At 36.7% G+C, this 72,089-nt stretch overlaps 1 long non-coding RNA gene across 1 annotated transcript; it reads left to right on the plus strand.

Annotated features, from left to right (window-relative positions):
• Window positions 1-16,595: 16,595 nt before the first annotated feature.
• LOC115434567 (uncharacterized) lies at window positions 16,596-34,666 on the plus strand. Its single transcript, XR_003937553.1, has 3 exons — window positions 16,596-16,714; window positions 19,128-19,129; window positions 34,657-34,666. It is a non-coding gene; the product is annotated as an uncharacterized LOC115434567 (long non-coding RNA).
• Window positions 34,667-72,089: the final 37,423 nt, after the last annotated feature.

Consider the following 72,089-nt stretch of genomic DNA (forward strand, 5'->3'; position numbering starts at 1 on the left):
GTTTGGCTCAGATACTACTGAATGGTGCACATCGGGGGGATTTAGAAGTGGGTATATCCAATGCTGACTGAAAAATAAGTAGATATAGACCGTATACCCTGGACTACACCACTGCTTTAAACCCCAATTACTAACATGAAATATTTGTGGAAAAATCTTTTTTTGTGTTGCAAAAGGTGTGCATCGAACAGACAAACTACAAATGACTGTTTCTTGTTTATTGTGACCCAGAAAAAATAACAAAACTAAATTCTTGACGGTTTCAACATGTCATGTCCTGGATGTGTTTCATTACTTCACTGACATTGACGGAACTGAGCATGTGCAGAAGGGAGTGTGTGAGTTTGGAGAATGGAACAAGACTTGGCAGAGTTCAATAACTTAAGACCAGTGGTGTAGTCCAGGGTATACAGCGGTATACTGAGTATACCCACTTATTTTTCAACCATCATTGCGTATACCCACTTCTAAATCCCCCTGTCCATTTTTTCTCCTGGGATGGTGAAGCCATGACCCGCCCTACTCTGTGTCTAATTGGCTAGTACTCGGTATCTTCACTGATTAGATTGGTTAACTTTAGGCAAGAGGACTGATGAGCCAATCAGAGGCAGAGTAGGGCGGGTTATGCCAAGGAAAATATTGCTAACTAGTGCTGGCCACCTCTGGAACCTGATTGGACATCTCAGGTGCCAGTACCACTCCAGCTGATTGACAGGTCACTGCACGTCTCGTTCAAAGATGTGCGATTATTGGAAATACGAACAAGAAAGGCAGAATAAACGTCTTTCAAGTGAGTGACACATATTGAGAGAACCTAGTTTTATGGAATACATAATTCTGAGGTAAGTTTTAAGGTGGATTCAGAATGAGTCACTGTTTTAAACTACTGGTCACATGATTGCACATTTAAAGGAGAAGAGATATTGTCGCTAATAGTTAAACTGTGCAAGTAGGATAACGTTACGAAAGGCTAACGTTATCTTATGTTTGCCTCATGTTGAATACATTTACATTCATGCAGCTGCTTGTGTGACCAATAATACCTACAAACTGCTCCTGATTAAGTCATAATAATTTTATAATGATGAGCAAATACTACTGACGAATTTTTGGGTAAACTAACTAGATTAGTCTTGCATGTCACTGTTTCTAAAGCAGGGCGTTTTTCTGGATGACTTTTAAAAAATAAAAAGGCAAAAATTTTGAGTATACCCACCTCTCCAGGGACCACTACACCACTGCTTAAGAGTGATTCTTAATGCACTATATCAGAAATGCATGAGGAGTAAAAATAAAAAAAAAAAAAAAATTATATATATATATATATATATATATATATATATATATATATATATATATATATATATATATATATATATAAATAAAATCCACAGCTGTACTACCTAGCATTAGCATAAGCATAGCACACATTGAACACTGAAGCCTATGTGATTCATGCAAGAACATACAAACTCAACACAGAAAGAGCCCAGTTTGATTTGGAATCAAAAACTAAACCTTCAGAACAGTAGATTAAAAATGAATCTCTGTATTTCGTGGTGTAGTGAACAGCAGTCATCATGGCCTTAGCTTTAAAGCTTTGGCTCATTTTGATTTTATGACTTGTAAAAAAATATTCTTACTGAGACATGAACTTCTTGAAAGCATGATTTATCACAGGGTGGGGGGGTCTCTAAAATATTGACTGTGTGCAGTTTTTGCCACATATTTCTCTGTTTTTATATCTTCATGATGGATCTTGCTTCAAACCGGGCTGTTTTTAATGCACGAGGATGGAACCATCAGTAAATCAACTCACAGCTACTCATGCTATCCTTATTGAAACATGGAGGCTGGATATCAAAAATGTCACTCAATTTAAGTCAAACATCAGACAAAAAGAAACTTTCTTCATTCCAACTTCCATAAAACAGGAGCAGAAGAAACTTTAAAGTGTGCCACAGTAACAAACACAAAGCTGGCGAGAGCGGCTACTTTTCATCTGTTTTTTATTCTTGGTATTCATATCATTATTAAGAGGAATAGTGATAAATAAAAGATCAGTCAAGGCCTTTTAAAAATCTAGTTTCTGTGTAAAAAGTCAGTTCTCCAGTGTACTTCGCAGCTAAGAATCCAAAAACTTTGCACCAAAACAGAGCTTGGTTCAATTAATCCACATTGTCCTTTCTTTACAATTACAGTAACATATAATTTTACTTACATTACAATTTATACAATGGAGACAGATAAAAAACTAAAGAAAAAAATCCCCAAATTAAACCTGCAAACAGTGTTTCCATCTGCAGCACACAGTGACATGAAAATGATGTAAATCTATGGCCATAACAGGTGTTTAGTAGGGTTGACATATCAGACAACCCTCTTCAAAACAATCATCAAAACACAAAAAGATGGAAAATCTTATTTAAAATTAAAATAGGTTGATAGGATTAGTGCTAAATAACACTGAAACTGGTGGCTCATAGTGAAACCATATTGTTCAAAGATATCGCAGTTGGGTGGAAACCTCTTATGTCCAACGCAGTTATTTTTTCAGGGAACTGGAAAAACTATGTATATTCTAAATAAATGAATGGAGTTAAGAGATATAGTCGCAAGCCATTTTCAACACTTTTCATTGGGTAATATTTCTAAAACTCTCAAGCAAATGTTAAGACTGACCAACAGAATGGTTTTATGACAAAAAAAGAAAAGGACCAAAAATGGACTTACAAGGTTTCTGCCTTAGTGACAATATAATATGTTGATTTTCTTATATTTTGACATCTATTGACAAAATGCAATGGAAAAAAATAACAGCTGAGCAATTAAATCTGTACATTTTAGTGAAAAACAGATGTAACAATTGTATTTTATACTTTATACTTAAATGTGTGTTATAGGGGTCATATTTTGTATATTTTACTTTCTAAAATGGAATTATGCATTATAAAACATTTCCTTGTGGTCTACATGAGCTGTAAATGCAATGCTTGGGTCTGAATTCTTCATTAATTCAACTCACAGGTTCATCTTCAACAATATTTCTGAGTAATGACACCAGAAAGGCCATTTTGTGCGCTGGTTCTTTAAATGCACATGAACCATTCCACCCCCCACCGCCTCCAGATTGTTGACCGTGCTTTCTGTTCATTAATACAGCCAACAACTGAACATTTTAGGTAATCGACTCGAAGTTTGAACATATTTTCAGTTTTTACTACAACCGCTGCTGCCAACAAACAATTATGTCGTACTCGGAGAAATGTTCGTCGGAGGTCTTGACCTTATACAGGGTGGGGAAGCAAAATTTACAATGAACATTTAGTTGTTTTTTCTGAGCAGGCACTACGTCAATTGTTTTGAAACCAAACATAAATTGATGTCATAATCATACCGAACACTATTATCCATACCTTTTCAGAAACTTTTGCCCATATGAGTAATCAGGAAAGCAAACGTCAAAGAGTGTGTGATTTGCTGAATGCACTCGTCACACCAAAGGAGATTTCAAAAATAGTTGGAGTGTCCATAAAGACTGTTTATAATGGAAAGAAGAGAATGACTATGAGCAAAACTATTACCAGAAAGTCTGGAAGATACTATTAAAGAAGAATGGGAGAAGTTGTCACCCCAATATTTGAGGAACACAGGAAGCGTGTGAAGGCAGTTATTGAGAAAGGAGGACACATAGAATAAAAACATTTTCTATTATGTCAATTTTCTTGTGGCAAATACATTCTCATGATTTTCAGTAAACTAACTGGTCATACAGTCTTTCAATCCCTGCCTCAAAATATTGTAAATTTTGCTTCCCCACCCTGTATGTGCAAATGTCGTGACATAACTAGTTATAAAAAGTAACAAATTAAGCAGGAATTAAAGCAGGTTGTAGAAATCCCACTTGATTTTTGCCAAAATGAATATAACAATAGCTTTGCGGCACCTGGAGGGTTCAAATTCAAACTTTATGAACTATTAAGGTCCCCAAATACACACAAAAATGTACCAAAGACTAACAAAAGTGGGTTTATGATCCCTTAAAATGAGAAGAAGAAATAACATGTTACTTCATCCAAATGATGTCGGGGTATTCCCGTAACTCATCTGTAAAGCTGGTGAGACAATACGACACCGTGACTCCCATGTTCCATGTTATTACCTCTGATAGGAACCATGACTATGAATATGACAAAGTGAGATGATCCTTTACAGAAGTGTTGGAGAGAAAGGCCAGCATGAGGCCTGAGAGGAGCTGGTGAACACTCCAGGGAGGCATCAAAGTGAGTCATAGAAAGAGACAAACATCCTCTGCTGATCGCTGAGGGCAGCAGCAGTTAACCTGCCCATCACATGTCCTACAACTGAGGAAACCGCTGTCCAAACAAGATAGGCTGCTGCGTCTGACTCATCTGACTCATCTTCCTTGTTTTTTTTTATCATAGACACCACTTTCCCACAGCGACATCACATAAACCCTTTACCGAGCAGCTTCCAGGACAGAGGTGTCACTGGTCGTCTGGGTTCATAAAGGCTTTTGAGGATGGGATGAGATTCTTTGACCAAAAGTACCCTGGTATTAACATCCGAATACAGTACAGTAGTATCAGTTGGCAACTACTGTATTTACACTTTCAAGGTTCAAGGTTACTTTATTTGTACCCGTAGGTAGATTTGTTTTGCAGTCGAGGTGATTGCTTTGGCATTACAGCAAGGCATACATTGAACATGTTAGACAGGTACTTGATCGAGCTTACAGACAGGACAAAAAGTACTCAGTGTTCCACCATTCATTAGTACAGCAGCATGGATAAGTAAAAGAATAAAATAAATAAATACGATCAAATAAATAAAAACAAGATGCAATAAAACACAATAAAACCCCAGAGGAGATGAAAACAGTCTGGGATAAAAACCAGGATAAGAACATAAAATTTAACAATTAGAAGTCACAATAATAATAAATAGAGCAAAGAAATAGAATAAATAACTAAATTAAGTAAATAAAGTGCAGTGTCACTATTTCTTATTGAGCTCAGTGACAGCGACAGGAACAAAGCTGTTTTTATAACGCTGTGTCCTGCACATTGGGACTAAGAACCTCCGTCCAGAGGAAAGGAGCTGAAATTCACTTCGTAAAGGATGGGAGTCATTATTAAGAATTGTTGAAGCCATCCTCTGTACGTGTTTAGTGTACGGGGAGGCGGGACAAGACTGGGGCTCACCAATCAGGCGACTGGACCATCTCACTATTTGATTCAGTAAGTTTTTCAACCCTCCCTCCATTCCATTTATGTTGTCCATCACTGTCTATATGCATCACTGTCTATAGGCACCATATTTATATATCTAAAACCGCACCTGTCCAAATCTGTATATATTCAAATCCGTATTTATATATTTTTTTAATATTTATAACCATTTGCACTACATTCATATCAAACTGTATTTGCACTCTCCTTTTAAACACTTTTTATTCAAATTTATATGACTGTTTTACGTGTATGTGTATGTTTATTAGATTTAATTTATTGGTCCCCGTGGGGAAATTCATCTTCACTGACTGAAACATTACAAGAAAAAGACATTACATAACATACAAGAAAAAGATAACATAGCATTACAAGAAAAAGACAGCAACATTATACGACACAGACAACAACAACAATAGTAGGGGCAGACATAACAAAAAGAGACGCTGATGGAGTGACAGGTAGCAGACTGGTCAGCCTGTCAGCGGGGCCTGGTGTTTAGGGTGGCTATGGCTGCGGGGATCAGGCTTTTCTCAAGATGGGCCCTCCTGAATTTTAATGTCCTGTACCTGCATCCTGAGGGTAGTGGGATGAAGTAGCGGTGTAATGGGTGCATGATGTCCTGGACTATTGTGTTTGCCATACGGGTGATGGATCTATTATTTAGTTCTGTGCGATTGGGTGTGGGGAGGCCGATGATTTTAGCAGCTGTATTTGTGATGCGTGTGAATTTGGCTCGGTTAGTGACGGAAAGCATGGTGTAAAAACATGTGGAGCAGTACAGGAGGATGGGTTGGATGATACTTTTGTAAAGTAACAACAGGAGGTGGGGTGCAACATGTAATCCTTTAAGTTTGCGGATGGCTGACAGTCTTTGTTGGCTCCTTTTTTGAATGTCCGTGGTGTGCTGATCAAAGATGAATTTATTGTCCAGAGTTATTCCCAGATATTTGAAGGTGTCAACTGACTCAACTGTTTGTGTGTTTATCAGCCCGGTTCTGAGGTCTCTACACTGGCTCCCTGTCTCTCAGAGAATAGACTTCAAAATTCTCTTACTAGCATATAAAGCACTAAATGGTTTAGGCCCAAAATACATTAGAGACCTTCTCGTCCAGTATGAACCATCCAGACCACTCGGGTCATCTGGTACAGGTCTGCTCTGTGTTCCCAAAGTCAGAACTAAACCTCCATGTTTAGTCAGCGTTCAGTTTCTATGCTCCATATATCTGGAACAGACTACCAGAAAATATCAGGTCTGCTGAGAGTCTGAGTTCTTTTAAGTCCAGGTTACAGACTCACCTGTTCACTGCTGCCTTTGACTAAAAGGCTTTTGACTTTTTAAACTCTGCACTGCAACTTTTACTTTAATATGTGTGTTTTTATTTTTATTTTATTTATTTATTTATTTTTGATTTTATGTGTTGTTTTCTTACTTGCTGTTTTTAATCACCTTTTATATGTTTCTTTTATAATGTTTTAAATGTGTTTCTTTTTGTTTCTTTTATTTCAATGTCCTGTGTGAAGCACCTTGAATTGCCTTGTTGCGGAAATGTGCTATACAAATAAACTTGCCTTGCCTTGCCTTATGATAATGGGATCCTGGGGTGAGGGGGGGGTTAAACCATAGTTCTTTAGTCTTGTTGACATTGATCTCCAGATAACTGTCTGTGCATAGCTTGGTGAAGTGGGTGACTGTGTTGTGGTAGTCCAGAGTGGATTGATTGTCGGAGAGAAGTGCAAGGATGGCTGTGTCATCTGAGTATTTTAGGTATGTTGTGGTGGGTGAGATGCTGCAGCAGTCGTTGTAGAGTACATACAGGAAAGGGCTCAACACACATCCCTGTGGGACCCCGGTGTTGATGGTGAGTACAGTGTGTATGTTTGCTGCTGACAACACTGTGAATTTCCCTATTGTGGGATCAATAAAGGAACATCTCATCTCGAACCACGCCACCAGGCAAAAACAGACTCAATAACTTTCGTTATTTAGAAGCCTTCTGCTAGTTTTCAATGACATGTGGTTTACATTTTTAAAACTTTTATCAACCTGTTATACAGCACTCATAGAAATACCTTCGTGTGTTATTGGAGGACATAAGAGTTTACTACTTTTTGTGAAATTTTTCCCAATTTTTTCTTGTCGTGTAGAAAACTAAGGTTTATGAAGTTACCATATTTGGTTCCTTGCCCATAAGTGGCAAAAAAATTAAATAAATAGATAATAAAACATTTTGCCATTTTATTTCATTTTAATTACATACAGTATATTATATACTATATTATATAATTATATACAGTATATAATTAATGACTTGTGGATTTATTCAATGTGAATGGATTTGATGCTGTACTTATGTATGTCTTTAACCCATAAAGACCCGGTGCGACTTTTGTGGCAGTTTGTAAATGAATTTTTCTTTATATTTGTCCTTTCTTAAGTGATTTATCACCGTTTATTGTAATATTATCCTTTTTATTTTACATTTCTTCAGTAAAAATCAGGTATTTTTCTTTATTTAATTTACTGATGATGTAGATGCTAAAAAAAATCTGAGTGAATTTAAAGGTTATTAAATTACAAACAGAGAAAGCTGAAGATTAAGTGACTTTTTCAGCAAAATCTATCATTAACTGAACATAAACCAAGCGTCTCCATTCACTGTTATTGGTCAAACTCCATCGGTTTTACTGGTGAATCAATGTTGTAGAAGATGATGGTGTTTCCATGGTAACTATGGAACCTCTGAATGTCCAAATTGGTCCTATCTGATGACCATGAAAAGATGACGAACTGTATTTTACACCAATCATTTACATGTATTGATAGGATAAGTGGATCAACAGGTATTAAACATTTTAGATCAGTACAAAGCTCTGGACGATCATGGATGTTTGGGTCTTTATGGGTTAATTTTACAATAAAAAATCTAAGCCTTATTATTTATTTCATATTTTATTGTTGTGAATTAAATTCCTCTTCTTATGGGATGACTTGTTTTAGCTCTTTTTTGTGGAACAGTTCTATATAAATAATCAATAACTTACTATTTGAGGAAACATTGGTCTTCAACACTGCCAGGTTATTGTTTTTTAATCAATAACTTCCAAAGACTATTTGAGAAGAGTATGTAATGCTGAAGTTACATTGATAGCCATGGTTTTGTTCAGTTTAAGAGAAAAACAAGTCAAGGAGGGATATTGATCTTGTGTTTTTTTTTTTTACTCTATTTGACTGTGTGTCTGCAGATGGAGATGCCCGCCTTGAAAAATACTCAACAGCCTCAGTAAATATATGGTCACCAAGCTTGCCAAGAGAAATTTTTGATGGTAGAAAGTTTGTGGTACCCATGCCAGAGCTATTGGAAACATTAAGCTCTGGGGATGATGCTGAATATTTATGAGTCTACATATAGTGACTACATCCAGTTTTTCTTACAAAATTATAATCAATGGAGCAATAATGTGTAATATATTATAGGGTTATAGTGTAAAAGAATGTTAAATAAATACCAAGAGCTGAGTGTCTGGGTTATGAATTGCCTGTGCGTTGGTGCGAAAGGTGCTCCATTCATGTTTCCCAGGTTTTAGTGAACTTTTTACATCACGGAACGCCAAGCCGCTGTCATTCGAAGGTCGTTTTGATGAATTTAAGAAGTGAAATAGCTTTCAACATAACATTTCCAACAGCCTCTTTCTATATACAAAAAGGCTGTCAGACTCCTGCAAAGAAATAGTAGCTATATTTACAGTTGTTCCATTTAAATGACAGCCGCTTGGCCGTCTCTTAGACCGACCCCCCCACCCCCATCACCACCACCACCATTCTTCAGGCAAACGCAGGGTTGGAAGCATCTGGAAAGATTTAACTCGTAGACATGTTTTTTGTCACTGACATGTTTGTTTAATGTTTTTTTATTTTGTGATTTCATCCTGTTTTTTTTTTTTTTGTTTTTTTTCTCTAATATTCAGCCTTTGTGCCGTTCCGTTCATGAGTACTGCTAATTTCTGTCTGCCTGAGCAATTTGATCTAGCTCATAAAATGAAATTATCTTCTTGCCAAACTACGGATATGCTCTTAAATGACCTGTGAATGCAGATTTAATTTCAAAAGACAGAATAACAGAACAAATACAGACTGGAAGATGAGGAGATGTGGATGTGGTTGAGGTTGAGAGGAAAGAAAGAAAGAAAGAAAGAGAGAAAGAAAGAAAGTTCAAGTTCTTGTGACTGTAAAAATCATACATTTTCTAATTCTTAAATTCCTAATTAGCACTTAATAATAATAATAATAATAATAATAATAATAATAATAATGGATTAGATTTCTATAGTGCTTTTCAAAACACCCAAAGCACTTTACATTCACAGGGTGTTATAAAGATGTACAAGTATGTGGTATATGTATGTATGTGTGTGTGTGTGTGTGTGTGTGTGTGTGTGTGTGTAGGTGTATGTGTACATGTGTGGGTGTATAGATCTGTGTATGAATATGTATTTACATATATGTGTTATTGTATTATGTGTTTATGTAAATCATATTACATTTGTTCATAATAATATAAAACCAGAAACCAAATTATTTAATAGTATCAGTCATATTATGGTATATAGTATAGATATGCTTAGACTAGGAAGGTTATTATTGTTATTAATTATATAAGGAGAAGGGGTGGGAGTTTATAAGTTGTACTTCTTCTCACTCCTTTTCGAATATGTATTATATCTTATGTTTAAGTGTTTTGTTTATTTATTTTCTTCTGTTTTGACATTCATTTTCGAAATAAATACATCAATCAATCAATCAAACATTACTGATCCATTATTCATTCACTCTCACATTCACTCTGATGGTGGTAAACTATATCTGTAGCCACAGCTGTCCTGGGATGCTGCCCGGGATTCAAACCACCAACCCTTCGGTTATTGGACGACCCACTCTACCTCCAGGCCATGGCCGCCCCTTCTTATTATTGAAAAAACTAGTGAAATGTACGCGTCATATCACACCACACATATTCATAATAATAATAATAATAAATACAGTTCTATTTACACAGAACTAGAAACAAAATTTATCATGAATTGTGTTGGAAGAACACAAATCTTTGGGATGCTGATCCAGACTGATCTCATGAAATCATGCTGTACGTCACGCCAGTTCTTATGGCATTTGGTGTGCTACAGATACGCATTTTCATCCTTTTGCATGTTATTCAACACCATTTGATTGTGTGTCAACGACGGCCCTGACCCGTTTCGGAGCTGAATATCAGGACAAATAGAGGTTCATGGTTTAAGTTTATTCAGTCATATTTCATAATACAGAACATACAGTCAATGAGGTAGATTATAAGTCAATCGACTGTGAATTCTGTTGAGACTGAACAGGCTTAGGCAGAAGCTAAATCAGTGGTTCCCAACCTTTTTTTGGCTTGTGACCCCATTTTTTTTTTTTTTTTTTTTCTTTCTTTCTTGTGTCCCCATTTTAACATCACAGATTTCTGGCAACCCCAGATATTAAAAACTGAGACATTTTTCTCTTGGAGACGTCTTGGTAGGGCCAGGCAGGCGAAGAAATCTTTCCATTCTCTGTTCGGTCCAGTTTCGACTGTGTCCGAGCAGGTTGAAGCGTAGTAACGCATGCGGTCACATGATCGGGTTAATCAAGATATGCCTTCTCAGATGTTATATCCTGCATTTTATTTGAACTGGATTTTTATTAGGAAAAATGTGTAGTGTTTTAATTATATTGAAATATATATTGAATCATTAAAAAATATTTTTTTTAGTAATTTATTTACTTTTTTTTTTTTTATCGAGTGCTAGAAATTTCAGGCAACCCCATTTGAATTCCAAGCGACCCCATGTGGGGTCCCGACTCCAAGATTGAAAAACACTGAGCTAAATGCTTTATATATGCCTCGCCCACATTCAAATCAAAAGTTTTAGGATATAAATCAATGTAACAAATCAATACATCAATGTGAAATTCACTCTTAACACACCTCAGACCACAGGATAATCTTATAAGACACAAGATAATCTGGTGTTTACTGTCCTTGGTCGGGAAGGGGGAAAATCAGGACAAAAACAGCTCCATTACCTTTGTGTACCTCGCTTTAGTCAATACTCAGACTACTGCCTACCTACATCTCTACCTTAATTACACAGAGAAGTGCAGATCCTTACTCTTTCCGTTCACATGGTCATTTTTTGCTTTCTGTTCCATTTGCCCGAACTGAAATGGGTAAAGGGGCTTTTGTCCACCCTGCACCATCTGCATGGAATATTTTGCAGAAAGACTGGAAACTAACTGAGTTCATTTCACTGAGAGCTTTTAAATCCAAACACAGTTCTGGAGGCCGACTCCACATCATGCATTTGCTTTGCATAATCTGCCTGTAAAATGTAGTCTTTTCTTTTTATTTATCTTTTGCTTGTGTTTTTAACTGTAGTTTTGTATCTTGACCAGGACTCCCTTGAAAAAGAGGTTCTTAATCTCAGTGGGATTTTAATGGTTAAATATGGGTTGAATAAAGGTGGTGAGATGGAATGAGGCTGTTCCAACCTTCTTGATGAACCCCTTGGTACAACTATAGGAGTAAATGTCACAGCTGAAAAGCAAGAATTTGAAGAAGGATCCTTGATTTTCCAATATATGACCTTTGTGTGTTTTGGTGCTGGATTGTTGTTAGGTTTTTTTTATTGTTTTTTCCATTATGATAGCATTTTACTTCTTTTTTCTTTTTAAATGAGTTCATGCTTGAAGTGAATTGGTTTTGATTTCTTTTTTTGTGTTTTCGTTTGCAGTTTGTTGATATGTATGTAATCCATGAGAACGATTTCTAGTATGGATGGATATGGGGGTGGTTGAGGGTGGTTGGCAGGGTTATGTGTTACCAGTGGCGGCTGCTCGTCTTTCATGTCAGCTTACATAAAATAAATGTCAGGTTATTTAAACATAAATTTGGCCCTCCGTTCCTTCTTAAGAAAATGGTCAGTGACCTTATCGTACCAAGTAAACAAGAAAATGTTGAAATTATGTTAAATTGAAACAAGGATGTACAATGAGCGTTTTATTTACAGTGCAAGAAATGAACAAGTAATTTCATAGTGGTTTCTCTCTCCATTTCACATCAGAATGTGCGATGGTATTAAACTGAACTCTGTCCAGTGAAGGAGTATATCTCAAAATAGCTGTCAATCAAATGGGATTCAGCCTTTCAACTGATCCTCCAATCAGCACGTGGAAGCCCAGCATCCAGCCCAGCCGAGCTCCGCCCACAGCTCCATTCACCCCCAGAGACGCTGAGCGTCCAGGGGCGGGACAACATTGTGGCATTTATCCAATTACCGTTCAGTTTTGAGGGAATGAAAAAAACTGTTCCACTCAGTCCCATTGAAGTGCATGGACGCTGAGCAGAGATCGAATGAGAAAACAGTGCAACGGGAATGTATGAGAAGTGAACAACATTGCGTCCGCTGATTTGTGATAAAGCTGATTCTAAATTAACTCGTCTGTGAGATGAACGTGTTCTAACACATTTGTAGTCAATTAAATGTCAACATAACTGTACATATTTAACCATTTCATTTTCATAATTTTAGGGGAAGCCGAGCTTCCCTTGCAGTCTATGAGCAATCGCCTCTGTGTGTTACATGTATGAAAAACTGTTAAACTACATAAAACTTACTTCAATAGGACTCCAAATCGTGAAGATATCAGTTTGCATGAGACTAGTATAATCTTTTCTCATTGACTTTTGAAACTATGTGAGATGTTTGAAGGTATTATTTTTATTCTGTTGTTTTTATTTGGTAGTGGTTTATTGTTCTTATTTTTTTGATGTTTTTAATTGTATGGCTTTTTATGTTTTTTAATCTATTCTAATATTTTATGCCTTGTTTCCACTATGTGGAACCGGCTCGACTGGACTCGGCTCTACTCAACTCGGGTACCAGGTCCTATTCCTGGAGACCGTTTCTATTACAGGATACTACCGACTTTACAGTACCTGGACGTCATAGCGATGTGGTGTGTTATTTTTGTTTCATCTGCTCAGAGAGTCGATGATAAACTCGCTCATTGCATGTTGTCTTGTCTAACTCATGCTAAATTTTTACGTCGGCCACTAAAGACTGAATCTTCTGACTGAATGATGTAGTTTTGCGGGCTGTCATGTGGATTAACCTACCGCTATATTTACTGTCAACTTCCACATCTGTTTTTTGTAAAACGGCGGGTCACAGAGACAACTCTCTGACCAATCAGTGGTCTGCAGTGTTTACATGTCACGTTTTAGTATCTGGTCCCCAGTCTTGGAACCTTGGCGGAGGTGATACCAAAAAACTAGTACCGGGTACCAGATTCCAGGTCCTTTTTCGTAATGGAAACGCAAAAAGGCCGAGTTGAGTCGAGTTGAGCCGGTACCACGTAGTGGAAACGCGGCATTATTCTTTTATTTTGGTTTAATTATTCTTCTGTACAGCACTTTGGTCCGCTGCAGTTGTTTTAAAGTGCTTGACAAATAAAGTTGGATTGGATTGGACAGTATTATCACAGGATGTTTGTACTTAGTTCAGTAGAGTAGGCAACACAGGGAGGAATTTCTGTTTTCCACATTACAGGCATGGGATGGGATTAATGTTCTATTAACATGAGACTAGTATGACCTATGGACCACCAGGGATTTGGAAATTAACTCCCTATGTCTGTGTTTCATGTGGTGCATTCACACAGGATAAGCCAAGTCTGATTTTACTCAGATTTACTGACATTATTTCATTGTTCTGATGTCACAGATTTCTGTTCAAAGATAGATTGTTGTCTAGAGCTTCAGCAGCAGTTACCTTCACTGATTTAAGTTTCCTCTTTCACTAAATTTTGTAGCAAGTAGGTGAAGATTCAGGCATTTAGGATTTTAATGTTCAATTTAACAACCATTACAGAGACTCATAAAACAAAGGAGCAACTTAGCTCATGGTGCAAGAAAATGAAATCAATAAAACAACTAACAAAAAGGGTAAAACACATCATAACTCTGCTATCAAACATGAATAACACTTCTTTTAAACTTAGAACACTGTAAATACATAAAACTATCCAAATGCATTCCACTTTATCCCAATGCATGCTGAGAAACTTCCCCCAGCTGCTGCTCCAACATGCCACAATATTCATGTTACAGGGCGATATGAGCCTCTTAAATTCACCCCCAAAACACTTTAATCATTTTAATTTGTCATCACCAGCACAGTTTTATAATCCTCAACATGGAAATAGGTTCAATAATAGCACATGTACAACAGAAACAAAAAATGGTCCAAATGTTATCAAATCACAGAAATGTTGATTTACATTGAACTAATATTATCACATGACCCCTGTGAGTCATTTACATTGGAATTTTTACATCGCAAATTACACACACAACCAATTCTCACAGGATTAAGATCGCAGACGACCTCCGAAATTATTCCAGATCATCAAAATGGTCCACAGTGGTGATGTGTGGATTGATGCAAAAAAAATCGATATCTCTGAACCAGATCTTTACACTCTAGAATTAATTCACAAATTAAAATATCCATAGTTTTGATACTTTGATCATTGGAGGTCATATATATCAGGAACACAGTGGAAAGTAGCTAAACTATAAGTGATTGGTGGGAACTACTTCTTCCTCCGCCTGGCTAAGTGTATACTGCGTCACGCTTCGAAGCAAAGTAGTAGTGAGATACCTGGGAATGACTGCCACTTCTGTACCAGCAGAGAGACTTTTCCAAGCCAGGAGACGTTCTGAGCAAAAAATGGAACAGACTAAAGGGGAAAACAGTAAATAAGTTACTGAGGTCCAGCAATTTCATTACTCTATCTTTTCCAGAAGTCCGCATGGGGAAGGGGGGGATGGATTTTTTGTTTGTTTGTTTCTCTGTTAGCAAGATAACTCCAAAAGTTATGGAAGGATTTAGATGACATTTTCAGGAAATGTTGATACTGGCACAAGGAACAAATGATTAAATTTTGGTGGTGGTGATCGGGGGGGGGGGGGGGGGGGGGGGGGCACTGGTCTGCCTTGGCGGAGGTCTGTGCTCTTTAAGTGCTTTTCTAGTTATTATATATTATCCTCTGTATTTTGCATTTTTTGGTGTAAATCGTGTATTTTCCTATATTTAATTCACAGATCATATAGGTGTTCATGAAAAGGATTTCGATGACATTTTCATGAAATGTTGATACTGGCACAAGGAACAAACGATTAAATTTTGGCGGCGATCGGGGGGGGAGTGATCGGCCTTAGAGAACTTCTGCACTCTCCAAGTGCTTTTCTAGTTTATGTTATTTTTAACTTCATAGTCTCTTCACCATGGGTTGCGAGTCTTGGGTTCATCTGTACTGTTTCCTTTCATCTGTTTTTCTTTTGTCTTTGTTTTTGTCTGTTGGGGCCTCCTGCCAGGTCATCATTATAAATGAGAAGCTGTTCTCAATTGATTTTACCTGGTAAAATAAGGTACTACGTATAATAATTACTGTCATATCTTGTATTCTTTATGAAGTTATGATTTGAAATACACAATTTTTTTTGATTTCCCAGACATTAACCCTTTCATGCATGAATTATGAGAACCTTAATGAAGATTTATTTCCTGAGTGTTTTTATTCCTCTTTAGGCATGAAAAAAAAATGTGACTGAAAATTTTCTTATGAACCTATTTTTCATGGAGTTCCAAAAATGTCCATTTGACACCATTCGTTTAATTTTTGAAGCAAAAAACAAACATGGATTTACTGTGTGAAAACTATGAAATAAAACATTTTTAATGCAGCTAATCTGCTGTTTTCTCACATTTTAACAAACTCTAATACTAGTCATTACTCACTTCATGGAGAGAATATGCAAAAAAAACAAAAACAAAAAAACAACTGTTAATTGCAGTGTAGTAACAATAGCAATCAACTGATTTTTTTTTTTTTAGTTGAGTTTGTTTCGAATATGCAATAAGACAAAGTAATCTTACTTAGTCCTTAGAAATAAAACAGGAAGTAAGAGGTCATGGAAAAAAACAAAAACAAAACTTACACATATACATGACTTCATTTGCACATTCGAAAATCAGTGGGAGGAAATATAATTTACTTAATCCCACCCCTTCAACACTCAAACATGTTACTGCAGATCCAGTTTATATAGAACAGCAAAGTTCCACTTATGGTATGAATTACAGTGGATGGAATGGTGCATAAGCATCCACTACGTCGGCTGATATGGAACTAAAACAACAAAACCCATGAATATACAAGAGAACGGCTTTGAACAGCTGTCCACTGTAGTGACCAGTGTGCATGAAAGGGTTAAGTGTATTTGTACAAAGTATCGGTATCAGATTGGTATCGCCGTTACCAGCTTGAATTTTACTCGGTATCGGATCGGAAAAGAAATCCGTGGTATCGAACATCACTAGTCCACAGGTAAAACTAATCCCATACATATAGGGTTTAAACTACAACAATAATATGATGAGATTTTGGAACTTGCATCTCAGATTTGGCTGCAGAATGATTTACGCTGACACGGAAACAATTTATGCCGCGTTTCCGCTACATGGGAACCAGCTTGACTTGACTCGGCTCAACTCCGTATTCCTGGAGACCGTTTCCATTACAAGATCCTATAACTTTATAGTACCTGGACGTTATAGTGATGCGGCGCGTTACTTCTGTGTCGTCTGTTCAGAGAGTTGCTGATAAACTCGTTCGTTGCATGTTGTCTCGTCTGAATTTTTACGTCGGCCACCAAAGACTGAATCTCCTCGACCAACCATGGTGTAGTTTTGGGCTGTTATCATGTGGATTAATGTACTGCTATATTTACTGCCCACTTCAGCATCTGTTTTTTGTAAAACGGAGGGTCACAGTGAAAACTGTCTGACCAGTCAGTGGTCTGCAGTGTTTACACGTCACGTTTTAGTATCTGGTCCCCAGTCCTGGAGCCTTGGTGGAAGTGACACCAAAAAACTAGTACCGGGTACCAGATTCCAGGTCCTTTTTCGTAATGGAAACAGAAAAAGACCGAGTCGAGTCGAGCCGAGCCGATAACACGCAGTGGAAACGGGGCATTAGAAAAGTAAAAAATGACAGAAAGACCAAACAAAATCACAGCATACAAAAAAGAAAGAAAGGAGGAAAGAGCGAGCAGGAGGGCGACATTCATCAGAGTTATATAAGCAGCTAAATGACTCAGAGCAGGAGTCAGATCTATCAGAGCAGTGAAACAGACTTGGCTTTAGTAACTGGAACACTGTGAAAAATGAAACACAAATGATAAGGCTGTGTTTTATTGCCTCTGGGCTGCACAGTCGCATTGTGTCTGAATACTGTTTTAATAAAAGTGCAGATCAAAGTCTGCACCAGATTGTGGCCAACAATCGCTGTGCTTATTTCTGTTTCCTTGTAACTGCCTAATAGATCACTTATGTCACATGCGAGTTCTGGCAGGTTTATGCAGTAAAATAAACACAGTAAAAATATGTGTGTGGCTGAACAACTTGAGATTATATGGATAAGGATAAGAGAGGTGTAGGATTTCATTCAGAATAGTTGAGGTGTGTGTGTGTGTGTGTGTGTGTGTGTGTGTGTGTGTGTGTGTGTGTGTGTGTGTGTGTGTTGGATGCATCCTAGTATTAATGTTTGTGTGCATGTTGTGACGCCACAGTGGAGCCAGGCTGTTATGGCCCGGCTCAGTTTGTTTGCACAGCCACCCAGAGACCCTGAAGGTCCACAGATACAATCAGGAGGATGTGGTTTCACTTCTAATTTTACACAAACACAATCAGACATATGAACTGACTGAGGAGGACAGGGTTATATAGGTAACAAAACCTAAAACAAGTGAAGGAATAATCCCAGTATCAAACAAAACTACAAGTGACAGCTTTAAGAAGCATAGAAACTGAATAAAAAATAAAAATAAAGGAATATAACATGAACTAAAGCGACATGGAATTACAGGCACATTCAGCCTCATTTTCCAAGATTGAAAATTCAAGATTATTATCATTTTGTGCACATATTGAAATTTTTCTTACACTAGAAAAAAATCTAATTCTTACCAAGTATATTTTTCTCATTTCTAGTCAAAACATCTCATCACACTTAAATAAGACATAATCACCAAAAGAGTAACTTTTCAGTGAGATATAAGAAATCTTTTTTTCCCTTTTTTTTAACCCAACGTTCTTTTTATTGGAGTCAAGGTAAAAAAAAAAAGAAAAAAAAAAAAAGGTGACAGTCATACAAGAAAAAAAACAACAATACTTTTGGATTTTCTACATAACATAAATACAATACCCACCCCATCCCTCCCCCCACCGTACAAATTTCCAGGTAATATTCCAAGAAATCTTACCAAGATAATTTTCACTTGTTCCGTTTGCAGATTTTTTGCTTGAGTTACGCAAAAAAAAATCTCTCCCAATGGAACAAGTGAAATTTATCTTGGTAAGATTTCTTGAAATAAGATTTTCCAGATCTATTGTCGGAAAAAAAAAAAAAAAAAAAAAAAAAAAAAAAAAAAAAACTTTATTATTTTATAATAATAATAATAATAATAATAATAATAATAATAATAACTTTATTTATATAGCACCTTTTAAAACGTTTACAAAGTGCTTTGACAAACAAATAAAATAAAAGGGCACAACAGCAGGATACAAGATGTAAATAAAAACACTAAAAACAGTAAAATAGAAGCAACATAATAGGAGAGATGTGTACAACAATGCAGAAACAAGACACTTCAAACAGATTAAATGAATCGGAATAAGGAGTGCAGGGGTAATGTAACATGATGCTGTTAAATCAATGCAGAAGTAGAGGCGTGAGATAAAACAACATCATGTATGAGAATATAAACCAACAATCAAACAGGATAAGATTCAAATTAAAAAATTTAAAAATTGAAAGGGACAAACATCACATAAAAGCAAGTCTATAAAAGTGTGTTTTAAGAAGTGACTTAAAAGATGCCACTGATTCCGCATGCCTTATTTCCTCTGGCAGGCCGTTCCAAAGTCGAGGGGCCCTGATGGAAAAGGCCCGGTCACCCTTAGATTTAAGCCTCGACTTTGGAACAGCCAGGAAAAATAAGTTCTTATATCTCACTGAAAAGCTACTCTTTAGGTGATTGTCTTATTTCAGGTGTGATGAGATATTTTGACTAGAAATGAGAAAAATACACTTGGTAAGATTTAGATTTTTTGCAGTGTAGACGTAGTTCTCAGCGAGATAAAAAAATATACAAATATATAAAAACACTCAAGAATATGTACATCAATAAAAAAACATTAGAGAATAAGTATATCAAGACTATGTACATTATATATAGAAAATAAATGTCAAACAGTATGTACAGCGCAGTCAGTGCAGAAAAAAATCCTTCAATGTTCCTGATCCATGGTCCACAACACTAAAATATGGGGCCTTTTACAACAGTAATCTGTAAATTACTTGATCTCATGCATTCTTCTATCCTTTTGGAGTTAATGTGGATTTAATAATGTGGAATCACCTAAAGAGTAACTTTTCAGTGTGATATAAGAACTTATTTTTAGACAACAGATCTTGAAAAATTTCATCAAACCTTACCAAAATAATTTTCATTTGTTCCTTTGGCAGATTTTTTTTTTCTTTTCTTGAATTAAGCAAAATAAATTAATAAATAAATAAAAATTAATAAATCTTGAATTAAGGCAAAAAAAAAAAAAAAAAATCTTACTTAAACAAATCTTACCAAAATAATTTTCATTTGTTCCTTTGGCAGATTTTTTTTTTTTTTTTTTTTGCTTGAATTAAGCAAAAAATAAATAAATCTTGAATTAAGGCAAAAAAAAAAAAAAATCTTATTTCAAGAAATCTTACCAAAATAATTTTCATTTGTTCCTTTGGCAGATTTTTTTTTTTTTTTTTTTGCTTGAATTAAGAAAAAAAAAAAAAATCTTGAATTAAGGCAAAAAAAAAAAAAAATCTGCCAAAGGATCAAATGAAAATTATCTTGGTAAGATTTCTTGAAATAAGATTTTCAAGATCAATTGTCTAAAAATAAGTTCTTATATCTCACTGAAAAGTTACTCTTTAGGTGATTATGTCTTATTTCAAGTGTGATGAGATGTTTTGACTAGAAATGAGAAAAATACACTTGATATGATTGTGATTTTTTTTCCAGTGCATCATCCAAAGATATGCTCCTTGAGATGGATGGATGGATGGATGGATGGATGCGGTCTGTAACTAATGTTACTCGTGCTGGCATGAAACGAAACTGAAACTTAACATGCTTTCAACGTCTGATTCCTGACTTCTATGCCTCTATTATACAGCGGCTCTTACACAAAATTTTCACAAATTCTAACCTGTATCCACTGGACCCCCTCCACTGCTCTATGAGCCCCCCCCCCCAACAAATGCTGGGCCCCATGAATTTGTCATGTTTACCCCCCCTTTACAGCACCCAAGAGTAGTAGTAGTAGTAGTAGTATGCTAATGTGTTTATGAACAAAAACTCAGACTAACACTGATATAGTGAAGAGAAAAATGAACTAAAACTGGTCAAATCCTCAAAATACAAACATTTCTTGTGCACTATTAAAGGTAAGTAAAGCAGACTAAAAATAATGAAAATGAATGAAAATGTAATTTTTCATGTATTATAGGATAAAGACATGGTGTATTCCATGTGTATGTGTACAACCTGTTTACACATTGTGCTGCAGTGTGTGCAGTTGTGAGTGTGTGTAGAACTCCTGACCTGCTGCTCTGACTGGAGAGAGCAGTAATGAGCTTATTAGTCTGAGGATCTGTCTAAAACGGGTCACAGCAGTCTGGATTATTAACAGCACACTGTACAGACGTAGACATGGGATGGCAGTAACTGTAACAGCAATAAGAGAAGTTCTGGGTTCTGTCGCATAATTGTAGAAATAGTTCCCATTTGGTTTTAATGCACACGTGAATGTTTTGGAAAGATGCATCCTATCCATGTATGTGTGTAAGAGTCCACTATGAGACCTGCAGGATGTACTAACTGACAACACATTTATCTCTGCAGTTGTATCATTTACAGTAAAGAACCAGAAACTAATAATAGCTACTTGTCCATAAACTATGTTCACACAATTTGGATTTATTGCTCAGATCTGATGTTATCATCTAGCTGTTCACACTAGAATCTGATATGGGCCCTGTTTAAAAAGAATGTGAGCTGGTCACGGTTCTGAACTGGCCCATATGTAAAACATAACAATAACAAAGACGTCACATACTGTGATACAGAAGTAAACATCGAGGTCTCTGAAATCAACATCTGTGGTTTCATTTGTAAGTAGATGTGTAATGGAAGTGAAATTAGTGAGCAGATAATAAGAAGAAAGGGAGACGATTTTTTTTTTGTAATGGATTTTAACCCATTAAGACCCAGTGCTACTTTTATGACACTTCCCAAATGACTTTTTCCTCTATATTTAATATTTCCTACATGATTTAACATAATTTATTACCTCCGCCAAGGAGGTTATGTTTTTGCCAGGGTTTGTTTGTTTGTTTGTTTGTCTGTCTGTCTGTTTGTCTGTCCATTAGTGTGCAACATAACTCAAAAAGTTATGGACAGATTTTGATGAAATTTCCAGGGTTTGTTGGAAATGATTAAATTTTGGTGGTGATCGGGGGGGGGGGGGGGGGGGGTGCAGACCTCCGCCAAGGCTGATCAGTGACCCCCGATCACCACCAAAATTTAATCATTTCTTCCTTATCCCATTTCCAACAAACCCTGAAAATTTCATCAAAATCTGTCCATAACTTTTTGAGTTATGTTGCACACTAACAGACAGACAAACAGACACAGACAAACAAACCCTGGCAAAAACATAACCTCCTTGGCGTGGGGGGGCCCACGGGGGGGGGGTTACTGATCAGCCTTGGCGGAGGTCTGCGCTCTCCGAGTGCTTCTAGTTCCAGTTAAAATCAGGTATTTTTCAATATTTAATCTACTAATCATGCAGATGTTCATAAAAGTTCAGATTAAAGTTGATGGTTTTTGTATCAAAAACAGAGAAAACTGAAGAAAAAGGGACTTTTTCTATAAAATCTATCATTAACTGTACATAAACCAAGTGTCTCCATCCACTGTCATTGATCCAACTCCATGGGTTTTACTGGTGAATCAGTTTTGTAGAAGATGACGGTGTTTCCATGTTCACTATGGAGCCTCTGAACGTCCAAATTGGTCATATTTGATGACGATGAAAAGATGACAAACTATATTTTCCACCAATTGTTTACATGTATTGATAGGATTAGTGGATCAATAGGTATTAAACATTTTATATCAGTAGATGATTTTGGTCGATGGCGAATCTTTGGGTCTTTATGGGTTAAAGAAGTGATGGCTTCTGTCAGCCAAACATTTCAAATACCAATTTCCATGTATGAGTTTCAATTTTGTATTATATTTGATACATCAGGTCTCAATGCTCAAATATTAAGTTTGAACAAATAAAACATAATATAACACAAACATGTCTAACAAATTGGTAATTCCTTTTCAAAATTGCCAAAGTTCTGCCTCCTTCCTCATTAATGACAGTCTTGTAGTGTCACTGGAAAGGCCTCTGGTGAATGAATTCCTCCCCCTGGTTGATTATCTGTGTATTGCATGTATCTAATTGTATACATCAGGTTTTTCTAGAAAAGAGTGTCACACTGATTATGTAGAGTGCTTCAAAATTCATGTATCAAATATGATATGTTTGGCATTATAGGGTTAAATGTGTTCTTTTCATGTTCTTTTTCCTTTTTATTCTTATTTTTTTCCTCTACTTTCATATGCTTGAAATACATGATCAATCAACTTCTACATCCTAATGACTACTACATTACGTCGTCTATTTACAAAGTCAGTAAAATTACATGTACAACTGCAAAATGAATAGAAGTTGCAGCTCTAAACCAAAATCCTCACGTCACTACAGATGTGTGTTAATCCACAAACTTTGCACATATTTATTAGCCTATAAATCAGACTGTCCTTCTCTGAAAGCACAAGTCTCTCCCTCTTTGCCGTCTGTGAAAACATTAAAAAAGGATTTCTTTGGAGTTCTTTGAGGGACCAGCCTTGCTGAGCTAGACTGCGGTGATGGCAGTAATTGAGTAAAAAGGTGGGTAAACACATAGGTCAAAAGTTAAAGGCAAATATTGACCCACTGACTCGAAACCAGGACGCTGCAAAAGAAAAAAAAAAAAAAAAAAAAAAAAAGAGCGACCTCTACAAAATGAGTAAGGTGAGGAGACGGTGAGATGTTACTGGTGGAAAGTTTTTAACACTGCTTCAGAGAACAGCCCTCCTGGAGGATTTTCAGAGGCAAATAGGTCATAGGCAAATAGGTGCTTGGAGCGTTCCAGCAGTGAGACAACTATTTCAAGTTCAAGTGCCTTTTACTTCCCACTGAGTCGAGCTGGAGGAATTTATTTCAGCTCAGATGAAATTCAGTCTGACATTTACAGCACCTTACAGCGCCATCGTGAACACTAAAACATCAGACCATGTAGACAGAACAGAATCCTGGAGAGTTGACGCAAACGATACTTTTTTTTTTTATGCTTCCAGGAACTTCTTTCCCTTAAAGGAGTGATATTTTGCTTTTTTTTCTTAGATGGAATTATGCATTTTAAAAGATTTCCTTGTGGTCTACATGAATTGTAAATGCTCAGACTGATCTCATGAAATCACGTTGTATGTGATGCCAGTTTATTGCATATGGCGAGTTATACGTACGCATTTTCATCCTTTCACGTTATTTAATGCCATTTGATGGCGTGTCAATGTGTTAGCCGCTAAATGCATTAATCCCTAACTGCTAACCCTAACCACTAATCACCTTAGCCGCTAACTGTGCTAATGGTGTGTTATTTTTATTTCATTTTTTCTCAACTTTATTACAAAATCTGGCCATACATTCTAAAGAATTCCATAGGGAAACACTTTTTTTTTTCCAGACTGAGCATCAACTTCAAACTTATGCTGAACAGTATTTGTAAATAACATTATATATAAAAATAAAAAAATAAATAAATAAATGAAATTAAAATAAATAAAAAATAAAGTCAGAGGTCTAATCAGGTATCAATACATTCAAATTTTCACAAACAATCAAGGCTTGTTTGGTTCTTACACATTTCAGTGTTTTTTTGAAGTTTATTTCATTTATGTAAATTGAGAACAATGGGTGGTTCATAAATCTAATGGTGTGTTATTTTACACGGTGTAAACATACACGCTGAAAGCTTATAATGCGTACAGAAAACATGCCAATTAAAAGTGCAAACGCAATTCATGATATCATGTTGAAATGCTATGCTCTGGTCTGAATTCTTCACTAATTCAACTCCACAGGTCCATCTTCAACCCTATTTCTCAGTAATGACACCAGAAAGGTTGTTTTGAGCGCTGGCCCTTTAAATGCACATGAGCCACTTCATGCCCCGCCCCCTCCTTGTTTTTGATTGTGCTGCTCTGTCCTGTTCAACCAACAACTGAACAATTTAGGTAATCAGCTTGAAATTTTGACATATTTTCAGTTTTTACTACAACTGCTGCTGACAAACAATTATGGCGTATTCGGAAAAATGTTCATTGGAAGTCTTGACCTTATATGTGCAAATTAGTGATGTGATGTTCATCAATGAATCAAATCTTTTGAACGGCTCTTTGAAATGAACAATGGGAACTGAGTCTTTGTAAAGAGCCCTTCAATTTATTTTTATTTTATTTAATTTATTTCTTTTTTTAAGGAGGGAGTGTCCGATTGCCTGTCAGTTTAGCGTCACTGGGGAGGCACTGGCTTTATATACAAAGTAGAAGTGAGAGAACTCCTGATGTGGTATCATTTTGATATTTACATTAGAGATATCAAATTATTTTGCAATGTTACTTGAAGTCTTTTATTTGCACTACAGTTTTTCAGGTATTTAAGTACTGTAATTGCAGTGATTAATCACTGTTGTGTTTTGTGCAATTTTTTCCCGTATGTTTGCACACATTTATTACCTCCGCCAAGGAGGTTATGTTTTTGCCAGGGTTTGTTTGTTTGTTTGTTTGTTTGTTTGTTTGTCCGTTAGTGTGCAACATAACTCAAAAAGTTATGGACAGATTTGGATGAAATTTTCAGGGTTTTTTGGAAATGGGATAAGGAAGAAATGATTAAATTTTGGTGGTGATCGGGGGTGGGGGGGCCCACGGGGGGGGGGCCACTGATCAGCCTTGGCCGAGGTCTGCGCTCTCCAAGTGCTTCTAGTTGTTCTTGTTTTGAGGAGAATAAAATATTATTTCATAAGAAATGTTTTATTTTCTTCTTCATTTTTAGGCTACAGACTAGTCCACATAATGTACTGTGATGTTTTTTGTCAAATTCCAGCATTTGCCTAATGTCACTTCTCATGTCATGTATTTAGCCCACACATTTGAACTAATTACTCTTTTTTATGGTAAGATAATATTTACTGCCGCGCCAATTAAACACCTTTAAAATGTAATGTCAGTCATCACATGTAGCCTATTTAGTCATTAAAACATTGGTGTTTCAAAATAATGCAAAAAACATAAAAGAGCCAGTCTTTTGAATGGCTCTTTTCAGTGAACAGCTCCCTTCAAAGAGCCAGAAGTCCCATCATTAGTTCAAATGTCATGACGTAACTAGTTATAAAACGTAACAAATCAAGCAAGAATTAAAAATGGGTTGTAGAAACCTACTAGATTTTTACTAAAATGAATATATAGAGAGCTGTGCAGCACCTGAAGGGTTCAAATTCAAACTTTATGAACTATTAAGATCCAAATACACAAATAAATGACTAATAAAAGTGGGTTTAGCAAAATATGACCCCTTTAAAGCACAGACAACAGGCTTACCGTCGAGCACTACAGTACATACTAGTTTCCTTGCAAAAAATCTATATATAACTGATGTTGTCATGTGTAGGAATGCTCATACACACATTTGGAACATTTCCAGGAAGAAACATTTCAGAATGTATCTTTTCTGCTTCTCGTCCTCTATAAGCTGCAGCATTTTCATTCTCTGTCTTTTTTTCTACACTCCATGTTTTACTCATCCTTACTGCATTCCTGATAAATGGATGTCATAGCCATTATACAAGGTTCAGTCTAACATCTACAGATGCTGGGATGGTGATTATTTTACTCCTTCATATATATATTGTAGAGCTCATGTCACTTCCTCTGAGTACTCTAATAGGGTAACATGAGGTCAATATTAAACCACACCGTTTAAGTCACTTATTTCAGCTGTATTTTACTGATTTTTTCTGTCTTCTTCTATAGATACTAATTTGGTTTGTTTGGTTGCTTAACCCTTTCATGCATACTGGTCACTACAGTGGACAGTTATTCTCCAGCTGTTCTCTTGTATATTCACAGGTTTTGTTGTTTTAGTTCCATTTCAGCCAACACAGTGGACACATGTGCACCATCCCATACACTGACATTCATGCCATTACTGTAATTTTGCTGTTTTTGATAAACCTGATCTGCACTAACATGTTTTAGTGTAAATCATTTACTAATTGCAATTAGTAGTGTATCTCTGTTAGAGGGGTACATCTGTGGAATAATCTGGAGCAAATAAAATAAGATATTATAGTTAATTGGTTATGATAAGAAAATACTATCATATTTATTGATCATTGTATTTGGAGTAAATATTTAAAGTGGAGATATATATATATATATATATATATATATATAATAGTTTATATTAAAATCGGTTGATTATTGCAAAGCTGATTGTGTATGAGGTGACTACAAAAAGTGTATATGAATGGTTTTTATGGATGTTTTGTGTTATTGTAAAAAATATACAGAGGAAAATGTGTGTTAACAAAGTAAAGGAAGCGGATCTAGTTTTATTATTAGTTTGTAAAAAAGGGGGTGGGAGTTAATAAGTTATACTTCTTCCCACTCCTTTTCGAGCGCAAAAAAATTGTATTTCTTTATTTGTTTTGACCATGTTGTATGATTCTTTGTTATCTGATGATTCTATATGCTCGAAATAAACTACTACTACTACTACTACTACTACTACTACTACTACTACTACTACTACTAATTAGACTATAAGAAAAACAGTTTTCTTAAACTTTTTTTTTTTGCAAATTATCTCCATGAAGTGAGTAACAACTAGTCACATCAGATTAGCTGCATTAAAAATGTTTTATTTTATAGCTGTCACACAGTACATCGCTTTCTGATATACATGTTTCTTTGTTTCATGGTTTTTCTAACTCTACGAAAAATACGTTCATTAAAAAAATTTCAATTGCATTGTTTTTTTGGTTTTTTTTTTTCATGCCTAAAGAGGAATAAAAACAACCAGGTAAAAAAATCTTGACTAAGGTTCTCATAATTCATGCATGAAAGGGTTAATTTGGTTTGTTTGCTTCATTTTGTTTGGGAAAGTTTTGTTTTAGTCATTTTATGCAAAAGGGCATATTCAATAAATATGTTTGTTTTTTTTCTTTTCCCTGTTACATGTTTCTTTGTAAAACTATTGTCTATTTCCTGCAGGTGCTTTTATACATTCTTAATGTGCAGTTTTCATACTGTGGACCTCAATGCATTATTCTTGGTCCATGTAGCTGTATGAATGGATACGGTCTTGCAGACGGTGATATAGCTCCTCATAACCTTGTGAATTTGTGTTTAAACTTCTCTATATTTTGGTCATTTCCATTACATCCTGCATGTTTATTATTAATCCTATTTTGCGGTTTGTTGATCATGTTTCTTTGTAACTATGGGTTCTTTTTCATCTATATTCATTTTTTTTAAACCTTTTATTCAGTCAAATCAATGATCTTAGAATAGAATGCTTTTATTGAGACATCTCTTGTGGTGCGTAGTGCAAAACACTTTAAAAGAAAACTGTAAATATATATACAGAATTTTAAAAAAAGCCAACCAAGAAATGGTAGAGATATATAAATATATTGCACTTTGACCATTGGATGAACACTGAGGATATATGTTTAAATGTATATCCTTATTTAAGGTAATTAACCCTTTCATGCATGAATTATGAGAACCTTAATCACCATTTATTTCCTTAATGTTTTTATTCCTCTTTAGGGATGAAAAAAACAATGCGACTGAAAATTTTCTTATAAACCCATTATTCATGGAGTTCCAAAAATGTCAGCATGACACCATGCGTTTAATTTTTGAAGAAAAGAAACAAGGATTTACTGATGTGTTGTGTGAAAACTATGAAATAAAAACATTTTTAATGCTGCTAATCTGCTGTTTTCTCACATTGTAACAAACTCTAATACTAGTCATTACTCACTTCATGGAGATAATGTGCAACAAAAAAATTTTTTTTGTATAAAAAAAAAAAAAAAAGAGTTAATTGCAGTTTAGTAACAAAAAGAAGCAATTGATTTTTTTTGTTAGTTTTTTTTTTTTTTTTTAGTTTAGTTTAGTTTATTTCGAATATGCAACAAGACAAAGGCATCTTACTTAGTCTTTAGAAATAAAACAGGTAGTAAGAGGTCATGGAAGAAAAAAAAACAAAAACAAAACTTATATGTCTACATGACTTCATTTGCACATTTGAAAGGAGTGGGAGGAAATATAATTTATTTAATCCCACCCCTTCAACACTCAAACATGTTACTGTAGATCAGGTTTATCTAGAACAGCAAAGTTACACAAATGGTAACAATTACAGTGTATGGGATGATGCATAAGTGTCCACTGTGTCGGCTGATATGGAACTAAAACAACAAAACCCATGAATATACAAGAGAAGAGCTTTGAATAACTGTCCACTCTGGTGACCAGTGTGCATGAAAGGGTTAATAAATAATTAAAAAACCTTTATTAAGATCAATTTAACAAGAATACAACCCGTAGAAACAAAGAACTCTGTAACCTCGAAGGGAATTCAGTTCTTTTATTTCCATTGTGGGTCATTTATCTGCAGTTTGGTTCTGGTGACTTAGCATTAAAGTTTAATCAGGCTTAAACCACAGCTACAAGACAGATCTGAATTTTTGCAGTAAATACACCTTTGCCCAACAACACTTAATTAATAACATGGGTTGGAATAATTATATATCAGTCCTGTGTATCCAGGATCTAGAATACACTGTTACTGGACCACATCGCTCAGCATGTCCCTGGTATAATGTTACAAAGACAACAATATCATTATGGTTAGAAAAACACAGTTTAAATAAACCTCAAGTTGTTCCATGGTCATCTGAAAATATGATGCAACTCCTGGAGCTTGTCTTGTCTGAATCCTTCCAGTTTTGGGAAGTATTTTAATGCCCTTTTTTTTTTTTTTTTTTTTTTGCATAAATGAAACATGGCAGCACAGATCATTTGCCCTGGAGTGTGGTTATCATGCAGAGAAATTCACTTGTGGATGTTTTGGTGTGAAAGGGGTTTTAAGCAGAATGAAATACAAGGTATAACGGCCTCACTTTCTCTCAGTAGGAGATACGGTTTTGATTATGTGGTTTTTCATTGATCCAACCATTATTTTTCCAAACTTGTGTGTCCTTTACCCTGTTGGCCAAGCCTCCACGTTCCCTCTTATGTTTCAGTCGTCTACCTCCGACATCTGCACGGAAAAATTAGACCCTTGAAAAGATTTCCAATCTCTGAGATTGGACAAAGAACCTTACTGCCTTTCATAGTTAATTACCGATATCAGTAAATGTATATCTTAGCTATATCTTCAACTACTTGCTTTTCCTTCCAGTGGGCATTCATTCTGAAAACTCTTGAGTTTCAGCCAAACAACTATCATGATAAAGACTCCAGGGTGGAAATCTAGAGCAGAGGCCATTTTGGTTCTTCAGTGACACGTAATGAAGGCCATTGAGTGGTCCCTGGACAGGAAACCAGGGGCCGTTGGGGGTCGTTGACAGGCGTCACTGACCCCTTTCTCCACTCATCTGGGGAGAAACCAGAGCCTTCCAGCTGACAACACAACATCTCCTCACATTCAGGTCCGGCCAAAGATTTGGTGCTAATAGCTGAGGAATGATGATTGTCCCCATGGTCGGGTTACACAGAGGAGACGCTTACAGACAAAGGACAGGGAGGGGAGAATCAGCTCACTGTCAAACACTGCACGCATGTAAGAACCTAGAATTAGACTGCATGGGTTTTTGTGTATGGAAACTTTTATTCTTTGTTCGAGGCAAATCAAGTTGACAATGGTAGAGTCAGAGTTGTAAAGCATTTTTTACATCAGTCCTGGAGAATAAATGATAAATTAAGCCTGAATAACACATCACCAAACCATTATCTCAGAAACATTGCGGTTATATTAACCCTTTCATGCACGAATTATGAGAACCTTAATCAAAAATTTTTTCCTGAGTGTTTTTATTACTCTTTAGGCATGAAAAAAACAATGTGATTGAAAATTTTCTTCTGAAAAATATATTTAAAAAAACAAATAAATAAAAATAATTTTTAAAAAAAATGATAAAAACTACATTAAAAAATAATAATGAAAAAAAATTCTTATGAATCTATTTTTCATGCAGTTGCAAAAATGTCCACTCACCTGGACACCACACGTTTAATTTTTGACGCACAGAAACATGTATTTACTGATAAATTGTGTGAAAACTATGGGGAGGGCTTGTGATTCTGGGGGTTTATGCTCAGAAGAGATCTACATAATGTTACCAATTCATGTCAGAAAAGATATGTAGTGTCTTAAAACTTTAATAAAGATATGTGTGGAAAAAAAAAAAAAAACCAAGGAAAAGAACAACAAAACCCATGAATATACAAGAGAACAGCTGCAGAATAGCTGTCCACTGTATAGACCACTATGCATGAAAGGGTTAAATTTGATTGATGTCTGTTTGTGTGACTGTACTACTATGATTATTCTGTTGTGCATAATTCAATTACTGCATTATATATTAGCTGTGGTTGAATGCTAAAATTAGGAAAAATGTATTTTTCGATTCTTGTAAAAAGTTAGTGATAAAGATGTAAAGCACTTGAGGGGTAGGATTAAATAAGTTTATACTTCTTCTGATGTAAACAGTTTAATACCTGTTGATCCACTAATCATATCAATACATGTAAATAATTGGTGTAAAATGAAGTCATCCATCTTTTCATGGTCATCAGATATGACCCATTCAGAGGCTCCGTAGTAAACGTGGAAACACTGTCATCTTCTACAACATTGATTCACCAGTAAAACCCATGGAGTTGGATCAGTGACTGTGGATGGACACACTGGGTTTATGTTCCTTTATTGATGTCTTTGGTGGAAAAAGTCACTTTTTCCTCAGTTTTCTCTATTTCTGAAATAACATCCCTCAAATTTAATCTGTGTTTTTTACCGGATCAGTGAATTAAATATAGGAAAATACATGATTTTAACTGAAAAAATGCAAAATACAGAGGACAGTATTATAATAAATGATGATTATTCACTTAAGTAAAGGTGAAATAGAGAGAAAAATTCATTTGGGAACTGCCACAAAAGTAGCACTGGGTCTTTATGGGTTAATGGATCAACAGGTATTAAACAGTTACATCACTAAATGGTTCTGGTTAAAGGTGGATGTTTGGGTCTTTATGGGCTAAATCAGGGGTGTTAAACTCATTTTAGTTCAGGGGCCACGTTCAGCTAAATTTGATCTGCAGTGGGCCGCACCAGTAAAACAATAACATAAGAATATATAAATAATGTCAACTCCAAACTTTTCTTCGTTTTACAGTTAAAAAAAGTAAAATTACATTATGAAAATGTTTACATCTACAAACTATCCTTTCAAACAATGTGAATAACATGAACAAATTGAAAAAAAAAATGTAATTTTAACACTATTCTGCCTCAGTTTATCATTTACACATGTACATTATAACTTACCGATCACAGTGGATCTACAGATACACAAAATATTTAGTAACAGGTGAAATTTTAATAAAATTATACTTCTCATAAGACATTTCAGGTTGTTTATATTTGTTCAGGTTATTCAGATTTTTTGCGAAATTATACTTTGTTTTCGTCTAAATACATGAAAACATTTACATTTACAAAGAGATAATTTAACCCTTTCATGCATAGTGGTCACTACAGTGGACAGCTGTTCAAAGGTGTTCTCTTGTATAGTCATGGGTTTTGTTGTTTTAGTTCCATATCACCCAACACAGTGGATGCTTATGCATCCTCCTATACACTGAAATTCATACCATTATTGTAACTTTGCTGTTCTAGATAAACCTGATCTACAGTAACATGTTTGAGTGTAAAACAAAAAAAAAACAAAAAAAAAAAAAAAGGCAATTGTTATTAGACTGTAATTAACACTTTTGTTTTCTGTTTTTTCAAACAAAAAGGTTTGGGTTTTTTTGCAGATTATCTCCATGCAGGTATGTTAAAATGTGAATAAACCTCAGATTAGCAGCATTAAAAGTGTTTTTATTCCATAGTTTTCCCACTGTATATCAGTAAATGCATGTATCTTTGCCTCTAAAATGAAATGCATGGTGTCCAGCTGAGTGGACATTTTTGTAACTCAATGAAAAATAAGTTCATAAAAAAAAAAAAAAAAAAATCTTTTTTTTTTTCCCCCATGCCTAAAGATGAATAAAAACACTCAGGAAAAAAATCTTGATGAAGGTTCTCATAATTCACGTATGAAAGGGTTAAATGTCCCATATTATGCAAATCTCACTTTGTGAAAGTTTTCTTATAGTAGTGTGTGTTGCAGTAGCGTCATTCTGAGGTTCGAATTTGAAAACTGTCTGTTTCCTCCCTGCCTTGCTACACCACATTTTGTGAAAATGCCTGCTCAAACGGCCGAGTTTGAGTTGGGTCCGCTTATGACGACATAAGCGGATTTAACTCCTCCCCCTGACTGTGCCCCCACCCTGCATGAAAAGGTGAGCCCCACCCTGGCAAAGTACCTCTTGGACAACAAACATGGCGAAGGCGAGACACGCAAGTTGTGGTGTTGTTGGCTGCACACACCAACACGAAAGTTTATTTTTGCTCCCCACTTCCGAGCCTCTCCGTAAAAAGTGGCTGGATTATATCTTTGATGGTCATGTACCAAACAACATTCCCAAATGCTTGTATGTGTGTGCCAGGTGTGGCATAAAATACGGACCTTGTAAAATTTGGACCTATTTGGAATTTGCGCATGTGCGAGCGCAGCCTTACCGGATGTCAGGTTCAGCGACCCCTAACCCGAACCCAAAAGCGCACAATTCTACTTGCAAGGTACTTATTTCATAAGCCTCGCTGAACCTGACATCCGGTAAGGCTGCGCTCGCGCAAATTCCAAATAGGTCCAAATTTTACAAGGTCCGTATTTTATCCCACACCGGCATTTCACGGACGAGTGTTTTTCGAACATGGGCCCATACAGCTCCGGCTTAGCACAAAGACTCCGAATCCAGAAGGACGCAGTACCAACGCTTCGTGACCCAAGTACAAGTGTGGGAGATGTAAGTTCTTGTAATTTTTTTTGTATCTTTACTGCATAACCCTACATTACGGATAAGCTGGTGGTTGTTGATGTGTACGTCTAACGTTAGCATGGCAGCTAACATAGCTCGGTTACTGCTGCTAACGTTTGCGTTAACATGCAAGAGCTGATAATATGAAGAGACATTCAACAGAACTACTTTGAACACGGGCCCTTTGTGGTTGTCATCAGTAAAGTTAGCATCAAGCTTGTTAGTAGCTTCCATGCATTAGTGGCGGCAGGCGTCTTTCGGTGTCAGGTCCACAAACCTGACACAACACCGCCGTTTTCCGTCGGGGCTCAATCACGCCTCAAGGCAAAGAAAGCCAGTGTTTGGAAAGACGTTCTGTCTGAGATTTGTGTATTGTAGACGAGACGAGCCATGGCTTCACAGTCAACATTAGCGCGTAGTACCGCTAGCGTAAGCCGCGTCCTCTCCCAGAGAGGGGAGGGGGAGTGGGCGTGGACAGATGTGTTCATTTGCATACCCGGAAGAAGGACCAGAAACAACCTGTTCTGAGGAGGGCTGGTGAGAGTGACTTTTTCGACCGCTGAAACTCCGAACAAAGGATGATTTTGGGGCGAACAAACTTAAATACTATGTTTTTGGGCTTCTGAGACCTATATGACGTGACTGAAAAATAGCATAATACGGGACCTTTAAAGATATGAGTATTTATAGGTTATTATGAGATTGAATTGGTCTGAATGTGGAACCTGAACTAAAATGATTGTTAATGTCTTAGTGTCATTTTTGCATTTCACAAATTCATCCCCAGACTGGACCCTTTGGCGGGCCGGATTTGGCCCCTGTAGGTTAAACCATCACTAACTGTCTGTAATGAGAAGAGTTATCCTTCAACTGCACAGATATTTTAGAATGTTTCCATTGTTTTGGTTTGTCTTTGTGACTAATCAATTGCATTTATCCAACATAATGGAGTGTATAGCAGCTAACAGGTCTGCTTTACTTTGATGTAATCAAATATGGGAACATATCTGCATTTACTGGACAAAGTGCAGTAACTTTTGAGGTTCTGCATAATTTCTTATAGGGTTGCAATACAAACACACAGTTAAATACACTTATATTCATTGATTTATGGTTTAAATACTTATCCAGGATTGTTTGAACAAATCGGAAAATGTCTTTTAACCACAATCAAGCTTAGTAATACTTGAATCTTGTAAGTTATGACACGAGCATCAATCACAGCGAGACCCACATATACAAGCCGTCCTCTCAGATAATGACGTGCATTGAATCAAGCGATCAAGTGACAGTCACAGAGGATAGTATTATAATAAATGGTGATAATTCACTTAAGTCAAGGTGAAATAGAGAGAAAAATTCATTTGGGAACTGCCACAAAAGTAGCAATGGGTCTTTATGGGTTAAACCATCACTGTTGGTAATGAAAAGACTTATCACAGCCTGCAGATCTTTCAACTGCATAGAGATTTTTGCATGTTTCCATCGTTTTGGTTTGTCTTTGTGACTTATCACTTGCTTTTATCCAAACATAATGGAGTGTATAGCAGCTAACAGGCCTGCTTTGCTTTGCTGTAGTCAAATACAGGAACATATCTGCATTTACTGGACAAAGTGCAGTAACTTTTGAGGTTCTGTATAATTTCTCATAGGGTTGCAATACAAACACACAGTTAAATACACTTATATTCTTTGATTTATGGTTTAAATACTTATCCAGGATTGTTTGAACAAATCGGAAAATGTCTTTTAACCACAATCAAGCTTAGTAATACTTGAATCTTGTAAGTTATGACACGAGCATCAATCACAGCGAGACCCACATACACAAGCCGTCCTCTCAGATAATGACGTGCATTGAATCAAGCGATCAAGTGACACTCAGTCACAGAGGATAGTATTATAATAAATGGTGATAATTCACTTAAAGGTGAAATGGAGAGAAAAATTCATTTGGGAACTGCCACAAAAGTGCACTGGGCCTTTATGGGTTAATGGATCAACAGGTATTAAACAGTTACATCACTAAATGGCTCTGGTTAAAGGTGGATGTTTGAGTTTTTATGGGTTAAACCATCACTGTGTGTAATGAAAAGAGTTATCACAGCCTGCAGATCTTTCAACTGCACTGATATTTTAGCATGTTTCATTGTTTTGGTTTGTTTTTGTGACTTATCACTTGCTTTTATCCAAACATAATGGAGTGTATAGCAGCTAACAGGCCTGCTTTGCTTTGCTGTAGTCAAATACAGGAACATATCTGCATTTACTGGACAAAGTGCAGTAACTTTTGAGGTTCTGCATAATTTCTCATAGGGTTGCAATACAAACACGCAGTTAAATACACTTATATTCATTGATTTATGGTTTAAATACTTATCCAGGATTGTTTTGAACAAATCGGAAAATGTCTTTTAACCACAATCAAGCTTAGTAATACTTGAATCTTGTAAGTTATGACACGAGCATCAATCACAGCGAGACCCACATACACAAGCCGTCCTCTCAGATAATGACGTGCATTGAATCAAGCGATCAAGTGACACTCAGTCACACAGATCCCCTCAAACCCACCACAGACGGGGAGAGAGAGAGGCCGTTAGTCAAGCGAAAAGTCAAACTCCATCTCACAACCAAACAAACACAGAGATTTGCTCGAGACAAGCGAGACCAAACAGTATTAGTGTAAATTGCATAAGACACCGCCATAAAGGAGTGAGTTGAAAGTCACAGACAAAACTCAGCTTTACTTCTCAGACCACAGTTTAAAGCTGATATGTGGATATAGGTCACGTCGTTCTGTCTCTGTTTAAAAAGCCTTCAGACCTTTCATCCTTCCTCCAACCACAGATATCCTCCAATTTCTGCCAAGTCTTCTCTTGGATCGTTTCCAAACAACCAAGCAGAAACCTCCCTCTGCCATTCCACACCATCACCCATTACCCCTTCTTCTTCTTCTTCTTTCTCCATCTGTTGTGTAAACCTTGTAACTACAACCACGGGGATTTTCATGTTTTTACAAGAAATGAAGTTTGACATTGCCCTTAAAGGTACAGCGAGCTGTGTGACCCCCAGGTCCCCTTGAAGCCGCCCAAATCCCACAAGAGCAAATTAAAAATGCATCGTCATTAATCTGAAGTGACATCTGTTTTTTTTTTTGAACAAGTTAAACAAGATTTTTCTTTCTTCTTTCCAGTTACAAATTGTCCCTTTTCTGCCTTTTCCTCTTCATCATCCGTCCATCTCCCTGGCAAGGACTGCTATTACCACTAATCCCAGCAGTCTGACTCAGACCTGGGACCCTCTTCACATCGATGGTCCACAAGGAGAAACCCCATCTGGGTGCGGGCAAGTGAAACCACATCATTTTATGAAGGACGTGTGAAAGCCTGAAAATATCTGGGTTTGGAGTAATGAGAGGGGATCTGATGTATAGCACGGAAACATAAATGCCGTTTCTTTGTTTTGTTCCTTTGCCCATTCCCTCTTATACTGTAGCTACATGTATGAGGGAATCTCTGTTTATCTTAGCGGTACATTCAAGGAGCCGATAGTTGTATCAAACAAAATTTTTATTGGCAAATCTCTAAAGAAATACCACTCTTCTAGCAGTCAAGCCATACACACACACATACACACACACACACAGAAACACACAGCTTTCTTTGTTTAAAGACACATGCATGCCTGGAGTGTAAAATTAAAGTTGTTTAATCAACAAAGCTGGGGTTTTTTGTCTCGAGTCACATAAAATTGTCCACAGATCTTTATCCAAACTTTAAAAATGCAACCATTTTCTAGCTAAGGATAGCTAGACAGTGAAATAATAAGATATGTTTAACCCATAAAAACCCAGTGCTACTTTTGTGGGAGTTCCCAAATGATGTTTTTTCTCCATTTCTACTTTTTTCCCCCTTTTTTTAAAAATAATATTATCCTCTGTTTTTTGTATTTTTTGGTGTAAATCATATATTTTCTTACATTTAATTCACAAATCATGTAGGTGCTCATGAAAAGTCAGAGTAATTTCAAAGTTAATTATATCAAAACAGAAAATTGAAAAAAAAAAAAAAAAAATTAGTTTTTCAGCAGATATCAACAACTGAATGCCAAATCAAGTGTCTCCATCTATTGTCATTAGTCGCTTTTCCATTGACCCTCAAATTGCGCAAATATAACCTGCGCATAAAAATTTACCGAATGGAAAAAGGCCATTTTCACCAAAAGTCTCAATTTTCGATTAAAAGTTTTTGTGCTGGCAAGAGGTGGTTTTTCGGGCGTAGCACAAATGGTATATCACGCAGAACTGCAATGGAAAGACCTTTTTTCGCAACTAGAGTCAGGTGAATTAAAAAAAAACGGATTTTGACGGACGTTACAACAAGCGAAGAAGAACAAACGTGTTGCAGTATGTGTGGACAAACCAGGAACCCCAATCATTTTTTAATTTCGTACGAGATAGAGGGGTAATATAATAATAATGAATATATCTGTAAATCAACACCATATTTATGTTCATCGCCATGTTTATGGAATGACTTCTCGTGTCATCTCGCGATAATAAACAAACAAATCATTGCATTTGTGATTTAATGGAAAAATCAACATGACACACTTCTGTTTTTTCGACGTTTAGTAAATATCGGCAAAGTTTTGCGCAGGTGTCCAATGGAAAAGCGACTACTGATCCAACGCCATGGGTTTTACTGGTGAATCCATGTTGCAGAAGATGATAGTGTTTCCAAGGTAACAACAGATTCTCTGAATATCCAAATGGGTCATATCTGATGACCATGAAAAGATGAATAACTGTTACATGTACATGTACATGTATTAATAGGATTAGTGGATGAACAGGTATTAAACAGTTTAGATCAGTAGATGGTTTGTGTCACCGGTGGCTGTTTGGGTCTTTATGGGTTAATGCGACAAATGCAACTAAGACATGTTCCATTTTTTCATTGGGTTTCTTTTTCATGCATTCATAGTGAAACTGAAAGGATCATACTGTTTGGCTTCAGTGTTTCGTTTCAGTACATCTAAATGAAACCAGACGGGTTAAAAAAAATAAACACAATGAGCTAAAGTCACACCAAAACTGACTTCTAATGACGAATCCACCAGTGAAATGAGCTGTGATTATTGAAAAAAGAGGCGAATCAAATCCACAAAGTTGTAGGACAAAGGGACAAAAGGTGAGAAGTCCCAGGATGAATCTGATGATTTATTTAAACGACGCAAGCTGAGACTCCCCAGCTTCCCCAAAGTAAATAGACTTGTACAATCTGAGTATTAACCAGCATTAGACCACCCATTGGACAGAAACACACACTTGTACAAGAAGTAAGGCCGGATTTAAACCCCAGTGGTGAAAGATAACCCAACAAGAAGAACCTGAACATGAGTCCCATTGGATCACCAGGTCTGGCTTGGTCACTGAGGGACAGGGTTTGACTTAATGCCTTTGTCACAAAAACAAACACTTGACCAAACAATGATCTCAATCTGGAAGGGATTCTGGGAAAACATAGAGGATTTGTCAAGGTTTAAACTTTCAGATACTGAAATGATAGCTAACCAAAACATAACTGATACAAATGGGAGGTTGTTCAGGTACATGCAACTCTGACTATTCTCTTTTGCAAATTTATAAGTTGGGATTTGTCTATAATGCAACTAACTGTTCCTATGTAGTAGTAGTTTATTTGATCGTTAATTACTTTAAACAAACAAAACAACATATCCATTGTTCCATACACAAAACCGAAAGGGTTTAGACTGAAGTTAAGATTTATTTTGCTTAACCCTGTTGTTACAGTCTCCAAACAACAAGTAAAGCGGCTCAAAGGGGAAGGAGACCCCAACATAAGGAAAGGACACCAATAAAAATGTGATGATTACCTCCGCCAAGGAGGTTATGTTTTTGCCAGGGTTTGTTTGTTTGTCTGTCCGTTAGTGTGCGACATAACTCAAAAAGTTATGGACAGATTTGGATGAAATTTTCAGGGTTTGTTGGAAATGGGATAAGGAAGAAATGATTAAATTTTGGTGGGGGGGCCACTGATCAGCCTTGGCGGAGGTCTGCACTCTCCGAGTGCTTCTAGTTTTAAGTATTTTATTAATCCAAATTAAACCAAAGAAATTCAATGAATCAACAACAAAGTTATTCAAGACAGTAACTAGAAGCACTCGGAGAGCGCAGACCTCCGCCAAGGCTGATCAGTGCCCCCCCCCCACCCCCGATCACCACCAAAATGTAATCATTTCTTCCTTATCCCTTTTCCTAAAAACCCTGAAAATTTCATCCAAATCTGTCCATAACTTTTTGAGTTATGTTGCACACTAACGGACAGACAAACGTGCCCCCCCCCCGTGGGCCCCCCCACCCCCGATCACCACCAAAATTTAATCATTTCTTCCTTATCCCATTTCCAACAAACCCTGAAAATTTCATCCAAATCTGTCAATAGCTTTTTGAGTTATGTTGCACACTAACGGACAGACAAACAAACAAACAAACCCTGGCAAAAACATAACCTCCTTGGTGGAGGTAATAAAATTAATTTAATATGTACTGCTCAAAAAGGAGTGGCCTCAAAGTTAATCTGGGTTTTTGTGAATATCTAGATGATCAGTGAATTAAATATTGGAAAATACCTGATATTCACTGAAAAAATACAGAGGATAATATTGTAATAAATGGTAAAAATCACTTGAGAAAAATTCAGAAATGGTACTAGGTCTTTGTGGGTTAAAACTGTTTGCACCTGCGTTGGTCTGGTCAGTAAAAAGTTCACTGCCCAGCCAAAGCAAACACCTTGAACTAAGTAAATACATACAGAAAGAGCCTTCCACTGGATAATTATTGCAGTAATTGGAGCAAGACCTTTAACCCCAACTGATGCAGTGAGTAGCATCTTGTAGAGAGTAAAAAGACTGGATTGTGTTTCAATGGAAAAAGTTGATGTGATATAATCAGTCCAGAGTGACCCTGTTCCAGAGGGGTGAAGAGAGGCTGACGGACTGATTACCCATCATGCCTAGTGCCTACAGTAAAAGTCTGTGGGGGCAGTGTTATGATCTGGGTTTGGTTCAGTTGGTCATGTCTCAACAACATTATGTGTCCAAAAAATTAGGTACAGCAAAAAAATCTGAATATACTGAATAACCATATTAGAATATCAGTGGATTTTTTTATTTGCTGATGACACTGGTATATTCCAAGATGAGAATACCAGGCTTAAATTGTAAACGAGTGGATAGTGAATCCAAATGAGAATCTTTGTGATGTGTGACCATCTTCAAAACAAGATCTTGCTGCAAAATCAATGCAATTTTGGATGGAAATATTGTGATGTTTCTTGCGACATTACATAGCTTTGACTTGCATAACGTATGATAATGCAACTCATTCTCATATTCTCTCATATCTGTTTGTGCACAAAGCAATAAGAGGAAAGTAATAAAACCTTCTGTGGGATTCATGAACATATGCTGAAAACCAAATCCGTTTCTACCCACAGAGATATGTTGATGAATTGCTTTTGATCTGAAACTGGATGTGCACGCGAGGCCATTTACAATTAGCATAAGGAAATCTATATATGAGCAGCTTCGCCAAGTGCAAACCACAAACCAATAAGTCATTGCAATTTGACAGGAAGGATAAAGTTAGACAAAAAGAAGAAAAGGCAGAGAAGAAAGCAAATGGTTGCAAAAAGAACTATTCTACATAGTTGGGCTTTTCTATATCAGTTATGTCACCATTCACCCTTAAAAATCTTCATTTATTGTTAATGTTTCTAAGCAGCTAAATAGATCACCAGTACAGTTATACCATGAAAGAAAAACTGTCCTGCCAAGTTACAGGTAGAATTAGTCAGTATACATAGAAAAACTCCACCAATGAGCAAGTGGACAGCATTTTTGTGGTTTTAGGTCACCTCCTGCTGGTTGGAGAACTGTTAAGGGATGATATTAACCAATAAAGACCCAGTGCTACTTTTGTGGCTGTTCCCAAATGAAATTTCTCAATATTTAACCTTTCTTATGTGATTTATTGCCATTTATTGTAATATTATCCTCTTTATTTTGTGTTTTTCCAGTGAAAATCATGTATTTCCGTGTATTTAATTCACTGATCATGTGGGTGTTTATCAAACCTCAGATTAAATTGAGGATTATTGTTTATTTATTTATTTATTTATTTATTTATTTATTTATTTATTTAAAATATTTACAATAAAATCAAACAACAAAAGAATTAAATAAAAAAAGAAAGTAAACCATTAGAAAAGGAGTGGGATGAATTTTAATTTATAATCTCCCGCCCTCTTACTCCATCCTTCACGTACCCTAAATTCCTATGTCAGATTCCATAAGTAACTTAAAAATCCTACACATATCAGACTAAATTCTGACTATGCATAAAACATAAAAATGCTGTACATATCAAGGATAGACTGTCCATTTTGCAGCAGCATTTCACATTAAAATAAACTCTATCCTTCCCATAATGCTGCACGTATCAAAACAAAAATAAACTGTCCATTTCATAACAAAAATATAAGCAAAAATGACTTTTTCAGCATAGATATCAACCAAGTGTGTCCATCCACTGTCATTGATCCAACTCCATGGGTTTTACTGGTGAATCAATGTTATAGATGATCACGGTGTTTCCACGGTAACTATGGAGCTTCTGAACATCCAACTGGGTCATATCTGAATACCGTGAAAAGACAACAAACTGCATTTTATACCAATTATTTACATGTATTGATAGGATTAGTGGATCAACAGGTATTCAGCAGTTTAGATCAGTAGAGGATTTTGGTCAACAGTGGATGTTTGGGTCTTTCTGGGTTAAGTCAGAGTTTTAGTGTAGATGGATGGATGGATGCAGGTGAGGTCGGAAACCCAAAAGGCTTATGGAATGACGTCACCTTGACTTAGTTGTACATTAAACAAGACAAGAAAAGCACTCAGAGAGCCCAGACCTCCGCCAAGACAGATTTGCCCCCCCATCACCACCAAAATTTAATGTCTTCCTTGTGCCAGTATCAACATTTCCTGAAAATTTCATGAAAATCCATCCATAACTTTGAGTCATCTTGCTAACAAACAAACAAACAAACAAAGCAGAGTGATCACAATACCCCCTGGCAGAGGTAATAAAAGAATGTAATTTGCTTGTCTTTCATGAAGTAGAGGGATAAATTAAAATGACATAAAAGTAAAAGACATAATTATATATCTATAAACATCATTTCTTTCAATAACATAAAGAGTAAAAATAAATGAATAATAATGATAATGCAGTAATATGAGTTGTAAGAGAAACATGAAATACATAGAAAAATAAATAAATAAATAAATAGATGGATGGGAAGAAGTGAGATTCCAAAGGGAAAAGAACCTTAATACATTATAGAATAGATTTCTGATTTCACAAGGCACCAATGCTTCCCTCATACACTGCAAACAAAAAGTTAAGGATATTTAATTTTTTTTGGTCCTTTTTTTTTTTTTGTCTTTTTTGCCATTTGCAAATAAAACTATGTCTGGTCATTAAGAAAATATGTTTCAATTCAATTCACACACAAAAAAGTAAAAAGCGTTGTACAAGAATCCCAACTGAAAAAAATAGCCCAAAAATTAAAAAATATCCTTAACTTTTTGTTTGTAGTGTAAGTGGCTACCTCACATTTAGGGTACTTTCCTGTAAAGTTGTGAATGGTACTCAAGGACTCTATTTTCCTCTTCACACCCTGTCCAACATTGTGGCATTTCTGAAGTGTCACTATTAGGCGCTATTATGAAGCGAATTACCGTATATCACCCTGCACATATGCTAGCTTCAATAACGCCGTCAAAAGCACCACTTACGCTTAGGCCCCCCCGTCTGTACATCTCAGACACTGATAGACCCCCATTATTTTAATATGAAAATTACAACCATGTGAAATTTCTCCCATGGTTCAAACGCATCAAGGCTGGCAACCAAACTGTATTGCAGCCCATCGCTCCAGTTTGTTTTCTTTTTTTTTTCCTCTTCAGCTGTAGATCTGGCACTTCAAGGTTTGCCAACCATAACAGAGTTGGCACCACATTTGCCCTCCCATCACCGCTGTGCACGCAAGTGTTGTTTCACTTCTCTTTTTCCTCATCATCTGTTTATTTGGGTTTTCTTTGCTTTTCCGAATGGAAATTTTGAGGTCAATTGGTGTTGCCTGTTCCGGGCGAACAGTTCCAAGCACAAAGAGTAGGATGAGGGATGGGCGCAGGGCTGAAGAAAGACAGTAAGAAGTCGAGGGGGAAAGTTTGATTTTAACCGACAATGAGGGAGCTTCAAAACAGCTCCCATGTGTTCTTGATTTCAGCTGGGGTTTGATGGCAAATGGAGCGAAGCAAGAACTGGCTAGACCTTCTAGAAAACACACAAGTACGTTACACACACACATAAGTACACGCAGAGAGAAAGACATACATATTCTGCCCACTATTCCCATCCACCGACCACATCCACTGACTACAAACCGATAGAGAGCAGAGGACTGTACTTTCCCAGGCCCTGCTGCCAGTTTGGACTTATTGCATTACCTAGATTTGGTTTATGACAATACAACAAGACACTGAGGTTTGGAGGAATGTGGGCCCGACTTACAAAGCCATGAATATTATACATGTACTGTAGCTTACAGTCATCCAGGAGAGGCAGCTAAGAATAATTTCTCTCTTCCAGGAGTAACAGTCTGTTTCACATTCAATCAGTTTCAGAACTGGGAGCTGTTACAGTCAACGGTTGGCAGCGTATCATGGCTTCCTGCCTCGCTTGGGGGCATAATACTAGTTGATTAGAAAAGCCAGAGGATTATTCATTCACTTCCCTTCACCCCCTATAAGCTGGTGCGGAACACCTTTAACATGAAGTCACGCATGGGTTAAAGTAACATCACTATAGGAATTAGGAACTACAGGAGCCAGACTACTCATTATAATGAAATAAAATGTGTTTGTTGGTGCTTTTGATCATCATTTAGTTTCCAGTTTATCCTGCCATCTGGATTGGGCCTTTATGTGAATGTTCTCTGCATTTCCTAAATCTGGGAGCACCACAGTCTGTCCAGAGTCCAAAGACGTACAGGAAAATAGATTAAAAAGGAAAAGTTTAGATTATTTGACATGAGTCTGTATGAAGTATTTATTCTTGTATCCATCATGGCCACGTTTTGAAGATGAACAAAAGTAAAGTAAAACTTTCATTTTCCTGGGTTTCAAGAGGATATGCATGAATAATGTGCATAATTTTAATTATTTATTTATTTATTTTAGGATGCACACAGAACAGACACCAGCAAACTGGCTATTGAACCAACCTAACAACTTTAAAACTTTAGTCAAACTTTCACTGAGCAGAAAACAAAAACACAAATGTCCCTTGGGAGCTCTCTCCTCCGTCATATACAGACATAGTACATAAAGTATTGTCTGTCTAGAATTAATAGTAGTTGTAGTAATAGTAATATAGTAGTGGGTTATTGTCACCTTCATGTATCTTCAGTTTATATAGACGCAAGTTTAAGATATTTAATAATAATAAATATATTTTTTTTATTAAAATAAAAATAATTAATATTTTTATGTTTAAGCATATTTAAGATTGCTTTTAATGTTTAATTTCAATGTGTAATTGTTTTTTATGCATATACCCACCTTTTGCATCTGCTTTTTATCTGTTTTTATCTGCTGTATGTAAAGTGTCTTTCAGTTCCATGAAAACCGCTATACAAATACAATTTTTTATTTATTTATTTATTTTTAAAGATACTGTTTTCCATAAAGCTCAGCATACATCAATCAAACACCATAACATCAACCTTCAAAAAACACGATGGATTAAAAAGTTCAGAAGTTGCCTGAGTGTGGAAATGTGCAGAAAATGTCATTTAAAGTGCAAAATTTTAGAACCTGATGAATGAACCATCAGCCTTTCAGTGGCAACACATCCATAATATACCATTTTTATCCCCTGGTGTTGGGTGGTTGTCATCTCTGAGTTATGATACCATCGTAACAAAGTAATTTTAACATCGTAAGGATTAATTCTGCCAAGTAAGACCTGTTTTGATGAAATTTAAGAGCTACAGAGCTGAGGTCACTGTAAACAAATAGTGACTTCCTGTCTAAACAGTTGTCTGAAATAGCCTATTGCATTTATGACATATTCACTGTTTTTCATTTGAGTCATGTTTCTGGTCACTAGATGACGTCTAACAAATTGATTTGTACTTGTTTGATTTTCTGCTGATTGCAAAGAAACCAGCTGGCTGTTTTGCTGCTGAAAAAGTGCAGTTCACGTAAAATTCCGTCTTATTACTCATTAACAGTTTATCTGGTTATTTCATCTAATCATTTTTTGGTTTCATCTTATTTCTTGACACATGTTCTCTCTTTTTCCTCAACAAAAGACTTCACATAAATCTTTTCTAACCAGAGTCAATGCTCTTGGCATTGTCTGCATGTCTTTCATGAAACTGAGTAATAAACGAACGGTGATTTTTCAGAACAAACTTCAAAAAGCAGAGAATTAAAGTTATTTTCAGTCGACAAAAAAAAGGTTTATATCAAGAGTATAAAAAATACTTTTCATATGCAAGATTTCTAAAGCTTTAACTTTGAACAGTTGCTGATGAGAGGAGAATACAAAGTGCTGTGGGCAATTTCCTACATCCTATTTTCCCATTTCATGTCTGTTATCTTCTATTTACTTCTCCTATTCAGTGGAAGAATGGTTTTTGGATTGGATTAGATTCTGGATGATGAGAATGTGACGTTCTCCCAGACTGACGCAGCCAAAATGCACATCACTGTAGTTTATGAGACTTTCTGCATAAATGCAACATGAGAAGAACACTCCCTTTACTCTGAATGTGATGTTTCAGTGTTGGGAAGTGTGCATAATCTGCTTAAAAATCAACCTTGAAAGTGTCCAGTTTTCTGTGGAAAGACTGGATAGATAACAGTAAGTCACACAGTTACTTCTTCCCTGAAGCTTCAAGTTAAGCTCATTAAAATGTAACGTGATGTGGACAGAAGGCCATCGTATCAGTTTTCGCCTCATCTGTCTGACATTCTGATTCCTCTGTTGTACTTTGTCTTGGACTGATCTTGTTCCAAACTACCAGGCCTGTATTTGGACACAACTACAGATATGAGCTGGTACAATGTTACTGATACTAAACCCATTTTGGGTTTTGTTTGTATTATTCTGCCCTGTTCTTCCATTATTGATTTCTTGTTCCTTCCCCTATAATTACCCCCCCTCCAAAGGGGAGGCAAGGGGTATTGTGTTTGTGTGTTTGTTTGTTTGAACACTTTAGCAGCAAAACTATTGGTTGAATTCATACCAAATTTGGTTTATAGATTGCCAGTGACCCAGAATAGATGTGATTGCATTTTGGGAAAAGTAAATCAAAGTTCAATTTTTTTATGAATGTTTAAAATCTGTTTTCCCCCCATTTACTTAAGAGCAAAATTTCAAATATCTGTCGCAGCAAAACTATTGGTTGAATTCATACCTAATTGAATTTATAGATTGCCAGTGACCCAGACTAGATGTCATTACATTTTGGGATAAAGTAGATCAAAGTTAATTTTTTATGAATTTTAGAAAAGAAAAAAAAAAATCCCCCATCCACTTATAATGAGCAATAGTTCACATGTCTGTAGCAGCAAAACTATTGGTTGAATTCATACCAAATTTGGTTTATAGATTGCCAGTGACCCAGAATAGATGTCATTACATTTTGGGATAAAGTAGATCAAAGTTAATTTTTTATGAATTAAAAAAAAAATTCCCCCATCCACTTATAATGAGCAATAGTTCACATGTCTGTAGCAGCAAAACTATTGGTTGAATTCATACTAAATTGGGTTTGTAGATTGCCAGTGACCCAGAATACATGTGGTTGCATTTTGGGAAAAGTAGGTCAAAGTTCAAATTTTTATGTATTTTTTAACTTTTTTTCCCCCATTTACCGATAATGGGTGAAATTTCAAATGTCTATAAAACATCCATTTTGTTTCAATTTACTTCAGACTTGGCACATATATAGAGGCAATTGAGAAGCTAACATCAGCACACGCATAGACATGATGACATCAGCTGGATTGATGCCAAAATAAGCTACAATACATGTGAGGGGTGGGGTTTGTTGTGCCTGGCACCATTTTCTCGATAGGGAAGTAGTTGTAAACCTTCCTGACATTTCATATTAACCCATAACGAAACAAACATCCACTGATCTAAAATGTTTAATAACCTCTGATCCACTAATCTTATCAATACATGTAAATAATTGATGTAAAAAGCAGTTTGTCGTCTTTTCATGGTCATCAGATATGACCCATTTGGACATTCAGAGGCTCTTTAGTTACCATGGAAACACTGTCATCTTCTACAACATTGATTCACCAGTAAAACCCATGGAGTTGGATCAATGACAGTAGATGGACAAGGTTGCTTTTATGTTCAATTATTGAAAACTTTGCTGAAAAAGTCACCTTTTCTTTACTTTTGTTTGTTTCTAATATAGCAATTTTAATCGAAGCTTTTATGAACATTGACATAATGAGTGAATTAAATATAGGAAAATACATGATTTTCACTGAAAAAAAAATTCAAAATACAGAACATAAACTGATAATAATTGGTGATAAATCACTTCAGAAAGGTTAAATCTAGAGAAATATAAATTTGTGCTAGGTCGTTACAGGTTAATACCATCCCTTACCAGCTCTAAAACCCGGCAGGAGGTGACCTAAAACCACAAAAACAATGTCCACTTCTTCATTGGTGGAGTTTTCCTTTGTATATACTAAGTACTTCTACCTGTAACTTGGCAGGACAGATTTTTTTCTTGGCATAACTGAACTGGTGATCTATTTAGCTGCTTAGTTGTGCTTTTCTACATCAATCATGTCAACATTCTGACTTGAAAAACATCATTAATTGTTGATTTTTCTATGTAGAATTATTTTTGCTGCCGTTTGCTAATAGAGGGTATGCACATGACGTCACCGTTAACGGAAGCCACCGTGGTACCACCCACTGAGTGGCAGAGAGAGGGAGTAGAGTAGCAGCATTGGCTTCAATACTGTCTAAACTTCTGAACAATATTTAATAAACAATGGGGAAGAGCTGTGGTGCGATTGATTGTATGAATAGGTTTGAAAAACAGTCAGAGCTATCGTTTAACAGGCACCAAAAGACAAAGAAAAGAGAAGTAGATGGATCCACAAATCCAGGAAACCAAACCTAGGTCTGTGTATCCTGTTTGGTGTCAGGTAACATTAATTTATGCTGTGTTTTTGGGTCAAATCAGACCTTAAATTACATATTGTTTTGACTAACATTCCTTCTTAGTAAAGCTCTTGGTTTCATGATCAGATCTTTCATGGTTTTTGTCTTCATTTTGTGATTCTGAACCTTGTGCTCCAACATGATTAGTAAACTAACTTAAACTGAGGCTAACCTAGTTTTTCAAATACGGGGGAACTGGAGAATAAAGCTATGATGGCGTATTAGGGCCACATGAGAAAATAAAAAACACTTGTCACTACGAGAATAAAGTCATAAAATATCGACATAAAACCCTCTATACATGATTTTCAGTGAAAAAAAAAAACAAAAAAAACAAAACACAAAATACAGAAGATAATATGATAATGGCTGGTGATAAATCACTTAAGAAAGGTTAAATCTAGAGGAAAAATTCCCAAAATTGGGAACTTCCACAAAAGTAGCGCTGGGTCTTTATGGGTTAAATCCCAAATTGCATAGAAATTTCTCCAGCTTTACTGTGAACAATCCTCACAACACTTTTGTCCTTTTAATCTGTGAAAAGCAGCTGCTCTTTGAACCGTTTCTTCCCCTCATGACTTCTTCGTGTTGAAAGTTTCCAGCGGCGCAGATGCGAGAGTTTGTCATCATTGTTTTGCAATGTGCAACTGTCACAAATACAGCAGATGCCGACACCAGTGACGGGAACTGATGAGCTCAAGACTTACACTTCCAATGAATTGAACAATTTGTAGCTGGTTCTCATTTCTGATCCCTAGTGACCGCTGTGGTAAATGCCCTACTCTGTCCATCAGCTGGTCACTGTCTTTGTCTGTTGTTTGTTGCTGGGTAAGTAGCCTATAGTGGATTTATGGAAGCTTTTGAGCCCAAACAACTTGGTGCTACATCTGGAAGCAGTTTGATAAGAGTGGTAAGAATGCAACAATGAGCTGGCAGACATTTGGAAGACAACTCCTTCTCGTTTAAAGTAGTAATTTCTCTGCCGTGTTAATTCGAAACATCGATTCTTGCGACATTAGAGACCCACATTACGAAAAACGGGGATTATCGCTTTCTGGTGCAAATTGATTGGCTGTTTTTACCGGTTTTAGCTAACATTTGATCTCATCATTGACATCAATAACAATGTAATGGCAGCATTGTCGTACTGAGCTGTTCTTCTATAGTCGCTTCTAGTCAAAGTCTAATCCATCAGAGTAAATGTTTTGTTTCTTACTGCTAGGAGGGAACGCGGTCATGGAAACAAGCATATTACAGATAAACACAGGAGGTGAAGCCCTCCTATGTTTGTTCTGCTGTAAACATGAAAGCACTTTCATGCTGGTGGAATGCGGCGCTGTGTGTGTTTCTGAGTGCATGTGTGTGCACTTCCATGTATGAATGTGTATAGATCTCTATGTCTGTTTATTCTCACCCCTGCGTGTGTCAGCACTCTGTTCAATCTTGACGTATCAGTCAATTAGTTATGTTTCAGTGAACAAATTGGACTCGCTCGCCGCCATTTGTAGCACAAATGTTGTTCCAGAAGCATCCGGCACATATAGCTATTCTAATCTTGGCTGCTGTTAGGAGGTGTCGCTCCAAAAATCAGCTGCAGCCAAACTCTCAAACCCACCAAATGAAGAAACAAGGTGACCGTGGTTAACATCAACCAGTCAAAGTTTTGCTTGTCATAGAAAATAAATGGATTTCATGAGGTTTCTTCAGTTTATTGCGGTGAACACATCTCTAACATTTAAGGCATATGGTTGTAAAGAGAGCCTACATGGAAACAACAGTCATAAATCCACCAATGCAAGTCTGAGAAAGTGGTTAAAGAGGTATTTTTTAATATTAGTAGATGTCTGTCAAAAATACTGATGTAACCATGTTTAAGATCTTTGGTAACCGCAATTTCACCCTGTTAATACTTGCTAAAGATAGACGTTATTCAGTACTGGGAGAAGTATTCATTGTAATACTACACTGTAACTATTTCACTGCATTGTAAGCGCTGTAAGTAAAAAGTAGAAGTAATGAGGGTAGAAAATTTTTCTCTATCCAGTGTTGTATGGTGCACTATCATTAAATATATGTGCATTAATGTATAGATAGTACTTTATGGTTGTAACTCATTTTAAACTTTATCTGCAGCTAATGATTTAAATTCCATTGTTGATTTTTTTTCTCTCCATTTAGTAATTGTTTGGTTCAGGGGTGTCAAACTCATTTTAATTCAGGGACCACATTCAGCCAAATTTGATCTGAAGTGGGTCGAACCAGTAAAATACTAACATAATAATATATAAATAATGTCAACTCCAAACTTTTCTCTATGTTTTATAGTGAAAAAAGTAAAATTACATAATGAAAATGTTTACAGCTACAAACTATCCTTTTAAACAATGTGAATAGTATGAACAAACATTTTTTTAAAAATTTTAATTTTGACACTATTATGCCTCAGTTTATCATTTCCACATGTACATTATAACTTACAGATTACAGTGGGTCTACAGATACACAAAATATTTAGTAACAGGTGGAATATCATTAGAACTGCACTTCTCTGAAGACATTTCAGGTTGTTCATATTTGTTCCGGTTATTCAGAGTTTTTGCAAAATTATACTTTGTTTTAGTCTAAATACATGAAAACATTCACACTTACAAAGAGAAAAATTGGAGTTGGGAGTGTTTATAGGCTATTATGAGACTGAATTGGTCTGAATGTGCAAACTGAACTAAAATGTTTGTTAATATCTTCATGTAATTTTTGCATTTCACAAATTCATCCCAGGGGCCAGATTGGACCCTTTGGTGGACCGGATTTAGCCCCTGGGCCGCATGTTTGACACCTGTCGTTAGGTTTGTAAAGTCAATGCACATAATGAAAAATGTTTTTACCTTCACCCAGAGAACCTGTGCATTATCTACACATGTAAACAAGAGTCAAATCCTCAATATTATTCTGAAAAATTCAATCAAATAACTCAAATTATTCCAAAACCTTAAGAAAAGCACACAAAATTTTCATTAGGGAGCCAGAACATGAGATGGTTAAATTAAAAATGATTGAAATTATATCAGAATAGTTTAACATGAATCATGGATAAACACTAGAACCGCCAATGAGTCAAATTCAGTTGTGATTTATTATTTATTGTGTTGTTACTTTGTCTGTTGTGAAATAGTTAAGATCCAGATGGAAGATATTGGCGTTCATATCTTTAACAGACACCGGGTCAAATTTACAGATGAAAAATACATTGATTTTCGCATCATTTGTTTAACATTCTAGGTTTTAGGCCCTTTTTTTTTTTTTTCTTTTTGTGATCTGAAATGCCAAATAAGACCTAAATTTACAATTATAATGGAAATAAGACATGTACATAACCTATGTCAGTGTCATTTTAGACTGATTTAAGTCCACGCAAAGTGATAAATATCCATAAAAATACACTTTCAGTACCTATCAGACAAAGGAAACAAGCAAGTAAAGTGTTTTCACATTTGTATGAAGTATTAAATTAGTATCTCATTAAAAGCTTGACATATAGTGTGCACCCCATCTAACCCAGCTGTTGTCTTCATAGCAATTAACAACATATAAAAGAACCATACATACATCACATCTGGGTGACATATGGCATTATAGCCTTTTCTTTCAGCTTCCATCTGCAGATACATCTGACTTTGGCACCAGTTCTTTCAGGCTTTCCCTCATCTGGTCCAGTTGTTTTAGATGCATGGGTTATTCAATGCTTCATCATAAAGAATGGCCCCCAAATTCAGTTATTTTAATAAAGGAATATACACCATAGTGTTTTTCTTAATGTAATATGAGCCGTTGTGGAGCTCTTAAAAAATAATGGGTTCCCTCAACTATTAAACTCTGTTCGACAGCAGTAACAATGAACAACCTGTGGTCTAGACGCACTGTACTGTAACAGGTTCCCTCGTGACTGCGATTATGCTCTTAATCTCAAGGAAAATGTCAATGATCTGTGCTAAATAACTTGACCTATAGCCTCGGAACACATGTAAACATACACACAGTTTGCAGCCCTGACACATTTTTCTTCTCCAATAAAAGGGGAAAAAAAAAAACGGCGCGGCGCTGCACAACCGATTACTGGGATATACATTGATCGGGATGCTGCGTTACTCCGCAGGTTCCCACACATTGTTCAAGTATGCACAACTGTTTAAACCTAGCCAGATCCTCCCCAGGGGGTGAGCTAACGGCAGACCAGATGTGGCTGTAATGCTGTTTTAATGTTGGTCTTATATAGAAACTTCTATAGGAACAACCCACTACACCCAGAAAGCCTTCAACACCTCATCATCAGCACTAGAGCCACTGAAGCGAAACAGGCAAGTCCCTTGTCTGAGGATTAGTTTAAGCTTCACTACAGAAAGCATAGGTGTAGGAGGTTGGAGGTTTTATCTTTTGGAAGTTTGGCAGTTCTGCTGTCTGACGATGCTGTTTGTTAACATTGCTATGGAAATGTTGGACATAACAATTATTATCATAACGGGAGTCATGATGAGGGAATTTCCACTGGAGGAGCGTGTGTGTGTGTGTGTGTGTGTGGAGATGCAAGAGATGGGAGAGATATCTGTGTGATGATAGCAGTGGTTTGGATTCAGTCCTCATGCAGGTACAGCCAAGTCGCTCTCATTCCTCCACCTCCTACGACTCTTTTGTTGGATTTTCTTTTTCCTTCTCTTCCCCCATTAGTATTATCTTCTGGGAAGTACTCCTGTTTCCCATTTAATGACCTGCCAGATAGTTGGAATTCACAGTGATCGACTTGAAAGCTTTCATTTTCTGTTCTCTGACTCCTTATAACCCAGTTTTTATTGATAAAAGTAGTTTGTACACTGTGACGCACACAAATCTAATTTTTTTAGTCTTTGTGAAAATGTGTGTTTATGCAAGTGTGTCAGAAACTTGGGTTTCGGCTCATTAACCCTTTATAGTTTACTCCTAGAAATACTCTGAAATCACTGGTCTACAGTTTTTTAGAAATGATTTGCTTCAGACATTACATGTGCTAAATGTTACGTATTTTAATAAGATTAATTGGAAAATAAATGACGAAAGTGCCGGTTTGCTGATGTTTTCAAGGTATATGATAAAGTGTTATTACACATATATACTGGTTTATGTACATTTATATAATAGTTTTATAAATCTTCCACTAAATAGAACCTGTAAAGTGAATGTATTCTAATGTGCAGACAGTGTTTTGAAGTAGATCTTATTCTCATATTATTCTCAGTATTTTGCATTATTAAGTAAAAATCAGGTATTTTCCTTCATTTAATTTACTGATCGTGATTGATGTCCATAAAAACTTCAGTTAAATTTAAGGGTTATTATACCAACAGGGCGACACAGTGATGCAGTGGATAGCACTCAAGAAGGTCCTGAGTTCAACTCCAACACCAGTCCCAGTCCCCTGGAAAAGAAGTGGGATCTTTCTGTGTGGAGTTTACATGTTCTCCCCGTGTCTGTGTGGGTTCTCTCTGGGTACTCCGGCTTCTTCCCACCATCCAAAGACATATACTGATAGCACTGGTCTACAATTTTTTAGAAATGATTTGCTTCAGACATTAAATGTGCTAAATGTTATGTATTTTAATAAGATTAATTGGAAAATAAATAACAAAAGTGCCGGTTTGCTGATGTTTTCAAGGTATATGATTAAGTGTTACTACACAAATATATCGGTTTATGTACATTTATATAATAGTTTTATAAATCTTCCACTAAACAGAACCTGTAAAGTGAATGTATTCTAATGTGCAGACAGTGTTTTGAAGTAGATCTTGTAGCTCTGAGACAAATATTCCTTTAGACTCAAACCCATTCTCTCGTCAATTCTTGAATTTAACATTTTGACCCAAGGCTGTATCTTGGAAGCTTCAGCCAACCAGCATTTTTGACTTGACTTTTCTTTATCAGTGACTCTTGTGGTAAAATTTCATTACTTTTATTCTGGAAGCATTTTCCTTGCAGACCAGTGAATTCAACATTTAAACTCAACCCAGTCTCATATCAAAATGTGAAATAGCTAAGTTTATCCACAGTGCAAAATGTATCAGTTTCACTATTAGGGCCTGAAAATTGTAAAATGTTCACATTTTTCTTTTTTGATCACGTTCTTTTCCATTGGCCTGCAGACAGGTCACGTGACTACTTGCAGCTAGGCTTCTCAAAATAAAAACATGGCAGTCACTCCTTTCATTCTCAGTGGAAAATGTAGTATTTCAAGATAGTTTGGATATCAAAAAGCATTTTGGTGATATTTCTAGTGAGAAATATACATTGAAATTTCATAATATTTATTCAGTTCTTGTAAATGATCTTTGGTTTGTTTGTTATTACGATGAATATTTCACGTCTTGGCCTAAAATTGTTACAGTGGAACGTTTTCTGCCGTCGCTCTGCTTGTTGCTAAGTACGCTGCCACAGACGAAACCAAGTGGCGTGTTTGTTACTGTATTTATTCCTTACATTCAAAGGTTATCTGGGGCCTGCTCCAGAAAGCAGGTTCAACATACTCTGGGTCTAATTCTAAACTCTGAGTCTACTTACCCTGAGTTCAGAAAACCTTTGTGTGTTAGCGTAGGACATAAAAAGACTTTATTAACGCTTTCATGCATGAATTATGATAACCTTAATCAAGATAATTTTTCCAAAGTGTTTTTATTCCTCTTAAGGCATAAAAAAACAATGTGAATGAAATTTTTTATGAAGCTTTTTTCCATAGAGTTGCAAAAATGTCCACTAAGATGGACACCAAAGAAGCAAAGAAACAAGTATTTACTGATATACTGTGTGAAGATTATGAAATAAAAACATTTTATTGCTGTTAATCTGATGTTTTCTCACATTTTAACAAACGCTAATATGAATCATTACTCACTTCATGGAGATAATATGAAAAAAAAATAAATCTTTGTTAATTACAGTCTAATAACAGTAACAAGCAATTGATATACACTCAAATATGTTAGATCAGGTTTATCAAGAACAGCAAAGTTACAGTTATGTTATCAGTTGCAGTGTATGGGATGACGCATGTGTTGGCAGATATGAAACAAAATCCATGGACATACAAGAGAACAGCTGTAGAATAACTGTCCACTGTAATGACCACTATGCATGAAAGGGTTAATTTGATGAAAATTTTTCAAATTTGTTATTGTCATGTAGAAAATCAAGGTCAGTGAAGTTACCATATTTGGTTCCTTGCCCATAAGTGGGAAAAAAATAAATACAAGAAGTAAATATAAAAAAAATACAAGAAAAACACAAGTAATGTGAAAGGAAAATGTATTTTAGAAGATTAGAACATCATTTTTCGGCATTACAACATCATAAGTGCTGATCCAGACCACTGTCCACATCCACATTCTCCCTTTGAACATCATTCCTTACATTTGTACCATTACTTCATGGTGCCTAACAAAGCAGGTACACTCACTGTTCATGCAGAGGTGGACCTTACAGACCCTGTAGACCACATTGGACCTCAGATTGTTGACTCACTGTCCTCACTGTAACTGCTGCTGTAACTGTCTTGTAATGTATGCGGAAATTACCAAAAATAGTCACTTGTCCGACAAAGGGATATATCCACTTCCATAATTGTGTTGTCTTCAATTACACAGTCAGTTTTAAGTGAGACTATATAATATTAGTGGTTCATGGCCACAACAGCACTGCACTATAAACTAAACCAAATATTTTCAGATTCAGAGAGTAAGATGTGTGTGTACTTGTGTGAATATGGTGTTGTAATATCTGTTTTACACTTGTCTATGTTAGTGTTGCATAGTTTTGTAAATCTCTCTACATGGAAATCAATACACAATGATCATGTTTTGCGCCGTGAGCCTATAGCTTGTTGATGTTAGCCAACCTCATTACTATGCTAATGACCATCTCGGTTGCTTAACGTAAGCACAAAATAAGAAATCCTCTATATCTATATTATAAAAGCCAAGTGGCCTCTGTTTGCATGTGTGTGTCTTGGGATTCACACAAAATCTGGCCAGAGCTGACTGCTGCAGTTTGGCATACTTATGTATTTTTGGTCAAGGAAGACAATAGCTAAAATGGCAAGTTGATAGGACCAATATTTTGGGAGATATTAGTAATTTTGGAATACAATAGCCTTACAATCACGTTGCTATGCCCAGAATGCTTTGGCAGTGACTGTTGGACAAATATGGTACAGCATGCATGAATACACAACAGCATAAAAACTACCACATCTAGTAAACACGCTAGTTGAACCTTAAAGGTGCAAAGTTTCAACATGTACCGCATGAGTATGTAGTGCTTTTCTATTTTTTGTCATTTTCCCAGAACACACGATACACCTATTGGGCAGTTTCAATAGCTAATAAATATTCCTGTTAATATTTAGCCATGTATACTTTAATTAAAGTTCCTCACAGTCTTGTTCGACCGTATAAACACAGCCTCCCTCTTTCATTCCCACAACCCACTCGTTGGAGAGTAGGCTGGCATTGGGAAATGTGCACATGTCCAAAAACCTGTTCATATCTATGTCTCTGGTAGTGTTTAAATGCACAATAGGTGTTTTTCCACATATTTTGAAAAAGTTCACTGCAGAAGATTGACCCATGCATATAGCTGGTCTAAACTAATGACTGACTCCATTGTTTATATTTCGGCTAAAATTTGCTTAGAGGTCTTATGTCTTTGTGCATAATAAATCAATATAAGTGAATCCCCAAAGGAACTTTGTGTTGGTAAATGCAAGTTCTGCAAATTTACAGGATTTCAGTTCTGTTGCAACATGTTGATGGTCATGTGAACTATGTTTTCAGGTCAAAAATGTCCAATTTCATCACAATTAATGTTATATTTTCATGTCACAAATGGCCAAGTTATATTTTAACTGAATTTACCTGAAAAACAAATATTCTATTCTTTTACGTTCCCCAGTTTTTCTTACAAGATTATATACTACATATCACGTTTTATTTTTAAAGGTTGCAATATGGCGTATGGTGCTGATCCATCCTGCTTATGTTACGCCAATACATACATGAAGAATGTCACGCGTCACTTTTTAAATCAACAGTTTTCTAATAATAAGCATTTTTATAAAGAAATAATTCTATATTATTATTTACTCTTTAGTCTGATGATAAACTATACAATAAATAATTCTGATACCAGTTTTTGCACAGGGATCATTAGTGTAAACGGTGACATGGCTGCCGAGCATCAGTATGATGGGATCTGTAACAACCATGTCACATCCGTCCACTGCCACATTTTGTGTTTTTGTGTCAGCTGTCATTGTTTTAGATCCACAATACTAACATTTATGAATAAGAGGAGAATTCGCAATAGTAAGTATATACGTTTATTACTAATAAAGTACTGGTACTGACCAGATCTTCATGGGTAATGTCACGTCCGTCCACCAGCAAAAGTTTTCACATACACATGCTATTCAAAATGTATTAGCACAGTTCTATGCATTTCTTACAACTTTTTTTTTTGACAAAAATGGCCACTCATCTGACCCCCTAAGTAAATTTTAGCTGGTTTATGATAAAAGCCTGAAAACTGAATTCTATGTAAAAGGCTCAGGTTGGATTTTCCATGAAACAGTCGCTCCTGAGGTCATCAGAGCCTCTACTGATCTTTTACAGGTGTAACAACAGGCAACCAGCTGTCATTAGTTGGAGTCAAAAAGCAACCAGCTCTGAGAACAAAACAGATTCATCGAACAACAGAAGCACAAACTGGCCTGAAGTGGTCCATAATGACCCTTAATGCATGAATCAGCCTGAAAATACTGCGTTTGGAATACGGGCTAATTTGTATGGAATATCGTCATATGCTGAATAACAGTGGAATATTGTGCTGTGCGTAAACATACTTACTGTCAGTAGCAATTCTTAATTAAGTGAAGTTACTTTAAAGTTCTTTTGTCTGTAAGCAATGAATGTAATGCCATGAAATGTGTTCCACATGCTTAAAAGCTCTGAGCAGCTACTGTATGAGGAGGTCATCTGGCACCGGTCCTCCTACTGTCCAGGGTCCATTTAAAGTCAACTTGTCTTTTTTATTTTACTTCTTGCTGGGACAGTTTTAAAGACCTCACCTTTGAAATATTATTGTACATTATGTTCTGTGGGTGTGGCCATTGTCAGATCTCTTGAACTTTAACGCTCCAGTGCAGGTTTTGTCCTTTTACTTTTGGCTTTTCTCAACCCTTTTAAGACCGGCTTGTATTCAGCCAAGTTACAGGCTATCGTTTTAGAAACAGGAATGAGTACAATTAGTTAGATATTGTGGTGAACATTTTATCTCAGTACTATTTGTGTAAACTCTTTTATCATGGGTGGCCCCGGTCACGAAGCCAAAACCAACACAGTGTTGATTAAGTTGTTGAGCTGCAAAATTAGGTTTCATATTATCAGTTATACAAGTCATAGATCACTACAACATGTCAACATTATTAATAATTCTAACCTATTAATGATTAAAGCTTCTGTTAGAATCCTGGCAGCTCCATCACTCAGAAAGGGATGACTGTTTTAACTGGAAAAACATCCATGTGAGCGCTGATTTCTCATGCAGTTTGCCAGGTCTCTTTATCCTCCTGTGAAAAGCTATTTGCCAATATGTCATCCTCGATGTAACAACATAAAAATCCTTAATATTTATTGTACTCTGCAATTCAGAGTGGCTCCAGTTCAGTTCTTGATGTAATGAGCTTGAGCTGCAAAAAAGCTTTGACCAAACATTTCTGAAAGCCATTTCCAAAACAAATCTTTGCAAACAGGGGTGAGTTTGTCAGTCTTGTGAAATCAAACCTATTAACCTCGTCGTAGTTCTCCGCCTCCTCTTTCACAGTAAATGTTGATGAGTAAATATGCCAGTAAGAGGGAGAAAGGCAAACAGAGATTGGACTCTGTTCACTTCCTTCTTTCATTCACAAACTCTAAGTCTTTCTTCAGCTCTTTCTCCCAGACTAATGGTAATGCAGTAAAGTATGCAAAGTATTTTTACTCTGCTATTTTTATAGTACATAAGTACAAATTTCAGCTATTTGTACTCACCTCCACTACATCTCAGCAGCAAATATTCTGCTTTTTCTACCATTACATTTGTCTGACTCCTTTAGGTACTTTTCAGATTATAATTTTTTTATGCCTTTTGTTGTGATGATTTTGAATGTTTGTGCCCCTTCATGCCATTGAAACTCTTTAAAAACCCTTATGGATTAGGTAGAAAATGTATCACAAAGGTGCAAACCATTCTGCATGGTTGTCTTTAGTTGCTTTTCCATTGGACATACATGCGAAACTTTACAAATATTTACTAAATGTCAAAAAAAAAAAAAAAAAAAAAAAAAAAAACAGAAGTGTGTAATTTTTTTCCCCATTAAATCACATATGCGGTGATTTGTTTATTTATTATCACGACATGTCATGAAAAGAAGTTCCATAAACATGATGAGTATAAATATCTGTTGTTTTGAATCTAGAATGCTAGTTATATTCTCCCATACTAAATTCGAAAATGATTTGGTTTCGTCGTGTCCTCACATTGTTGTAAAACTCTTCTTCGCTTGTTGTAACATCCATCAATATCTCTATTTGTTCATGTCACTCTAGTTGCGCAAAAAGGTCTTTCCATTGCAGTTTTACACGATATACCAATATCACTATGCCCGAAAAACCACCTCTTGCAAGCGCAAAAACTTTTCAGCAAAAAACAAGAGTTTTGGCATTTTTCCCTTTAGGCACATTTTTATGCACAAGTTATATTTGCACAATTTGAGGGTTAATGGAAAAGCGACAACTGTTGCTGATGATCTTATAGTATATACAGTCGTGGAAAAAATTATTAGACCATCAAAAGTCATCAGAAACAATGGTTATGCAATCAAGTACTAACTCCTGTGTTTATCCTGTGACTAAAACAGACAGAAAAAACATGGAATGCCGAAAAGCACTGTTTTTGTCAGTACAATGCCATAGATATTGATGTAAGAACTGAAGTGATTTTGGTTATTATCAAGAAAACCATGGAAAATGGATAGATATCAGCTCTGAAATTAAACTCTTATGAGCTATTTTTGTTATGATTATATTTGTCCAAACAAATGTACCTTTAGTTGTACCAGGCATTAAAATGAAAATTAAATTGAAGAAAACAAGGGGTAGTCTAATAATTTTTTCTGCGACTGTATTGCATTGCTGATTAAAGTCACTGAATGTAACAAACTGCAACATACACATAAAGGCAGCAATAACATGCATGCAAATTGTACACGAGTACATTTATTTATTGACCTTTATTTAACCAGGAAAACCTCACTTCATTACCAAGAGTGTCTGGCCAAGACAGGCAGCAGTACATTAAATACCTACAGACACAAACTCTCATACATAAAAAGTATTCAATATATATAAAAAACCAAAACAAAAAACGCAAAATCAAGTCGAACCTTCCAAAGTCAACTTTGCTAAAAGTGCCCACGAGATGAAGATAATCACTTGTATTGGGGTATTTTCACTGTGGTATTAGTACTTTTACTTCTCCGGCCATTGAGCTTAGCACACATGCTGCGATCGTACAATTAAAAGCTAATGGGAACACACTAAAGCAGAACCATTACACACAGTGGAACAGCAGCCAAGCAGGTGCACACACATACACTGCAGCTCCCCCCCCCCTTATTTTTCTACCTGATTAAGCACTAAATTAAAAAGCTTGCATGTTCCTGCCTGGGGAATCAGTTCTGGAACACATACACACCGACCTGGCTGGAACTCTACAGCACATCCTGGGAAAAAATCATGTATGGGACTTACACAATTTCCATGTAGAAATCCAATGGAACAATATTGATGTTTAAAAGTCTGTATTTCCACCCCCCCACCCCTCCTTCAGACACACACACACACGGACTCTCTCTGGGACAAGGAGTTCATTGAGGGAAGAAAACACAGCTAAGCCCTCTTGATTGCTGGAGCGGTCTTTTCCTCTGACTCCCTTGGGTCACCTGCTGCTTCACCCCCTCGCCACCACCAACGCCACCTCCAGCTCCTGCTCAATCTTTTTTTCCCCCCTCTTTCTTTACATTGTTTGTGGACAGCGAGCCAAGAATGTGTTAATCCGTCGAGCACCTCAACAGATTAAATGAGGTCGTTCTGTCTTTGATCAGGCCGGCTGCGTCTAATATTTAAACCCAATCAGCAATGATCAATTAGCAGAACAATAGCTTCAGGGTCAGGGTTGAGGAGCAGGCAAGTGCCCCCTCGTCTTTTTCTTCATCTCCTCCTTGTGTTATTTTTTCTGTCTGTTGATGATGACCCCCCGGCCAGCAATCAGGGCAGCGCAGGAAGGATTAGACGGACATTAACTATGATTAATGGGAAAAATAACAAGGCAGCCAAACAAAGGCTCCCCTTCTATGGCATCTCAGAGCCGCTTTGAAGAGGGCTTCGCTTTCTTCATCTCCTACGTACACACACATATGTACCGAGAGGACGCAGATATGCACAGATGTACGCACACATACAAACACACTCCCACCGCACTTTTCCATCTGTGGGCCGCCTTTCACTCTGACTGAGGGCCTATAAATCAAAGTTTAGAGCAAAAGAAGGAGCCTTGGCCTTGTGTTAGTGATATAAAGGAGCACAGTACGTGTACATGCATGTGTGCGAGTGTTTGAGAGAGATTTAAGGGGAACTGTAGGGCCATAAACCCCCTGGGCTGAGAGAGAACAAAGGGTAGACATTCATTAATCTCTTTGTGCAGGCCTCTTTTCTCTCCATTCTGGAATACAGTCAACCACACATGCTCCAGTCTATGACTTTGTGTGACCTTTAGACACCGGAGACATGATGAACAAATGACATGAAAATACACACCTGTTAATATTTCACATAAAAACCATTTGAAGCAACACACTCTGCAACAGTTGCATAACTGGCTCAGATAGATGTGCACCACCTCATTCTCCAGACTCTAGTAGTATACGCTCTTATGATACTTCAGGTTGAATATGTGCAGTGCTCACTTAAAAAAGATCCATAACATGATCCTGTATTTAATAAATAGGACTCACAGGTGGTAGTCTGTTGGAATAATTCTACCATTATGCAGTCATATCAGTCAGCTGGTATCAGCTTGTTGAGGTTTTCACAATCACATATGCTAACTCAAATGCTGCGTTTCCACTGAGTGGTATCGGCTCGACTCAACTCGGCTCGGCCTTTTTGCATTTCCATTACGAAAAAGGACCTGGAATTTGGTACCCGGTACTAGTTTTTTGGTATCACCTCCACCGAGGTTCCAAGTGATACTAAACCATGACGTATGACACTGCAGACCACTGAATGGTCAGACAGTTTTCTCTGTGACCCGCCGTTTTACAAAAAACGGATGCGGAAGTGGACAGTAAATATAGTGGTACATTAATCCACATGATAACAGCCCAAAACTACACCATGGTCGGTCGAGGAGATTCAGTCTTTGGTGGCCAACGTAAAAATTCAGACGAGACAACACGCAACAAGCGAGTTTTCAGCAACTCTTTGAGCAGACGACACGAAAATAATGCCCCGCATCGCTATGATGTCCAGGTACTGTAAAGTCAGTAGTATCGTGTGATGGAAACGGTCTCCAGGAATACAGAGTCCAGCGGAGCCGAGTCGAGCTGGTTCCACGAAGTGGAAACGTGGCAAAACTTATTGGATGTGTTAACTGTTCTTTAATGCTACTGCATTGTCACTGTATTTATTGCAAATGTATCAGTTTTTAATGTTTTTTTAACTGGGACCCCAGGAAGACTAGCTTCTATGGTGGAAGCTAATGGGGATCCCCAATAAACAACCACTAATGCCACGTTTCCACTACGTGGTACCGGCTCGACTCGGCCTTTTTGCATTTCCATTACATGACAGAACCTGGAATCTCATACCTGGTACTAGTTTTTTGGTATCTGCTCCAAAATGGGGGAAGAGATACTAAAACATGACGTGTAAATACTGCAGACCACCGATTGGTCAGAGTTATCTCTCCATTGTTGCGTCAATGTGCAACCCACCATTTTAGAAAAACTGATTCGGAAGTTTACAGTAAATATACTGGTAGGTTAATCCACGTGACGACAGCCCACAAAACGACACCGTGGTCGGTCGAGGAGGTTCAGACATTTCTGTCCTTGGTGGCGTGAGCTTGACGGGGCAACATGCAATGAGTGAGTTTCTCAGCAACTCTCAGAGCAGAGGTCACGGAAGTTACACACTGCATCGCTATGACATCCAGGTACTCTAAAGTCAGTAGTATCCTGTAATGGAAACAGTCTCCAGGAATAGTATCTGGTTCCACATTGTGAAAACGCAGCGTAATTTAGCAACCTTATACTGAAAATGGCCCATTTTTTCCATGATTTGCATTTTAATTACAGAAATCTTCTTGGTTCTTCATGTTGATTTCTTCTGTAGAGACACGCCAGAGATATTTTTCCTTGTGCCAGAATTTTTCTTTAGTGTTCAAACTAAGTATGGCGATAGGTCTGTGATAAACTAATATGATGTTAACGTTAGCATACATCAGCCATGTTTGTTATGAGATTGTGGCTTTGCAACCACAAGTGTGCTAAATAAAAGTAGACTATAAGCACCTCACAGATGTCTTTAGTCACGGTGCAAAAACTTAGAAAGTTCTACAGAATAAAAAATAAAGACCATCACCATTTCACACTCTTTGTGAAAGTGAAAGAAACACTTGCTTCATTTAATCATCCTATTTACTCAGAGACTGGAGGATAACCTACCCTCCAAAAAACCGGAGGTAACTTGGATTTGTTACTTTCCAGGAGAAAACCTTATTGTATACAACTTATAAAAAAACACTTATGGACTGAATATGGATTTTGACCTGAGTTTTCTGTTGGGCAGCTCTATTTGTCCATGATGTTGCTGTATAACTTTTTCTCTTCTTTCTCGAGATACAGTCAATCCAAAAGTGATGCATTTTTTAACAATTTAGATAAAAATGCGCGCAACTTTTGGACTTTTACATATATTGGACATAGTAGCTCTCACTTGATTTTAAGAGGTTTGATGGGCTGTAGGTCCTGATTACCCCCCCCCCCCCCCATCCCAATCATGGTCTATATATCAAAACAAATTTTGAGGAAACACTGATATGTGAAAATCATCTTTAAAAGGTGATTAAAGTTCTAAGAAAAGAAAAGGGGGTGTGGATTTTTCTTTGAAGCATCTATCAGCCAGTGTGGGAATGATTATGTGGTTGGTAAACCTCAGCTGACAATAGCTAATGATGATGTAACCCAGTTTTATATACTCCAGCTGCATGCGTTCTGCCTGCCATATCTTTATTTATCATAAGCGAAAATGTAGGATCAACAGTTTGTCACCATATGCTTGACGCTAACAATGCATCAGCTACATTCTTCAATATATGGGGCATTAAGGGCAATTTCATACTTGTTTAGCTGGGATTTTCTGACTCCTCAGTTCCATCGTAAACAAATTCAAGAGTGAAAAGTTCCCTTAAACCACGCTGAATTAAACATCCACACTTTGGCGAACACAAAAAGGTGGAAGTGGTCTGAGGTCAGATCACATTAGACCATGTTTGGTTCATTTATGGAGTGAATTTTAGATGGTTTCATACTACTTATAGGCAGTTGTGCAAGACTATCATCAGTAAACAAAAAACATTAACAGTATGATAATTCAGCTTCAGCTTGCAGACACACGTCAATTAGTGTCAGACACTCATGGGAAGTAATGTGATGTAAAAAAAATGACATGAAACTTAGTCAGACTTGCAAAAATAACCTAAATTAGCTAGCATGCATAGCTACTAATGTGGCAGATAACTGACAAGCAACTAAAAGTGTCGTGAAACCTATATATATTTATAGTGGGCTAATAGGTAAGGGTCATGCTGAGTGCTGTATGAGGGGTTAAAGGTTGATGTTTGGCACTAAATCTTCAATAAAGGTTGAAAATAAAATTAGTCTTCAGGTAGGAGTGTTTGCAAAAAATAAAAAAGACCCATTTTTTGCATGTAAATTCTTGGACCAGAGGAAAAAACAACCCCTAAAGAACATTAGCTTAGCCGTAACAAAACAAAAAATCCCAAGAGCAGCCTCCCCCCAGTCACTTTCCAAACCCATGGCCTTTTATCCTCTCACTTTCACCTACATGGACCATACCACCTGAACAGGTAAGGGGAGGGGTGAGCAAAACACTAAATGAGACCATAAATACACAACCACACAAACAACAACGCAATGTGACCTTTGCTTACATACACCAAACATTAACCCACACCCAAGCATTAATGTCCATATTCTAACAGAACGCCAAAAACTAGAAAACTCTCTTTCCTGTTTTCCCCCCACTACCTCTGTGCCATAACCACTCACAGTAAAAGGCCCTAATCATGCAAACCTGAACTCACTCTCCCTGATGAGCAGCTGACCTCAAGACTCAAGAGTGAACCACAAACACAACCCCAGCCCACTCATAACTCATAACCATCTAAACTGATTAAACTGAACAATAATCAAAACATAGGGGGAATGTTGGGTGAACAGGGTAGGGCACCTCGTTCATAATAAGCATCAAAGTTTTTGGTTAGTTTTCAAGCAGGAGGTTTTACATCATCACAGAAATGAATTTAACAAATAAAATCAGATGTCCAGGCAAGTTAGTGGACTTTTACCAGTCTTAAGTAGCATCTAAAATGTTCTTTTTTCAGGGCCAAATAAAATTATAGCCGAGTTTAACAGATACATTTAGCAAGGTACTTGGTAAACTGATATTTTCACAAGTGTTTTTGCCTTTCATCCCCATGAATACTGTGGTTTAAGTCACTTATACAGTACATGTAGTTGGGTAATTACAGAAACTGATATTTCACCACCTCTGTTTTCAGTGATAACGCTGTCCACACTAGATCATTTTCAGAAAAGTTTTCATCTACACAAACCATAAAGGAGTGATATTTTGCTTTTTTAAATGGAATTATGCATTTTAAAACATTTCCCTGTGGTCTACATAAACTGTAAATGCTATGCTTGGGTCTGAGTTCTTCATTAATTCAACTCCACAGGTCCATCTTCAACAACATTTCGGAGTATTTACAGGAGAAAGGTCGTTTTGAACGCTGGCCCTTTAAATGCAAATGAGCCACTTCATGCCCCACCCCCTCCAGGTTGTTGACCATGCTTTCTGTCCCGCTCAGCCACTTGTGTTTGTTAATACAACCAAAAACTGAACATTTTAGGTAATCGACTCGAAGTTTGGGCATATTTTCAGTATGGACTACAACCACTGCTGCTGACAAACAATTATGTCGTACTTGGAGAAATGTTCGTTGGAAGTCTTGACCTTATATGTGCAAATATTGTGACGTAACTACTTATAAAACGTAACAATTAAGAAGGAGTTGAAATGGGTTGTAGAAATCTACTCAATTTTTGCTGGAATGAATATAAAGATAGCTTTGCAGCACCTGGAGGGTTCAAATTTAAGTTTACGAACTATTAGGGTCCAAATACACAAATAAATGATCCAAAGACTAATAAAAGTGGGTTTAGCAAAATATGACCCCTTGAACACTGATGCATTTCTTTGCTGCACACTGGGACATTTGGGACCCAACAAATGATCACTAAAAACTGACTATCCAAAATCTCCAGAGATTTCATAAACAATCATTTTCAGTGAGATTTTGGTAAACTCTGTTTTTTGCGCTTCCATGTGTACCCTGGGATAACACAGCTTTAGGGTCTTCAACGTCGTAATATGTGAACAAAAACGCAACAGCGTCATGTGTGCAACCTTTGTTTGTCCTAATTTTGACCCCATGAAAGCATTCTATGGCGTACTTATGTGGGTTCGTGTAGATCTTGTGCATGATGTTATAATTGAAAACGGAGGTGGGGAAATATCCGTTTCTATAAATACCCAACATGGCCTTAGAGAAGAGCTTCAAAGAGCAATGAAAAGACTGATCTCAAGCACCAGAGAACTAACGTAACCACCTTTCCCCAAATCAGCCCCATATGGTAAACGCATCTTTTCTTTGTTTTTTTTGCATTTATCTCATTTGCGTAGACTCTAATTAATAATTAGCATGTGTGTCCTGGCTCATGTGTTTTTGCTAGGACTACAACCGCTGCTGCTGACAAACAATTATGTTGTACTCAGAGAAATTTTTGACGGAAGTCTTGACCTTATATGTGGAAATGTTGTGACGTTAAGAAGGCATTGAAACAGGTTGTAGAAATCTACTCAGTTTTTGCCAGAATGAATATTAAGCTAGCTTTGCAGCACCTGGAGGGTTCAAATTCAAACTTTATGAACTATTAGGGTCCAAATACACAAATAAATGATCCAAAGACTAAAAGTGGGTTTAGCAAAATATGACCCATTGAACACTGATGCATTTCTTTGCTGCACACTGGGACATTTGGGAACCTAACAAATGATCACAAAAACTGACTTTCCAAAATCTCCGGAGATTTCATAAACAATCATTTTCAGCGAGATTTTGGTAAACTGTTTTTTGTGCTTCCATGTGTACCCGGGGATAACAGAGCTTTAGGGTCTTGAACGTCACAATATGTGAACAAAAAGGCAACAGCATCATGTGTGCAACCTTTGTTTATCCTAATTTTAACCCCATGAAAGCATTCTATGGCGTACTTATGCGGGTTCGTGTAGATCTTGTGCGTGATGTTATAATAGAAAACGGAGGTGGGGAAATATCCGTTTCTATAAATACCCAACATGGCCTTAGAGAAGAGCTTCAAAGAGCAATGAAGACTGATCTCAAGCACCAGAGAACTAACGTAACCACCTTTCCCCAAATCAGCCCCATATGGTTAACGCATCTTTTCTTTGTTTTTTTGCATTTATCTCATTTGCGTAGACTCTAATTAATAATTAGCATGTGTGTCCTGGCTGGTGTTTTTTTGCTAGGCAGGGAGCTGGTGGTGCTGCATTCAGGCCAGGAAGGCAGGATGTTCCCATGCTATGGAGTGTCAGGCAGCTGGCTGGAGAAGAGCCAAGCCAAACCTGTGGTGGCTGGAAGGAGAGCAGCCCAACGCTGAGATCCAGTTACCATTTCCTCAATCAGAGTGCAGGAGAGAAAGAGAGCTGATGAGCAGTCTTTCCTGTCTACAGTAAGATGATAAAATGATGGAGCATTGAGCTGGGATCTCAGCTGTGGGCAAACACCCCGAGCCAGCTGAAGATGAAAGGTTTATTTCAGATTTCACTGGGACAGATAAACTTCCAATTCCCTTGTTCCTCCTCCTCCCATCATGCCCATCAACCTCCGCCCCCGTGGAAAAAGGAGGGAGAGGTGACACCGGAGGGGAGTGTGAGTGTGTGCGTGGACCACATATGGAAGCCATTCTCTTGTGCCTACTCTGTTCGCTGCTGGGAATGTTTTGACGTTTTCTGGAGATGAGCGCTGTGATGTCACACACTGGCACTGTACTGCTGTGTCAGGAAAGAGGAGGAGAAAGGCTGAACGGTGGGAGGAGGAGCAGGAGCAGGAGGGGTGGCGGCCATGATGCAGGAGAAGAAGAAAGGGGGGGGCAGGGGGGCGTAAAACGAACTGCTGAGCCGCCACTTTTTTCTCACCGCACTGTAAATTAGCGTGCTGGATCCTTGATGGAAAACATTTGGGGGGCAACACGGAGGGGCCTCCTGAGAGAGTAGAAATGTGAGAGAGTCCGTGTTCTGTTGGAGGCGGTGGGGGCGGTTCGAGGTTTGGTGTCCTTTCAATTAAGCAAGGCCACGAACAAAACAAGTCTCTGAATATTGACTGATTGCTGGATGCTACATGACGTTATGTGAGCGAAACGTTTTGCATTAATTTTTTCAGTTTTTCTTCACATTAAAAATCTGAGCATCTTGTCACAGGACTATTGAAAAGAAATAGAGCTTTTCTGTGTAGAAGAAACTGCAAAAACACTCTGAAATGTTCATCAATATAACCAAATTGTCTTGTATTAACCCTATAACACCAAACATATCATATTTGACACATGGGTTTTGAAGCCCTCTATATCACAGATGTCAAACATGTGGCCCGGGGGCCAAATCCGGCCCGCCAAAGGGTCCACTCCAGCCCTTGGGATGAATTTGTGAAATGCAAAAATTACACTGAAGACATTAACAATCCTTTTAGTTCAGGTTCCACATTCAGACCAATTCAATCTCAAGTGGGTCAGATCAGTAAAATACTATCACAATAACATATAAATAATGGCAACTCCAAATTTTTCTCTTTGAAAATGTAAATATTTTTCATGTATTTACACTACAACAAAGTATAATTTCACAAAAAATTTGAACAACCTGAAATGTCTTAAGAGAAGTAAGTACAATTTTACCAATATTCTCTCTGTTATTAAATGTTTTGTGTGTTTGTAGATCCACTGTGATCTGTGAGTTCTATTGTACATGTGTAAATGATAAACTGAGGCAAAATATTGTTAAAAGTACATTTATTTTTTCTGTTTGTTCATGTTATTCACATTGTCTGAAAGGATAGTTTGTAGATGTAAAGCTTTTCATAATATAAATTTACTTTTTTTGCTCTTTAACATAGAGAGAAGTTTGGAGTTGACATCATTTATATATTATATTATTATGTTATTATTTTACTGGTTCGGCCCACTTCAGATCAAATTTAGCTGAATGTGGCCCCTGAACTAAAATGACTTTGACACCCCTGCTCTATAAGATTAGCGTGATATTTTTTTTTCTAGTAAAACCTGATGTATACAATTAGATACATGCAATACACGGATAATCCACCAGGGGAGAGGAATTCATTCACCAGAGGCCTTTCCAGTGACACTACAAGATTAAATTCATCAGGAAGGAGGCAGAACTTTGCCAATTTTGAAAAGGAATTACCAATTTGTTAGACATGTTTGTGTTATATTTTGTTTTTGTTTGTTCAAAAATAATATATTATATATAATATAATATAATAGCATTGAGACCTAATGTATCAAATATGATACGAAATTGGAACTCATACATGGAAATGGATATTTGAAAAAAATCTTTTTGGTTATTCAGAAGGACCAATATAGGCTCCAGTTTCAAAGAACTGGTGTTTTCTGTCAATGATTTAATGGTTCAGGCTTTCCAGGGTTAAACTAAATCTCCCTCTGGGGAAGCACATTTTGTTTTGCTGGATTTCTTAAAACAGTCTCGTTACTGAAAAATTTCTATTAAAAAAAAAATACAGAAAACAGAAAGCATCAAAAACAAAATGCAAGCAACAAAAAAACACTTTTTTGTAAGACAGACTCAACATTCTTCGGGTCATAGAATGTCTCATTCTTAAAAATATATTCAAGTCTGTTTTTATGAGTTCAAAACAATGGTTTGCATAACATCCTGGCCGAGGAACAACATTGTTTTTATTATCTTAAGACAAGGTTAGATGAATTATCCTTAAAATCCACATGTTTCTAATAAAATCATGCTTAAGCTTATTTCCTTATTAGAAGGAAAAGAAGAGCTGCTTTATATTTTTAATATATTTTCTTCAGTGTAACTGAGTGCACAATATTTTTAGAATGACTGGTTACTGATCCAGACCAACAGAAACAGATTTGATCTATTATTAACCGGCGCAAAGACTGAGAATGATAAAGAAATGACTAAACTGCATGTGACTCTTAAAATAAGTAATGATTATGGTGATTCATATTGTGCAGCAGCTTGGAAAAGCCAAAAACAACTTTCACATCTTCTGTTGTTGCTGAAACAGGAAAGACTTGATGTTCACCCACCTACTTTATACTTGGTATGA

Source organism: Sphaeramia orbicularis, chromosome 15, assembly GCF_902148855.1.
Source record: "Sphaeramia orbicularis chromosome 15, fSphaOr1.1, whole genome shotgun sequence".
Taxonomy (NCBI): Eukaryota; Metazoa; Chordata; class Actinopteri; order Kurtiformes; family Apogonidae; genus Sphaeramia; species Sphaeramia orbicularis.